Source organism: Phyllobates terribilis, unplaced genomic scaffold, assembly GCF_046119375.1.
Source record: "Phyllobates terribilis strain yellow unplaced genomic scaffold, ASM4611937v1 Scaffold_9__5_contigs__length_417890890, whole genome shotgun sequence".
Taxonomy (NCBI): Eukaryota; Metazoa; Chordata; class Amphibia; order Anura; family Dendrobatidae; genus Phyllobates; species Phyllobates terribilis.
In genome coordinates this window covers 247,369,377-247,441,465 of record NW_027362769.1, presented here as the reverse complement: position 1 = coordinate 247,441,465, position 72,089 = coordinate 247,369,377, and positions in this window count along the sequence as shown.

Sequence of the window (72,089 nt, the reverse complement as noted above, 5' to 3'; positions counted from 1 at the left end):
AATTGCATAACAAATTTCATGGTGCAATTTATCCTATTACCCTTATGATAATGCAAAATTAAGGGATGAAAAACGGTTTTGTGGGAAAAATGTGAAAATTTTATTTTTACAGCTCAATATTATAAACTTCTGTGAAGCACCTTGAGGTTCAAGGTGCTCACCACACATCTAGATAAGTTCCATAAGGGGTCTAGTTTCCAAAATGGTGTCACTTGTGGGGGGTTTCCACTGTTTAGGCACATCAGGAGCTCTCCAAACGCAACATGGCGTCCGCTAATTATTCAGACAAATTTTACATTCAAAAAGTCTAATGGCGCTCCTTCCCTTCCGAACCCTGCCGTGCACCCAAACAGTGGTTATCCCTCACATATGGAGTATCAGCACGCTCAAGAGAAATTTCACAAAAAAATTTGGGGTCCATTTTTTCATGTTACCCCTGTGAAAATAAAAAAATTGGGTCTAAAGTAACATTTTTGTGAAAAAAGTTAAATGTTAATTTTTTTCTTCCACATTCCAAAGATTCCTGTGAAGCACCTGAAGGGTTAATAAAGTTCTTGAATGTGGTTTTGAGCACCTTGAGGGGTGCAGTTTTTAGAATGGTGTCACTTTTGGGTATTTTCTGTCATAAAGACCCCTCAAAGTGACTTCAAATATGATGTGGTCCCTAAAAAAATGTTTTTGTAAATTTTGTTGGAAAAATGAGAAATCGCTGGTCAACTTTTAACCCTTATAGCTCCCTAACAAAAAAAAATTGGGGTTCCAAAATTGTGCTGATGTAAAGTAGACATGTGGGAAATGTTATTTATTAACTATTTTGTGTGACATATCTCTCTGATTTAAGGGCATGAAAATTCAAAGTTTGAAAATTGCAAAATTTTCAAAATTTTCGCCAAATTTCCGATATTTTCACAAATAAACGCAAGTGATATCGAAGAAATTTTACCACTATCATGAAGTACAATATGTCACGAAAAAACAATCTCAGAATCAGGGGAATACGTTGAAGCGTTCCAGGGTAATTACTTCATAAACTGGCAGTGGTCAGAATTGAAAAAATTGGCCTGGTCACGAAGGCAAAAACAGGCTCTGGCGCGAAGTGGTTAAACTAATGGTCAATTGAAGCAAACAAGCCAGTGTTTTGAGTCCTATCTAAGATGTTTTTGCTCCCTTACTCAACATGTTTGGAGATCATACTTAGCCTTGGAAGAGTTTGCCCTGAACAATAGACATCACGAGGGCTTGTGAATGTCTCCATTCTTCTGTAATCTAGGATCGCATCCTAAGTCTCCTTTTTTTTATAGAGGGGACGATGCACTTCCGGCGGTGTCTGTTATTATCCACCGCCTCTGGATGGTTTGGGGGAAGCCTGTATCCATCTCAAGAAAGCAGGGGAGAGCATGAAGAGTCAGGCTGATAAGCATCAACAGCAAGGTTGCAAACTCAGAGTGGGGGACATGGTTTGGGTGTCGACTAAGAATCTCAAGATTAAGGTACCATATCCTAATCTCACACCAAGGCTTACAGGATCATTTCACCTTATCGAAGTTTTCAATAAGGTGGCTTTTCGAGTAGATCTGCCTTCTTCTATGCAGGTTCCCAATGTTTTTCACAAGAAATTATTTAAAAAATGTGTTTACCCCGCTTGTGACCCAGGATCCTACTTCTCCTATTCTGGTAGATAATATTGAGGAATCTGAGATAGAAAGTAATATGGATTCTCATAGCGTTTGGAACTCCATTAAGTATTTGATTCATAGGAAGGGGTATGGTCCTGAAGAGAGGTCCTGGGTCTCAAGAGGTAATATACATGCCAACGTCTCATCGCTGAGTTCCATAAGAAGTTTGTGGACAAGGTGGGTGGTGAGAGCCTGTATGTCTCTCCTAGGGAGGGGGGCACTGTTAGGAATCGTGGCTCTGTGCTCTCACCTGGGAATGGAGCTGGTCTGGGGCTACGCTACTCTGGTTGCAGGCACCACCATTTTCCTGACCCTGGCGAGGGAGCTACTACTCGTGTACAGAGACTGTGCCAATCTTAAGCAACATCGCGTTCTGATGTTGCAGGATGTGTGAGGACGCGGGACGCCGTGTCTCTCATTGATTTCTCAGGTTGCCAGGCAACGCAGGATTCTGCTGTATATGGCACTAGGCAGTGGTGGGATGTTGTCCAATCTGCTGCTCAACTAGCAAGAAATGGCTGTCTGGGGATGATTGGGAGATTTTCAATACCTGATCATTAGGCAAGCTATTTAATCCTGCTCCCTGCTCAGTCCTTTACTGTTTATTGCAGTTCCTATGTGCTGTAGTGGTGAGTGGTGCAATAATGTTGGTATCTTTTCAAAGGTTTTCTCATTTTCTCTTTTGGTTTCACTTCCTGGGGTTCTTGCAGGGGTACTCACTTGGTTCTTGACTAGGCACCATACGTGTTACCATACGCCAGCTTTCCAGCAACAGTGGGCCTGTGAAGGGTTCTGCCAAAGTCCCCTTTCCATTTACTGGGAGCTGGGTGAAAAGTATTCCCGGCCCTCAAGGGCTCGTCTAGCTGGACAGCTTATGCCAAGTGCATCTGTGGATGTACCATTGCTTGTGCCAGTCTTGCTGAATCCCTCTGCAAAATGAATAACAGATTGTCTGCTTGTTAAGTAATCCCTGCATGTGTTGGGGTTGTATAACATAATTTTCGAGCATGGAGAAGCTACTCATTTATCACCAGAGCATGCATGGATAACACCTTATTTGAATACATTCACGTATCACTAGTATAGATACGTGAAATGTCGTGAATGGGGTTAAAGGTGGAGGGCTCAGAAAAAGCATTCCAGGCATATAAAAATCTCAATAGGATATGTAGATATCAAACTGACAAAATTAAAAGCAGAGAAAAAAATTGAGTGCAAATAGAACTCTTTAAAATTTGTAAATTTATTTAATACTCTTAAAAATAGCACCAAAAATTCCCATATGTGCAGTGAGAGTATTCACAAAACAGTTAATAAGGCAAGTTATGACCAGGCATCAGTATTGGCATTTGGGGATATAATAAATACAATGGTCCCTCAGATGGCTTGTCTGTTTGAACCAACAATAGAAATATACTACTCTCCCTAACCAGCAGTGCTGATTTTTTTTGATGTACTTAGACCATTAATAACCAAAGATCAGAATACTGCAGATGGGATATAAATTCACAAACTGTTGGATACAGTATTACCCCAGACAGAACGGTAATGCTTATGGTTAAAGATAAAAAGACAAATGACACATAAATCGCAAGTAATATCACGATAATCAGAGCCAATATTTCCCTAGGATAGACACTAGGCTCTATCTGCCTAGCAGCAGAGGTTGGCATACTAGATAATGGGATTTGTTTCCCCCGCACCATGGCGGCTGTCCCTCACTGACCCTGGTTTTCACTGCTGCACATATATCATAGATAATTAGCTGATCTAGACAAACATGATTCCTATACTAGGAGGGATACACACAGTATAAAAAAATGTATATTAGGGACTTATCGTACTTGCAGATGTTCATACTGTCAGCCCCATTTGCTACCTCCATGCATTTCACCAATGATGTGTCATCAGGAGGCCTTTAAGGAAAAAGTAGAGATGAAAGTTGCCAGGATGTCAGAGGCCCATTGTGATATAATCATATATACTGTGTGTATCCTTCCAAGCATAGGAATTATTCTATCAGAAATCTACTCTAACAGTCCTTGTAAGGACTAATTCTGAAGAAAATATTAATCCTGCTGTTAGCACAAGATAGGCAGACTTTGTGGAGAGCTAGCACAGTACAGAATAGTACAATCTATTGCACGTTCTTTCTGCTGCTGGAACTCCTATCATATCCTAGATATCTGGGCTGATAATATTCTTTTTGCTCTTAATTCTGCTAATTTTGGTGAAATGCAATATAATACACCATTTGTAATGGTCCATTTGCTTGTTAGCAGCATATTGCCAGGTTTGGTTGATTTGACGAGCATTGCTGTATTGTGGTAGCAGAGAAACGTGTCCATCATCTCAGGTGGTCAAATATTACTGCAATATTAATACTGTTTTTTAGCAATCTGCAAAAGATTATACTGAATTTAAAGTCTGCTACTTATGTGTCAAAAATATATTCACACTTGTTCGCTAACCAATAGCTTTGCTATACCCTCACTGGGCAAAAGAATTGGTCATCAGACATGATCAAATACTGCGGTATTAATCCTGATTTTTTTTTGCAAGCTGCAAAATATTATACTGCATTTAAAGTCTGCTACTTTTTTGTCAAAAATATATTCACACTTGTTCGCTGACCAATAGCAGAGCAACACCCTCACTGGGCAAAAGAATTGGTCATCAGGCGTGATCAAATACTATGGTATTAGTTCTAATTTTTTTTTTGCAAGCTGCAAAATATTATAGTTCATTTAAAATGGGCAAGGCATGTGACAAGAGACGGGGAAGTGTATGTTATGCTTATGGTATATGCAGAGGCCGAGGCCGTGAACAAGATGAAACTGTGCCTGCTAAGGGAGCACAACAAACACCAACATCATTTTGACCTACCTTCCTGTCCTAATTTCTAGGGGGCGACAGAACACCACTCTTGAAGCCAGAGCAGTGTTGGTTGAATAGCAGATAATGCTTCCAGTCAGTTTGCCACCACCACCATCACCCTGTCTTCCACACGGTCTAGTCTCAGTAGCCATGAGTCTGGTCCACATATTCCTCACCCTGATCCTCCTTCCTCCCACCATGCTGAGCACCCGGAGACAAGTGATCCTACACTTGGACACTCTGAAGACCTGTTCCCATTTCGATTTATAGATCCTGGCCTCTCACTCGGTCTACTTCAATCGGGGCAAGAGGAGGTCGCATGTAGCAATGCTCAAATATTTGAGCAGCCATGGTTACACAAAGGTGATGGTGGGAAAGTGCAAAAACTGGTGCAAGAAGTGGATGATAAAGAAGAAACACATTTGCTAGCAAGTCAAGAGGGGACCCAGGGTGCTTATGTGGAAGACGAAGTGGTAGACGATGATGTCACTGACCCAACCTGGCAAGGTGACATGCATAGCAAGGACAGCAGCACAGTGAGGGAAGGAGACGTAGCAGCATAACAGGCAGGAAGAAGCAGTGCAGTGGCCACAGATACAAGGTGGGCAACTGTTCCCCGAAACACCAATATCAGAGAAGTTGCCAGTCCACTGTTAGGTCTTCCCGAGTCGGGCTCTTTTTTAAAGACTGTCCAGTTAACCCTAAAAAGGCCATTTTCAACATCTGCCATGCCAGCATCAGCAGGGGCATCAAAACTATCAACCTGACAATCATCAGCATGCTCAGGCACATGACTGCAAAGCACCCGACTAGTTGAGCCAAATGCCAGGGTCCAGAAACAGTGTCTGCAGGTGACACCACTGCCTCTTCCCCTGTTGTGAGTGCACGCCAATCTCCTGTCCATGGCACAGGTGAAGATGACTTCCACCCTGCACCTGTCGTTGCACACTTGCAACCATCACGGTCAACAACCATATCCACATCCTTGTCCCAGAGCAGCATTCAGTTGTCCCTACCCCAGTCCTTTGAATGTAAGCAAAAATACAAATCCAGCCACCTACAGTCCACAGCACTAAACTGCCACATTTCTCAACTGCTTGGACTGGAAATGTTGCCTTTTAGGCTCATGGAGATACAAGCTTTCCGCAACCTCATCACGGTGGCCGTCCCTAAGTACTCAGTCCTCAGCAGCCACTATTTCTCCCAATTTGCTGTCCCCGCCATACACAAGCATGTGTCAAGAACATTACCCGTGCCCTCAACAACGCAGTTATTGGGAAGGTCCACCTAACCATGGACACTTGGACAAGTGCTTGTGGCCAGGGATGGTACATCTCACTGATGGCACATTTTGTTAATATTGTGGAAGCCGGGACACAGTTGGACCCTGAGATAGAATACGTTTTCCCGACACCAAGGATTGCGGGCCCTGGGTCAATAAGGGTCGCCCCCACATTCTAAAAGCTGTAACAGAGCAGGCAGAACTGTGACTGGCACTGCTGAATCTGCAGCTGGGCATGGTCATGTGTGACAATGGCCGGAACCTAATGGCGGCTCTGAAGCTTGGCAACATTGCACATGTACCATGCCTGGCCCATGTGCTCAATCTAGTGGTACAGTGCTTTTTTCAAAACCTACCCTGATCTGCCTGAGCTGCTTGTGATAGTACGCTGTCTGTGTGCCCATTTCAGAAAATCAGCTACAGCTTCTGCTGCCCTCTCCGTGGTTCAGCAGCATTTGCAGGTTCCAGCTCATCAACTGGTGTGCAATGTCACCATGCATTGGAAGTCAACCTTGCAGATATTGGGAAGGATTTGTGAGCAGCAGAGGGCAGTTGTTGTGTACCAGCTTCAACCAGCTCGTCGATATTCAGGTCAGCCTCTGCACATAAGAGCTAATGAGTGGGCATGTATCTCTGACATTTATGCCATCCTCCAAAGCTTTGAGGACTCCACCAAGATGGTGAGCGGTGATGACACCATAATTAGCATCATCATCCCGCTTCTCTGTATACTGAAATGCTCGCTGCTCACAATTAAAGAGGAGACATTGCATGCAGAGCACGATGAGATGGAGCAAGGAACTATACAGGGGGATGCTACACAGGCAATCCTCATCTCATCTCTACTCGGATTGGGTGATAGTGGGGAGGAGGAGGATGAAAAGGAGTAGGAGCAGGAGCTGGTTTCCTACGCTACAGACGGTACTACCAACACAACATTCATACTGTCTGTTCAGCATGGATGGCCTGAGGAGAGGAAGAATGAGGAGGAGGACCAGGAGGAGGACAACATGGACAATTGTCGTCTTGGTGGGGACAGGGAAGTCTTGGCTGTTGGCAGTCTGGCACACAGGGATGACTTTATGTTCCGCTGCCTTTCCCATGACCCTCGCGTTGGACACATTTTGGGCAACAGTAATTACTGGTTGGTTACACTTCTAGACCTGCGCTATAAGGAGAATTTTCTATCTCTCCTTCCCGCGGCGGAGGGATCTAATATAATGTTCCAATGTACCAAATGGTCCTTGTTGAAAAATTATTAAAAAAATTCACATCTGACAATGCTGGGGGCAGAGGTCAGAGTTTCTTGGTATACCAAGGAGTACAGGTGAGGGAGACACAAACCAGATGCAGCAGAGGCAGGGGAACACTGTCAAAGGTCTGGGACAGTTTTTTCTGCCCCTCTCAGTGCCCAGGCCGTGACGTGAGGGTTACTCTGACACGGAGGGAAACGTTTTGGAAGATGCTGAAGTAGTACCTGGCCGATGATACCAGCATCCTTTGTGATTCCTCTGTGCCTTATAACTATTGGGTATCTAAGCTGGACACATGGCATGAATTGTCTCTCTATGCCTTGGAGGTCCTGGCCTGCCCTGCCTAGCGTTTTGTCAGAGCAGGTTTTTAATGCTTCCGGGGGTCTTATAACAGATAGTCGCATCTGCCTGTAAACTGAAAATGCTGACAGGCTGACTCTTATCAAAATGAACAAGGGCTGATTTGGGCCAGACACCCCTACACCACTGGATGATAGCAGTGGGGAACATAAAGTCAAATCCAGTGGTTATTTTTGGGGGTCTATTCCCATGCACCTCTTCACACCCAGACATGGGTATACGTTTCATGATCTTGTCTATTTTATGTCACCCTCCTCCTTCTCCCTTTCCTCATCCTACACCACCATATCAACAGGGTGACCATTATGCACATAATTTTTTTTAAAGGTGTTTATGATTCCCGTAGGAAATATTTTTCAAGACCTACCACTAACATTCTGTATGTTATACAGTATATTCATATACAAAGTATGTTCATGTATCCCCTCCTGGGGTAAATGTTTTTCAGCCCATGCACTTAATAATGGGAATTTTTTTTTAATGAGGCCCTCCTCTATGTCTCTTCAAAGGGGTATTGAAGCACATCCTAATTTTTGGCAGCCCTTGAACTTGCTGTATGCATAATAACAGTAAAAGAGACCCACTCCTCAATAAGGGAAAAAAGTACTGAGGCCCTTTACTACGTCTACTCAAAGTGGTATTATAGTGCATGCTAATTTTTGGCAGCCCTTGCACTTACTGCATACACAATAGCAGTATAGGAGACCCTTTCCTATTTTGTATGTTGCAGTGCCAGATGGCCCTTCTTGAAAAATTATTAAAAAACATTCCATCTGACAATGCTGGCAGCAGAGGTCACGTTTCTTGAACAATCAAGGAGTACAGGCGAGGGAGAAACAAACCAGATGCAGCAAAGGCAGTGGAACGCTGTCAAAGGTCTGGGAGAGATTTCTCAGACCCTCCCCGTGCCCAGGCCCTGATGTGTGGGTTACTCTGACAAGGAGGGAAAAGTTTTGCAAGATGCTGAAGGACTACCTTTGTTACCGTACAAACATCCTCTGTTATTCCTCTGTGCCTTACAACTATTGGGTATCCAAGCTGGATGCATGGCATGAACTGTATCTCTGCACCTTGGAGGACCTGGCGCTAGCATTTTTACAGAGATGGTTTTCAGTGCCACCGGGGGTATTATAACATACAGTACAGGCCAAAGGTTTGGACACACCTTCTCATTTAAAGATTTATCTGTATTTTCATGACTATGAAAATTGTACATTCACACTAAAGGCATCAAAACTATGAATTAACACTTGTGGAATTATATACTTAACAAAAAAGTGTGAAACAACTGAAAATATGTCTTATATTCTAGGTTCTTCAAAGTAGCCACCTTTTGCTTTGATGACTGCTTTGCACACTCTTGGCATTCTCTTGATGAGCTTCAAGAGGTAGTCACCGGAAATGGTTTTCACTTCACAGGTGTGCCCTGTCAGGTTTAATAAGTGGGATTTCTTGCCTTATAAATGGGGTTGGGACCATCAGTTGTGTTGTGCAGGAGCCTGGTGGGTACACAGCTGATAGTCCTACTGAATAGACTGTTAGAATTTGTATTATGGCAAGAAAAAAGCAGCTAAGTAAAGAAAAACGAGTGGCCATCATTACTTTAAGAAATGAAGGTCAGTCAGTCCGAAAAATTGGAAAAACTTTGAAAGTGTCCCCAAGTGCAGTTGCAAAAACCATCAAGCGCTACAAAGAAACTGGCTCACATGAGGACCACCCCAGAAAAGGAAGACCAAGAGTCACCTCTGCTTCTGATGATAAGTTTATCCAAGTCACCAGCCTCAGAAATTGCAGGTTAACAGCAGCTCAAATTAGAGACCAGGTCAATGCCACACCGAGTTCTAGCAGCAGACACATCTCTTCAACAACTGTTAAGAGGAGACTTTGTGCAGCAGGCCTTCATGGTAAAATAGCTGCTAAGAAACCACTGCTAAGTCAACAAGCAGAAAAGACATGTTTGGGCTAAAGAACACAAGGAATGGACATTAGACCAGTGGAAATATGTGCTTTGGTCTGATGAGTCCAAATTTGAGATCTTTGGTTCCAACCACCGTGTCTTTGTGCGATGCAGAAAAGGTGAACGGATGGACTCTACATGCCTGGTTCCCACCGTGAAGCATGGAGGAGAAGGTGTGATGGTGTGGGGGTGCTTTTCTAGTGACACTGTTGGGGATTTATTCAAAATTAAAGGCATACTGAACCAGCATGGCTACCACAGCATCTTTCAGCGGCATGCTATTCCATCCGGTTTGCGTTTAGTTGGACCATCATTTATTTTTCAACAGGACAATGACCCCAAACACACCTCCAGGCTGTGTAAGGGCTATTTGACCAAGAAGGAGAGTGATGGGGTGCTACGCCAGATGACCTGGCCTCCACAGTCAACAGACCTGAACCCAATCGAGATGGTTTGGGGTGAGCTGGACCGCAGAGTGAAGGCAAAAGGGCCAACAAGTGCTAAGCATCTCTGGGAACTCCTTCAAGATTGTTGGAAAACCATTTCCGATGACTACCTCTTGAAGCTCATCAAGAGAATGCCAAGAGTGTGCAAGGCAGTCATCAAAGCAAAAGGTGGCTACTTTGAAGAACCTAGAATATAAGATATATTTTCAGTTGTTTCCCACTTTTTTGTTAAGTATATAATTCCACATGTGTTAATTCATAGTTTTGATGCCTTCAGTGTGAATGTACAATTTTCATAGTCATGAAAATACAGAAAAATATTTAAATGAGAAGGTGTGTCCAAACTTTCGGTCTGTACTGTATACGCAATATTAGTATCATAGAGCCACTCCTTAGTAATGGGAAGGCAAATTCAAATCTATTCTACAGTTGTGCTAAAAAGTTTACATACCCTGGCAGGATTTTTGCTTTCTTGGCCTTGTTTCAGAGAATATGAATGATAACAAAAAACTTTTTCTCCACTCATGGTTATTGCTTGGATGAAGCCATTTATTGTCAAACTACTGTGTTTTCTCTTTTTAAATGTTAATGACAACCAAAAACATCCAAATTAACTCAATCAAAAGTTCACATACCCTTGTGATTTTGGCCTGATAATAAGCACAGAATTTGACACAAATGGGTTTGAATGGCTACTATAGGTAACATCCTCACCTGTGACCTGTTTGCTTGTAATCAGTGTGTGTGCATAAAAGTTGAGTGAGTTTCTGTGATCCAGACAGACTCTTGCATCTTTCATCCAGCCACTGATGTTTCTGGATTGTGAGTCATGGGGAAAGCAAAAGAATTGTCAACGGATCTATAGGAAAAGGTAGTTGAACTGTATAAAACAGGAAAGGGATGCAAAAAGATATCTAAGGAATTGATAATGCCAGTCAGCAGCATTCAAACTGTGATTAACTAATGGAAAATCAGGGGCTCTGTAAAAACCAAACCACGGTCAGGTACACCAACAGAAATTTCAGCCACAATTGCCAGGAAAATTGTTCGGGATGCAAAGAAAAACCCACAAATAACATCAGTTGAAATTCAGGACTCTCTGAAAACTAGTCATGTGTCTGTTTCAAGATGCACAATAAGGAGGCACTTGAAGAAAAATGGGCTCCATAGTTGAGTCGCCAGAAGAAAGCCATTACAGCGCAAATGCCACAGAGTATCTCACCTACAATACTCAAACAGCACAGAGACAAGCCTCAAAACTTCTGGAACAAGGTAATTTGGAGTGATGAGACCAAAATAGAACTTTTTGGCCACAACCATAAACGTTACATTTGGAGAGAGGTCAACAAGGCGTATGATGAAAGGAACACCATTCCTACTGTAAAGTACGGAGATGGATCGCTGATGTTTTGGGGATGTGTGAGCTACAATGGCACAGGAAAATTGGTAAAAGTTGAATGAAAGATGAATGTAGCACTTTATCAGCAAATACTGGAGGCAAATTTGCATTCATCAGCCCGGAAGCTGCTCATGTGACGTACTTAGACATTCCAACATGACAATGATCCAAAATACAAGGACAAGTCGACCAGTCATTGGCTACAGTAGAACAAAGTGAAGGTCCTGGAGTGGCCATCTCAGTCTCCTAGCAAAGAAAAAATATAGACGATCAGCTCAACTATTCATAGATGCAGGTGTGCACGGATCCAAATTCCAAAGGAAACAGTCCATATAGCAAAGGCAGTTGATCCAGCACTTCAAATAAAACGTATATTTTTATTTAGGAAAATTCATCCATAAAAGGTATATAGTTCCATAAAAAATCCACATAAATTTATGCAAAAGTATATCATTTGAGGAAATAGTCCAAAGGAAGATTCATTCATGATGTTGGTTGACGTATTTCGAAGTGATACTTCTTATTCATAACCTTCAGATGATATACTTTTCCGTAAAGTTATGTGGATTTGTTATGGAACTATATTCCTTTTATGCATGAATTTTCCTGAATTAAAATATATGCTTTAGTGGAAGTGCTGGATTAACTGCCTTTGTTATATGGACCATCTCAGTCTCCTGACCTTAATATCATTGAGCCACTCTGGGGAGATCTCAAGCGCACAGCTCATTCTAGAGAGCCCAGGAATTTATAGAAACTGGAGGCTTTTTGCCAACAAGAATTGTCAGCTTTACCATCTGAGAAAATAAATAACCTCATCCACAAAAGACTTCAAGCTGTCATTGATGTTAGAGGGGGCAATACACAGTATTAAGAACTGGGGTATGTGAACTTTTGATCAGGAGCATTTGGATGTTTTTGGCTGTCATTAAGATTTAAAAAGAGAAAACATAGTAGCTTGACAATAAATGGCTTCACCCAACCAATAACCATGAGTGGAGAAAAAGTTTTTTGGTTATCATTCATATTGTCTGAAGCAAGGCCAAGAAAGCAAAAATTCCGCCGGGGTATGTAAACTTTTGCGCACAACTGTATATTCTACGATATTACCTCTCTTATCTGAAATTAATTTACGGGTGAGCTATTGCAGTATGGGTAGCGTATTATACCTATCCAGCCAGGCATTATTGCCTTATATTGCGTACTGCTGCAGAAAAAAAATTGATTTTATTTTAGGAAAAACCCCACTAAGAAATTAAAGACACATATAGCAAGGCGACAGTAACAAGTACAACATGTTCCCATTAGAAAGGAGAGGGTCTGCTATACAGTTATAGGGTATGCAGTGAGTCCACCGGCTAACAAATTTTAGGAAAACCCTCCCCCTAAGTATTTAAAGACACATAGAGCAGGGCCACAGTAACGAAAAATTCCCAATAGAAAGTAGAGAGTCTGCTATATAGTTATAGGGCATGCAGTGAGTCCAAAAGCTGACCAATTTTAGGAAAAACCCCACTAAGAATTTAAAGACACATAGAGCAGGGCCGCAGTAACAAGGTGTGACATGTTCCAATTAGGAAGGAGAGAGTCTGCTATACAGTTATAGGGTATGCAGTGAGTCCAACAGCTGACCAAATTTAGGAAAAAACCCACAAACAATTTAAAGAGACATAGAGCAGGGCCACAGTAACGACAAATTCCCATTAGAAAGGAGAGAGTCTCCCATAGTGTTGGCCTATGCAGTGAATGCAAGGGCTGCAAAAAATATGGAGGCACTACAATGCCCCTTTGAAGAGATGTGGAGGAGGGCCTCATAAAAAAATTTCCCATTAGAAAGGAGCGGGCCTCCTACACTTGTAATGCCCTTGCGCAAGTGTACGGGCTGACAAACATTTACCCCTTTGGGGTATGCATGAACATACTGTATAAAAATTTTTTACTGGCATCATAAACACCCTTTCAAAAAATTATGTGGGTATTGCATCATGGAACACGGTCACCCTGGTGATATGGTGGTGGAGGATGAGGAGAAGGAGGAGGACAAGAGCAAATAGCCAAAATCAGTAAGCGCATACCCATGTGTGGGTGTGAAAAGGTGCATGGGAATACACCTCCCAAGAAAAGACACTGGTTTGAGTGTTTGTTACGCTGCTATCACTCGGTGCTGTTGAGAAGTCTGGCCCAATCCATTTGATAATTTTTAAAAGAGTTAGCCTGTCAGCATTTTCAGTTGACAGGCGGATGCGCTTATCAGTTATAATTCCACCAGCGGCACTAAAAACCCGCTCTGATAAAATGCTGGCGTCAGGGCAGGCCAGGACCTCCAAGGCATAGAGAGCCAGTTCATTCCACGTATCCAGCTTGGATACCCAATAATTATAAGGCACAGAGGAATCACTGAGGACGTTGGTGTGGTCGGCAAGGTACTCCCTCAGCATCTTCCAAAAATTTGCACTCCTTGTGAGAGTACCCCGCGCCTCAGGGCCTGTGCGATGGGAGGGTCTGAGAAAACTCTCCCAGAACTTTGACAGTGTTCCCCTGGCCCTGCTGGATTGAAGTTGTGTCTCTGTCCCCTGTACTCCTTGGTTGTCCAACTAAGTGTGCCCTCTGCCGCCAACTTTTTCAGATGCAAATTTTATTAATAGTCCCGCAACAAGGGCCTTCGGGTACAGTCCCATTTTTGTAGACCTGTCCGCCTCAGGACTAAGAGATATAAAGTTCTCCTTGCAGCGTGGGTCTAGAAGTGTCACCAACCATTAATGACTGGCACCAAAAATTTTGAGAACACAAAGGTCATGGGAAAGGCAGCGCAACATAAACTCAGCCATGCGTGCCAGGCTATTAACAGGCAAGACTTCCGTGTGCTCACCAAGAGGATGACTGACCATGCTCTCCTCCTCCTCTCTGTCCTCTGGTCATCCACGCTGAACATACGGTATGACATCTGTGCAGGTAGTACCGTCTATAGTGCATGAAGCTAGCTCCTGTCCTTCCTCCTCCTCCTCTTCCTCATTGTCACCCAATCTACGTTGGGATGAGATGAGGCTTGGCTGTGTGTAATCACCCTGTATGGTTCTTTGCTCCATCTCACTGTGCTCCACCTGCATTGCATCCTCTTTGATTTTGAGCTGAGAGCATTTCAGAAGAAAGAGAAACGGGATAGTGACGCTAATTATGGCGTCATCGCCGCTCACCATCTTGGTGGAGTCCTCAAAGTTTTGGAGGATGGTACATATGTCTGACATTCATGTCCACTCCTTACGTCATATGTGTGGAGTCTGAACTGAATACCGACGGCCTTGTTGATGCTGGTACTCAATAACTGCCCTCTTCTGCTTACAAATCCTTCTCAACATTTGCAGTGTAGAGTTCCAACGTGTGGGGACATCACACACCAGTCTGTGAGCCAGAAGCTGCAAACACTGCTGAAACACAGCAAGGGCGGAGGAAGCTGTAGCTGACTTTCTAAAATGGGCACACAAGCGGCATACTTTAACAAGCAGATCGGGCAGCTCCGGATAGGATTTGAGAAACCGCTGAACCATGAGGTTAAGTACATGAGCCAGGCATGGTACGTGTGCAAGCTCGCCTCGCCTCAGAGCCACCACCAGGCTCCAGCCTTTTTCACACACGACCATGCCTGGCTGTAGGTTCAGCAATGTGAGGCACAGATCTGCCTGCTCTTTCAGAGCTGCCACAACTCTTCAGCATTGTGTGGTTTGTCAGCTAAGCATATTATCTTCAGCACAGCCTGCTGCCACTTGGCCGAGTCAGTGCTCCAGTGCTTCCAGCTTGTGACTGATGTGGTCATTTTGGAGATGGAGGCTGAAGAGGAGGGGGAGGCAGAGGAGATTGAGGTTCAGGAGCTGTAGACCTTGGGGGCAACCCTGATTGACCTAGTGTCACGGGTGTGTTGCCACGAAGATCGTCACGAGTACACAGCCTGACTTCTCGCAGCTGACTTGTTGGTGCTTTGTGTTTTCTCGGCAGTGAAGGAGTTAATTCTCTCTCTCTCTGGGCTAGCTGAGGTCCAGCCTCGCCCAGCTGCAATCAATGCTTCGTTAGTGAGACTCCTTTATATTCCTGCAGGTCTGTTTGTGAGGTGTCGGTGAAAGCTTTTCATTCAGACTTACAGAGCGGATTGTGGTGGTTGGAGTTGCTGAGATAAGTGTATTTGAAAGTGTTATTTCCCTTTCCTCGCTTTATCATTTATCTCCTTTCCCGTTGGTGTTCCCTCTGTTGTAGTTTTGTTGAAGTTGTATGCAAGGTGGTTTTGGTTTTTCCCTTGTACTGTCTCGTTCGTCTAAATACTGTGTGTGGGCATATTATCGCTGGTTCCCAATTGTTGTGATCGGGGTCCTTCTCAGGACTAGATTACTGTGGTGCAGGGATCCTCAGGAGGTAGGGGTTACGCTGGCGGCCTGGACCTCTGTACCTTTAACAGTACCTCCAGGATGAGGGATTAGTCAGGGCCCCAGCTTAGGGTCAGCTTAGGCCCCCTACCTCCAGTATTCTGTGACAGTGTGACATTTTCACCGACCAACTTAGTTTTTCTCCAGCTACCATGGATCCAGTAGCCGGTCTAGCTCAGCAGTTGCAGAGTTTGTCCATGGGGCTGGCGGACGTTAGGTCCAAGGTTTTGCATCCTCTGGAGCAAGCCGGACCAGAACCTAAAGTAGCTCTCCCTGACAGGTTCACTGGGGGGCGGGACAAGTTTTTTGTTTTCCGGGAGGCATGCAAATTGTACTTTCGGCTGCGGCCTCGGTCATCGGGCAGTGAAGAACAAAGGGTGGGAATTGTCATCTCGCTCCTACAAGGGGACCCACAATCTTGGGCGTTCTCTCTTCCCCCTAGCTCCCCAGTTCTCCAGTCAGTGGATAGGTTTTTCGCTGCTTTGGGACTCGTATATGATGACCCAGATCGGATCTCCCTTGCTGAGTCTAAGTTACGTAGGATTCAGCAGGGAGATCGTCCGGCGGAGGAATTCTGTTCGGAGTTCCGTAGGTGGGCCACGGACACCCAGTGGAATGACCCGGCTCTTAGGAGCCAGTTTTGTCATGGTTTATCCGACAAATTACAGGATGTGTTGGCACAGTATGACTCTCCCGCGTCACTGGAAGCCGCTATGGCCCTTGCTATTCGCGTTGACAGACGGCTTCGGGAGAGGTGCGGGATAACTCTACCCCCTGTAATGTCTCCACCTCTTACAAGGTCCCCTCATATGGTGGTTCCCCTGGTCAGTCCGGAGGAGCCTATGCAATTAGGAGGGACATCATTTCGGGGAAGGGGACCGGTGGTGCGCCATAAGACAGGAAGGTGTTTCCTCTGCGGGAAAAAGGGACATTTTATTGGGGGGTGTCCATCCCGCCCCTTGCTGAGTAAAGAGTCGTCGAAAAAACTGTTGATCCCAGGTTGTGTGGTGGACGGCAATCTGGGAGTAGGTATTTCGTCCCTAGGTTCGTCTCAGTTTCTCGTACCGGCGGAGGTGGTGGTGGGTACGAGAACTGAGAGGATATCTGTTCTTCTGGATAGTGGGGCCGGGGCTAATCTGGTTGATGCTCGGTTTGCCCGGGTTCAAGGTATGCGATTGAGTGAGTTGGCTAAACCCATCCCCATATTCTCGATCGATGCCAGGCCTCTCGGTCAGGGAAGTTTTTTGCAAGCTGTGCATGGCGTAAAACTTCAAGTGGGGGCAATACATAAAGAACTGTTGTCTTGCTACGTGTTGGAGGGTCTTCCCACTCCTATAGTGTTGGACCTCCGGGGAGACTGTTCGTTCCAGATCAGTTGCGACAAAAGGTGATCGAGGCACACCATAACTCAGTTTTTGCAGGACACCCGGGGAGTAAAGCAACTGTGGATCTCCTCTCGCGTCGGTTTTGGTGGCCTAACTTACATAAAGAGGTGGTAACTTTTGTCGCGTCCTGTGGGGTTTGTGCGCGCTCTAAGACCTCACATACCCGTCCGTCTGGGGCCCTCTTACCTTTGAAGATCCCGGAGCGTCCTTGGACTCATCTGTCTATGGACTTTATTACGGACCTCCCTCCGTCTTCGGGTAAAACGGTCATACTCGTTGTAGTGGACAGGTTCAGCAAGATGGCACATTTTATCGCTCTTCCGGCTCTCCCTAATGCTAAAACTCTTGCGCAGGTGTTCATTGGGGAGATTGTGAGGCTTCACGGGGTACCCTCCGAGGTGGTGTCTGATCGGGGGTCTCAGTTTGTGTCCAAGTTCTGGAAGGCGTTTTGTGCACGGCGGGGGATGCATTTGTCATTCTCGTCGGCTTTTCATCCTCAGACCAATGGTCAGACGGAACGTATGAACCAGAGCTTGGAGACATATCTTCGGTGTTTTGTGTCAGAGAACCAGGAGGACTGGGCTTCTTTCCTACCTCTGGCAGAGTTTGCTCTCAATAATAGGCGGAGCGAGTCCACTGGTAAGTCCCCGTTTTTTGGGGCATATGGTTTTCACCCCCAGTTTTGTACTTTCAGTAGGGGGGGCTCTTCGGGGGTTCCGGAGGAGGAACGATTTTCCTCATCTCTCGCTTCAGTATGGAGAGGGGTGCTGAAGAATCTGAATACTATGGGGAACCGATACAAACGTATGGCTGATAGGAGGAGAGTGTCTGGTCCGGACCTAAGTGTGAACGATCAGGTATGGTTGTCTACCAGGAATATTAAACTTAAGGTTCCCTCCTGGAAACTGGGTCCCAGGTTCATCGGGCCGTACAGAATCAGTTCTGTTATTAATCCGGTGGCATTCCGTCTTGACCTCCCCCCTACGTTTAAAATTCACAACGTGTTTCACAGATCATTGCTTAAGAGGTATGTGGCGCCGGTGGTACCGTCACCTTTACCTCCCCCTCCTGTGGTTGTCAATGGTAACTTGGAGTTCCAGGTATCGAGGGTCATTGATTCACGCTTTAATCGCCGGTCCCTTCAGTACTTGGTTCATTGGAAGGGGTATGGTCCTGAGGAGAGGATGTGGGTTCCTGCGTCGGATATTAACGCAGACCGATTAGTTCGGGCCTTCCACACGACTCACCCGGATAAACCTGGCCCTGAGGGTCCGGAGGCCCCTCGTAGAAGGGGGGGTACTGTCACGGGTGTGTTGCCACGAAGATCGTCACGAGTACACAGCCTGACTTCTCGCAGCTGACTTGTTGGTGCTTTGTGTTTTCTCGGCAGTGAAGGAGTTAATTCTCTCTCTCTCTGGGCTAGCTGAGGTCCAGCCTCGCCCAGCTGCAATCAATGCTTCGTTAGTGAGACTCCTTTATATTCCTGCAGGTCTGTTTGTGAGGTGTCGGTGAAAGCTTTTCATTCAGACTTACAGAGCGGATTGTGGTGGTTGGAGTTGCTGAGATAAGTGTATTTGAAAGTGTTATTTCCCTTTCCTCGCTTTATCATTTATCTCCTTTCCCGTTGGTGTTCCCTCTGTTGTAGTTTTGTTGAAGTTGTATGCAAGGTGGTTTTGGTTTTTCCCTTGTACTGTCTCGTTCGTCTAAATACTGTGTGTGGGCATATTATCGCTGGTTCCCAATTGTTGTGATCGGGGTCCTTCTCAGGACTAGATTACTGTGGTGCAGGGATCCTCAGGAGGTAGGGGTTACGCTGGCGGCCTGGACCTCTGTACCTTTAACAGTACCTCCAGGATGAGGGATTAGTCAGGGCCCCAGCTTAGGGTCAGCTTAGGCCCCCTACCTCCAGTATTCTGTGACAGTGTGACACCTAGAGCCCGCAATCCTTGGGTTCGGGAGGACGTGTTCCCTCCCAAGGTCTGACTGGGTCCCAGCTTTCACTATGTTAACCCTGTGTGCCGTCAGCGAGATGTACCGTCCCTGCCCACAAGCACTTGTCCACGTGTCTGTGGTTAGGTGGACTTTCCCGGTAACTGCGTTTTTGAGGGCTCGGCTAATGTTTTGGGACATGTGCTTGTGTAATGCGGGGACGGCACAGAGGAAGAAATAATGGGGTCTGGGGACCGAGTACCGAGGGAAGGCCGCTGCCATCAGGTTTCGGAATGTTCCATCTCCACGAGCCTAAAAGGCAACATTTCGAGAACAAGCAGTATTGAAATGTGAGAATTTAATAGTGTGGCCTGTGGGGCGTTGGCTGCATATTTGCGCTTGCGTTCCAAGGACTGAGGTATGGACAACTGATCGCTGCGCAGGGACAAGGACATGGACATGCTTCCTGATGCTGCTACTTTAGAGTGTGCAACGACAGGTGCAGGGCAGGTGGCATCTTCACATGCACCATGGACAGGTGTTTGGCTTGCATACACAACAGCGGAAGAAGCAATGGAGCCACCCGCTGACACAGTTCCTGGACACTGGAGTTCGTCCCACAAAGTCGGGTGCTTTGCTGCCATGTGCCTGATTATGCTGGTGGTGGTCAGGCTGGTCGTTTTGCCACCCCTGCTGATGCTGGCCTGGCAGGTGGTGCAAATGACCTTTTTGGGGTTATCGGCAGAGTCTTCAAAAAACAACCAGACTCGGGAAGACCTAACAGTTGTACTAGCAACTTCCTTCGTGTTGGTGTTACGGGGAACGGTTGCCTGCCTTCTGTCTGCGGCCACCACACTGCTTCTTCCTGCCTGTTGTGGCGCTCTGCCTCCCTCCCCCTGTGTGCTGCTGTCCTCGCTCTGCATGTCCTCCTGCCAGGTTGGGTCAGTTACTGACACTTTCCCACCGTCACCTTCGTGTGACCGTGGCTGCTCAAATATTTGGGCATCGCTACACGCGATCTACTCTTGTCCCGCTTAAAGTGGACCTGGCAAGAGGCCCAAATCTTTAAATGGAAAAGTGAAAAGCCCTTAAGAGTGTCCAAGTGTGGGATCAGTTGTCTCCGGACACTCGGCATGGTGGGAGGAAGGAGGATCAGAGTGAGGAATATGCGGTCCAGACTCACGGCTACTGAGACTTGACCATGTAGAAGACAAGGTGTGGCTAAGTGACTGGAAGCATTATCCACTATCCAATCAACAACCTTTTGACACTGCTCTGGGTTCAATAGTGGTGTCCTGTGGTCCCCTAGGAATTGGGACAGGAAGGTTAGGTGATAAGATGTGGGTGTTTGTTGTGGCACAATTTCAGCTTGTCCACGGCCTTGTCCTCGGCCTCTGCATGCACCATCACCACCATGTCCAGTTCCCCGTCCATTGCCACGTGCCTTGCCCATTTTAAATTGAGGACAGTATCTTCCACGCTCACTACAAATGACTGAGCTTGGAGCAAACTTATATGTGATCCGTGTAACGGAGAAAACAGAGTTTTAAATACCAGGCCTGTGGGTAAGTAGTTTGAACAGCATACTGCGGTGAATTGCTTCACTGACACACTGAAGGAAATTTTTAATGGAGGCCAGAAATGGCAGTATTTTCTGACAACGTATATGTGATCCGTTTGATGGAGAAAAGACAGTTTTAAATAGATGGATTTCTAGCGCTGTAATATGGAAAGGACCTGGTTGTATTCTGCAGTGACAACAAGCAAATGGCGCAGAAAAACGGTGTTCTCTGGATTGCTTTTTAAGCAAATAATGAGGATTAAGATCCAAAAAAAGTATTCCTGGCCCCTGAGACCTGGGCCTTTGTATTGAAATATCTAACAGCAGCAGAAGGCAGAATTGGAATGGAGCCTCTTGTGCTATATGCACTGCAGTCTGCTATATACCCTGCCTGCCTATACACACTGCCTGCCTGATATCTCTGCAAATGGATTAGTTAGTCCTCAAAAGGACTGTTTGTTCAGATGGATAGGTGTAATATACGTTTTTTTCTCCCTACACTACCTAATACACAAGCAAATCTCTCCCTGACGCAGCAGCACCTCTCCCTACTCTGCTTGATTCCAGAGTGACTGTGACGAGCATGGCAGCGCCAGGTCTGATTTAGACCTGATGACGCTATGCGGCCAGCCAATCACTGTAATGCCACAACCAACATGGCTATGGCATTACAGTGAGTGGCAGGCAATCCCTGCATGTTGATTGGCGCTCTAAAGAGCACCAAACATGCAGGGAGGGGACGCGAGCTCCGGCCGAGCAACCCCAGAAATACTCGGCGAGCGCCGAGCATCTCGAGCAGTAAGATGCTCGGGCGAGCTCAGAGCAGTAGTGAGCATGCTCGCTCATCACTAATACTAATTAATGATTTTGATAGTATAATGATGTAAGGGTGGTGAGGATGGCATATCACTCCTGATATTTCTGTTGGTTGAATGTATTTTACATGCATGTTACTGCTATGTATTTAATGTTTATTTCCCTATGGGCTGCAGTGTTGACCGGAGGCCACAAGATGTCACTCTCTTTCTTTTCACTCTGGAATAGAGTGTAGGTGAAATCTGCCCAGATACAGATGACTCGCCCCCTGTGCCGTGGGGTACTCGGAACCGGGCCTTCTGTACGATGCTGGGGGGTAGTAGTGGCAAACCGATCCCATGGCTCAGGGCGGTCAGACCAAGTTGTGGCAGTCTATTTATCAGTGTTTTTAATGTCCGACTACGCCACCCGTGGATTGCGGTCAGGGATAACCGCCGCTGCTTGGCAGATCTCTGAGGCTGGTGTTGCTGTGCAGCACAGGGGTAGGATAACTCCCCAAGGGAAGAGTGTAATCTCAGGGCAGTGGAGATGGATGCTGGGGGTGATGGTGCAGGCGCAGCAAGAATCACACAGAGTCCAATGATGCAGTCCAGGGTCTTTTACTCACCGTTGTTATCCAAGTCACTTTTGTCAGCTAGGACTGCCCAAGCCGTGCTGCGTCCACCAGGTGAGGAGCTCGGTCAACCCCCAGGCAATTCAGGAGTATGGCACAGGACCCCCTTCTATCCTTTCTCTGGCCTGTCGTGCCCCACCAGTGACCAAACTTCTGTCCAGCTGCCTCGGGCCTTCTCTGGGTTAACTTGGTGCTAGTTTCCCTGACCCTATGTGGTGCCTTCCTAGTAGGTTTAGCGGGGGGTCGCACCAATATATGATCACGACCTCCAGTTCTTGGCTGAGGGATGATTTACCTCCACCAACTTAGGATCTGGTACCCTTCTTCTGCCTGACCCATCACCCAATATCACGCGGGTCCTTAGGGTCCCTTCTGCCTTCATGTTTCTGAGCCTTTCTACTCCTTGGTTCCTTCTCTTTCTTTTCATGTCCTTTCTCTTTCTGTTCTGTTCCTTCTGTTTCTGTCCTGTTCTTTCTGTTTCTGTTCCTTTCTCTTCTCCATCCCCGGCCTCCTCTCTAGGCCCGCCTCTGGAGCAGAGCTCATGCAGAGCCTCTGCTCCCTGTCTTCTCCTCTGGTATCCACCCTGTTCTAAGATGGTGCCCACCTTATATACCTCCCCCTCTGTGTGTGAGCTCAGGTGACCAGCACCCAATGAGCTCCTACCTATGCTCAGAACCCAACCCCTATTTGCTCCTACACCACTGGGTTTTCCTCCCCCCTCCCCACTCCAGGAAGGGACATGGTCAGTTGTGCCTGCATATATAAATGGGAGCACCGTAGAGCTGTCCCCCGGAAATGGGGTGTGTATGGTGTATGCAGCTAACTGAGCCCTGGTCCATACTCCATCCTTACCTGGGAGTGGAATATCACACCTCTGGTTGAGGTGCAATACCCCTGTAGCAACCGAACCCTCGGGGCGCTACACAGACATCAGGCACAAAGACAGTTTGAGGGTTAATTAGAAGTACAGCCCATAGTGGGAGGGAGTTTTGTGGATTCGGAGAGAAGGGATCCATTTTAGTCAGTCTAGAAAAGTAAGAGAAAGAGGAAAGTCAGATTGTTCCTGGTGTGGAACTACAAGGCTCATGAGGACAAGGATCTAGTTACAGAGGCAGCAGGACGACACAGGCAAGTGGGGAAACATGCAGGAGCAAAGCTTAGAAGTCCAGGAAACGGACTGTCCAGCGAGAAAGGGACCTTGGGACAAGGCATCGCCCTGCTGTGGGTACTGAAACAGGGAGCATGTTTCTACGAGCGGCCCCTGGGACTGATATAAGCAAGGACACAGGGGATCAGGGCATAGCGACACACTTGGACCCGCATGACTCTACTCCTAAGAAAATGCACGCATTTAAGATCTCTCCTCACTACTGTGCCGTACCTGTTGCCAGAAACAAAGTGCAGACTGTAACTCTGAGAATGGAGCCTGAGTACTCTTCGGCAAGTGATGAAGAATGCATAACCTGTTACTCTATGTTCACCTATTTGACTGTGCATAAAAAGAACACTAATTATTACAGCTGGTTTGGCTTCTTGACTGAGAGGGTTAAACGGGACAGTTCTGCAGCCAACGCATTAACAGGGATTGTGGAGATCTCAGATCTCAAAGCATCGTTGCACATGCAGCCACACAGTACACTATTTACTGTAGTGGGCCGGGGTGTCAAAGAAGCGATGCTCGTCCATGATTGCCACCCTGAGCCCCGTTACAATATTACAGAATGATAGATCTGAATAAAACTTCTGCATGAGCAAAAACAAGGCAGATGAAGTTGAAGGCTATGCTCATATGTAGTGTTTTTTTTCAGCGTTTTTTTTTTCATTTTTTTATGCAAATTTTCAGCTGCGTTTCACAGTACCAGCAAAGGCTATGAGATTACAGAAATCTCATTGACACCTTGATTTTTTTTCCTGACTATTTTGTCAAAGAGATACATTTTTGCAAAATACAGAATGTCACTTCTTTCAGCATTTTTTTAGTGTTTTTCACGCAATACGTAGCAATGGGTAATGCAAAAACACTGCAAAAAATGCAGGTATCAGTTTTTGCTGCGTTTCTGGTGCCAAAACCTGATGAAATTGAATCGGATTTTTATTTATGCACTAAACTTCATCAGTAAGGACAAGAGAGAAATGTCCAAAACTAAGCAAAAAATGCATAAAAAAACTAAGCAAAGCCTGTTTTTTGTAAGCAGCTTACATACAGCTTAAAATCTGCATTAAAAAAATGCTGCAAAAACGCGTGAACATAGCCCAATGCTGATGAATGTAAAATAATGCACCAAGGCCAGAGTAATCATATTGCGGCATATACCTGGAAATCCGCTAGGGATTAGAGAACAGGAGAAGGACGGATTCTGATTGCAAGTAGAGCAGCAGTACTCAATGTCATGCAGCAGCTGCAAGAGCTGACAAGTAGTGTTGAGCATTCCAATACTGAAATATCGGGTATCGGCCGATATTCCCGGTATCGGAATTCCGATACTTAATTTCGATACTTTTAGAATATCGGATACCGGAATCGGAAGTTCCCATAATACAATGAGCCAGTTTCATTTTATTCAGCCAATGAGGATCCTAAGAAGTGTGGGCACATCCTGTTAGGCATGTAGGCATGTTAACTAATGGCATGGCTGTGATTGGCTGCTGAAATGATGTCATGATGCACTATAAAAGCCGCCGCCGCCATTTTGAGCTCACTCTGCTGTGAATTCAGTTAGGGATAGGACGTTGTTGTTCTGAGGGACAGTTTTAGCTACCTATTTGCTCTATTCTGCTTTACCCAAGCTACTTTATAAATCGCTGTGCCTTGCAGCGCTAGTGCACAGTTCTCTGTGCTGTTCACTGCTGTCTGCGAGGTCTGTGTGTGTGAGTGCAGCTCACGCTGTAGTGTGTGCTTCAGCCAAGTCTAGTTGTAGTGTGCTCAGCGTGCATCACTGCCTCATACATTGTCCTTTTTTGCTAATTGATCATTTTTCCTGATTTCTCCTATTAGTGTGGTGGTTCCATCCGTATTCAGCTACATTGGTTCCAAACACACTATATAGGAGTAGATAGAGAATTTTTTTTTGTCTTACAGCGCTGGTGCACAGTGCTTTGCATCTGCACTGTTCACACCTGTCTGAAAGGTCTCTGTGTGTGAGTGCAGCTCACGCTGTAGTGTGTGCTTCAGCCACGTCTGGTTGTAGTGCGCTCAGCGTGCGTCACTGCCTCATACATTGTCCTTTTTTGCTAATTGTTCATTTTTCCTGATTTCTCCTATTAGTGTGGTGGTTCCATCTGTATTCAGCTACATTTGTTCCAAACACACTATATAGGAGTTAATAGAGGAGCCTTTCTGCAGCATTGTGCCCTGCAGCCCCAGCCAGATTAGTATTAGCCTATTTTTTGTAGCCTCATTTATTGCATTGTAGGTTACCTTCCTGCATTGTAATAGCTACAAAAAGTTTGTGATACTATCGGTATAACATCTTTGGGCACATCCAGTGTCTTTTTGTGACAAAAAAAACCTAAATAAGCCCTTAGTACTTTTCTGCCTATCTTTATCAGTCTACCAAGATGAAGAAGGCAGGGAGTAAGGCATGTGGTCGTGGTCATGGGCGTGGGCGTGGAGTTTCTGCAGGGAGAGGACGTGAGGATTCTGTGCCTGCAGGGAGAGGACATGGGGATTCTGTGCATGCTGCGGGCACCAGTGACTCAGCATCCCCCAGTTTTACCAGGGAACAGTCCTTTATGCGCAGCTTTGTAGGAGCTAGCCGTACCCCACTGCTGCGGGAGGACCAAATTGAAGCCGTTGTCGGATGGATGGCAGCTAACGCATCGACTTCAATTAGTTCCAGATCCTCTCAGGTCCTGAGCACTGAAGAGCACCCATCTGTCTCTTCACCACCTGCCAAATTGCCCAGGCAGTCAGAGAGCCCTGGACAGGAGCCATCTCTACTTCTGTTCTCTGAATCTCTTGGCTTGGAAAGAGGGGGCCAGCCAAGCTTAATTCGAGAATTTGAAGAAGAGGTAGTATGCAGTGATGCGCAACCGTTTTGTCTCTCTGAATCTGAAGAGGCGGGTGGGCCAGTGCCTATGGTCAGCAGCACACCTCAGTACGCATCTGATGATGAGAGTCAGGTGCCACTTTCTGGTGTGTACTGTGCTGTCGAGACTACCCAGGAGAAGCAGTTGTTTGAAGAGGGTGGTGTAGATGATGAGGTCCTTGACCCATCATGGCGTGAGGGACAGGAAGGTGGTGGGAGCAGCTCTGAGGAAGAGATTCCCCGAGCGTCCCAAAAAGGAGGTAGACGGAGGGGGCAGACTTGGTTGCCTGTAGCCTCCACTTCGGCACCCTTTAGGAGCATGGCTCTTATAAAATCCAAAGCGGGTGCTCCCAAGACTTGCAGTGCCTGGTCCTTTTTTGACACAGTTGCAGATGACATTTGCTTTGTCAAATGCAAGCTGTGTAATCAGAAGGTGAAAAGAGGGAAAAGTGTCAGCAACCTCAATACCACAAATATGTGGAAACATGTGCGGACCAAGCACGTGGTGGAGTTACAAAAACACACTGAAGACCTAGGCCAACCTACAGCGTCACCTACCACCTCTTCAGCTCGTATTGTAGCCTCTTCCTCCAGCTCACACACAGCTGGTTCGGCTTCCCCACAGGATCACCATGGAAGAACCTCTGGCACTGTTGTACAGAGACACAGTGTAATTCCACCCACAGCACCACTTTTCCTGTCATCCTCACACTCCCAGGCCAGTCTACAGCCATCGTTAGCACAGGCATGGGAGAAAAGGCACCCATAATAGGCAAACCACCCACGAGCACAGGCTCTGAATGCTGGCATTGCTAAACTACTGGCCCTTGAAATGCTATCATTCAGGCTGGTGGAGACTGACACCTTCCGTAACTTTATGGCATCGGCAGTACCACAATACAACGTGCCCAGACGCTTTTATTTCAGCAGGCAAGCCGTCCCTGCCCTGCAACAGCATGTGGAGGGAAAAATTAAACATGCGCTACAAAACGCCGTCAGTAGCAAGGTCCACCTGACCACCGATGCGTGGACCAGTAAGCATGGACAGGGATAATACCTTTCCCTCACTGCCCATTGGGTAAATGTTGTGGAGACGGGTACAGAACTTGAGAGTGGCACTGTACGTGTTCTGCCAACTCCAAGGATTGCAGGAATCCAGTCTGAACATATTGACTCCTCCTCATACTCCAATTCCTCTGAATCAGCACTGCAGGAGCCGTCACGGTCTACCTCCACATCGACCCGTGCACGGTTGGTTACCTGTTATGATGACCGATATGAGCACAGCCGTGGTCAAACGTCAACAGGCCGTATTAAAATTAATTTCTTTGGGGAATCGAAGCCACACAGCACAGGAGCTCAGGAATGCAATCAAGCAGCAGAGCGACGTGTGGTTTGTGCCAGCGAATCTCCAGCCAGGCATGGTAGTGTGTGACAATGGCCAAAATCTCGTGGCAGCTCTGGGCCTAGGCAACCTCACTCACATCCCATGTCTGGCACATGTGCTGAACTTGGTCGTGCAGAGTTTTTTGAGGGACTATCCGAATCTTAATGCACTGTTTCACAAGGTCCGCATAGAGTGCGCTCACTTGTGGCGTTCCAGCAACACAAGATCACGCATTGCAGCTCTGCAGCGCCCATTACGTCTTCCGGAACATCGCATCATATGTGACCTACCCACCAGGTGGAATTCATCGTTACATATGTTGGAGAGGTTGTGTGAGCAGCAGGCAGCAGTAATGGAGTACCAGCTGCAGCAGGCGCAAACACGTCGCAGTGCGCGCCGTTCACACTTCACCACCACTGAGTGGGCCTCTATGAAGGACATTTGCCACGTTTTGCGTGCCTTTGATTATTCCACGCGAATGGCGAGTGCAGATGATGCACTAGTCAGCATGACTATCCCCCTTATCTGCCTGGTTGAAAAAAAAATGCAAGCACTAAGGGAGGAGGTTTTGGAAGAGGTGGAGGATGAGGAGTCACAAATGCCATCTGCTTCTGTACAGTCTGTGCAACGTGGTTCCTCACAAAGGCCTAGGCAGGGGACACTTTGTGAGGAGGATGAGGAGGAGTCAATGGAGGAGGAAGACATCTGTCCAGAGGAGGGAGGTGCACAATGCTCTAGTAGTCAGTATCTAGAGCGAGGGTGGGGTGATGCAGAGCAGGCAGAGATCACGCCTCAAGAAGGGGACAGCATTTCTTGGCCAGTTGGCAGTCTGCAGCACATGGTTGATTTCATGCTGCAGTGCCTGAGAAACGACCGCCGCATCGCCCAAATTCTTAACACGGCAGATTATTGGGTGTCCACCCTCCTATATCCTCGCTACCGGGACAACTTACAAAGCCTCATAATACCGTTGAATTGGAAGCGTAAAATGCGGGAGTACCAAGACGCACTGGTGCATTCCATCATGTTCTCCATTCCAACCAAGAGCAGTGCTGCTAGTGCTTTACAAAGCAGCTCAGTGCGTCGAGGCAGTGGAGGAAGCTCTGCACAAAGAGGGAGCAGAAGCAGCGCCTCAGCACAAGGCAAGACCAGTATGGCCCAAATGTGGCAAAGTTTTGTGTCCCCACCGCCACAAATGTCTACACCATCACAGACTGCTCCGGTCAGCAGGAGACAACGTTTCCGTCAGATGGTGACAGACTACATGTCTTGCCCTCTCAGTGTACTTCCAGACGGCTCTTCCCCCTTCAAGATTTGGGTCTCTAAGCTGGATACATGGCCAGAGCTTAGCCAGTATGCATTGAAGGTGCTGGCTTGCCCTGCTGCTAGTGTTTTATCGGAACGCGTCTTTAGTGCCGCAGGTGGTGTACTAACAGACCGTCGCATGCGCCTATCCACCGATAACGTTGACCGTCTTACTTTTCTGAAAATGAACAAGGCCTGGATCTCGCATGAATTTGCCAGTCCTCTTCCAGAATAAATAATTGGTTGGCAACAGTATCCAGGTCTCCTGTTGTGTTCATGTTTCTACCACCTGAACTGTAATCCCTGAGCTTCATCACCGCCAGTTGCTGCTCAGAAGTGCCGTCTGCACAGTCAATGCTTGCTGCCGTGTTATTGGGGTTCAGTAACATCAGCTGATCCCCAGCTGTGTGTCCGGCAAATTCTCCTGCTCTGTCCACATCCACTGTACTACAGATTTAAAACTTGCTCCAATTACACCTCTGGCTCCTCTGCTTTTTGTATTTACCCTGGGCTCCAACACCGCTAGTTGCTGCTCAGAAGTGTCATCTGCACAGTCAACGCTTGCTCCAGTGTTAATGGGGTTCAGTAACGTCAGCTGATCCCCAGCTGTGTGTCCGGCAAATTCTCTTGCTCTGTCCACATCCACTGTACTACAGATTTAACACTTGCTCCAATTACACCTCTGGCTCCTCTGCTTTTAGTAGTTACCCTGGGCTCCAACATCGCTAGTTGCTGCTCAGAAGTGCCGTCTGTACAGTCAACGCTTGCTCCAGTATTATTGGGGTTCAGTAACGTCAGCTGATCTCCAGCTGTGTGTCCGGCAAATTCTCTTGCTCTGTCCACATCCACTGTACTACAGATTTAAAACTTGCTCCAATTTCACCTCGGGCTCCAATGCTTTTAGTATTTACCCTTGGCTCCAACACTGCTAGATGCTGCTCAGAAGTGCCGTCTTCACATTCAACGCTTGCTCCAGTGTTATTGGGGTTCAGTAACATCAGCTGATCCCCTGCTGTGTGTCCGGCAAATCCTCCTGCTCTGTCCACATTCACACTACTGCAGATTTTAAAGTTGCTCCAATTACATCTCTGGCTCCTCTGTTTTCAGTATTATCCCTGAGCTTCAACACCGCCAGTTGGCGCTCAGAAGTGCCGTCTGCACAGATAAAACTTGCTGCCGTGTTATTGGGGTTCAGTAACATCAGCTGATCCCCTGCTGTGCGTCCGGCAAATCCTCCTGCTCTGTCCACATTCACACTACTACAGATTTTAAAGTTGCTCCAATTACATCTCTGGCTCCTCTGTTTTCAGTATTATCCCTGAGCTCCAACACCGCCAGTTGGCGCTCAGAAGTGCCATCTGCACAGTTAAAACTTGCTGCCATGTTATTGGGGTTCTGTAATGTCAGCTGATCCTCTGCTGTGTGTACGGCAATTTCTCCTGCTCTGTCCACATCCACTGTACAAAGATTTAAAACTTGCTCCAATTACACCTCTGGCTCCTTTGCTTTAAGTATTTTCCCTGGGCTCCAACACCGCTAGTTGCTGCTCAGAAGTGCCGTCTTCACAGTCAACGCTTGCTCCAGTGTTTTTGGGGTACAGTAACGTCAGCTGATCCCCTGCTGAGTGTCCGGCAAATTCTCCTGCTCTGTCCACATTCACATTACTACAGATTTTAAAGTTGCTCCAATTACACCTCTGGCTCCTCTGTTTTCTGTATTATCCCTGAGCGCCAACACGGCCAGTTGGCACTCAGAAGTGCCGCCTGCACAGTCAACACTTGCTGCCGTGTTATTGGGGTTCAGTAACGTCAGCTGTTCCCCTGCTGTGTGCACGGCAATTTCTCCTCCTCTGTCCACATCCACTGTACTACAGATTTAAAACTTGCTCCAATTTCACCTCTGGCTCCTATGCTTTTTGTATTTACCCTGGGCTCCAACACCGCTAGTTGCTGCTCAGAAGTGCCGTCTTCACAGTCAATGCTTGCTCCAGTGTTATTGGGGTTCAGTAACGTCAGCTGATCCCCTGCTGTGTGTCCGGCAATTTCTCCTGCTCTGTCCACATTTACACTACTACAGAATTTAAACTTGCTCCAATTAGGCCTCTGGCTCCACTCTGTTTTTAGTATTTACCCTGGGTTCCAGCACGCCAGCTGTTTCCGGGTAGTGTCAACGTCCCTTTGCCTCCAATACGTTGTCCTGTCGTGTTGCGTTCGGGTTAGACGACCCTATGGTGCCTGCAGTTTCGGTGACTCCTATGTGGGCTGTGGGATCTGGCAATGAAGGCTGGTTCCATAGTGCCAAAAGGACAAGCACACCCTGTAGGACTGGGGGTTTCGGCAACTGTGGCCGGCTCGCGGCCTTGCAACTTTTTTTTTCATGGGGACCTTCTGCAACCCATCCGGGCTCCAGTACCGTCAGCTGATTCACGGCAGTGCCTTTGGTTTAGGTGCCTCCTTCTCGGTATCCAAGTTCCACCAACATCTGCTGGTCCTTGGTAGTGCTTTCAGGCACAGGTACCTCCTGCTTAGTAACCAAGTTCCAGTACCGTCAGCTGATCCTCGGTAGTTCCATTGGCTCTTGTACCTTCTGCTACCCATCCGATATCCAGTACCGTCAGCTGGTCCTCGGTAGTTCCATTTGCTCTTCTACCTTCTGCTGCCCATCCGGGTTCCAGTACTGTCAGCTGGTTCTCGGCAGTGCCTTTGGCTTAGGTGCCTCCTTCTCGGTATCCAAGTTCCACCAACATCTGCTGGTCCTTGGTAGTGCTTTCTGGCACAGGTACCTCCTGCTTAGTAACCGAGTTCCAGCACCCTCAGCTGGTCCTCGGTAGTTCCATTGGCTCTTGTACCTTCTGCTACCCATCCGGGTTCCAGTACCGTCAGCTGGTCCTCGGTAGTTCCATTTGCTCTTGTACCTTCTGCTACCCATCCGGGTTCCAGTACCGTCAGCTGGTTCTCGGAAGTGCCTTTGGCTTAGGTGCCTCCTTCTCGGTATCCAAGTTCCACCAATGTCTGCTGGTCCTTGGTAGTGCTTTCTGGCACACGTACCTCCTGCTTAGTAACCGGGTTCCAGTACCGTCAGCTGGTCCTCGGTAGTTCCATTGGCACTTGTACCTTCTGCTACCCATCCGGGTTCCAGTCCCGTCAGCTGGTTCCCGGCAGCGTCTTTGGCACGGGTACTCCCTCCTGCACAGCCTGGTTCCAGCACGCCAGCTGTTTCCGGGTAGTGTCAACATCACTTTGCCTCCAATACGTTGTCCTGTCGTGTTGCGGTCGGGTTAGCCAACTCTATGTTGCCTGCAGTTTAGGTGACTCCTATGTGGGCTGCGGGATCTGGCAATGAGGGCTGGTTCCATAGTGCCAATAAGACAAGCACCCCCTGTAGGACTGTGGGTTTTGGTAACTGCGGCCAGCTCGAGGCCTTGAAACTTATTTTTTTATGGGTACCATCTGCCACCCATTCGGGTTCCAGTACCGTCAGCTGGTTCTCGGCAGTGCCTTTTGCTTAGGTGCCTCCTTCTCGGTATCCAAGTTCCACCAACGTCTGCTGGTCCTTGGTAGTGCTTTCTGGCACAGGTACCTCCTGCTTAGTAATCGAGTTCCAGTACCGTCAGCTGTCCCTCGGTAGTTCCATTTGCTCTTGTACCTTCTGCTACCCATCCGGGTTCCAGTACCGTCAGCTGGTACTCGGTAGTTCCATTTGGTCTTGTACATTCTGCTACCCATCCGGGTTCCAGTACAGTCAGCTGGTTCTCGGCAGTGCATTTGGCTTAGGTGCCTCCTTCTCAGTATCCAAGTTCAACCAACGTCTGCTGGTCCTTGGGTGTGCTTTCTGGCACAGGTACCTCCTGCTTAGTAACCGGGTTCCAGCACCGTCAGCTGGTCCACGGTAGTTACATTGGCTCTTGTACCTTCTGCTACCCATCCGGGTTCCAGTACCGTCAGCTAGTTTCCAGCAGTGTCTTTGGCATGGGTATTCCCTCCTGCCCAGCCTGGTTCCAGCACGCCAGCTGTTCCCGGGTAGTGTCAACGTCACTTTTCCTCCAATATGTTGTCCTGTCGTGTTGCGGTCGGGTTAGCCGACTCTATGTTGCCTGCAGTTTAGGTGACTCCTATGTGGGCTGCGGGATCTGGCAATGAAGGCTGGTTCCATTGTGCCAATAAGACAAGCACCCCCTGTAGGACTGTGGGTTTCGGTAACTGCGGCCGGCTTGCGGCCTTGCAACTTTTTTTTCATGGGTACCTTCTGCTACCCTTCCGGGTTCCAGTACCGTCAGCTGGTTCTCGGCAGTGCCTTTTGCTTAAGTGCCTCCTTCTCGGTATCCAAGTTCCACCAATGTCTGCTGGTCCTTGGTAGTGCTTTCTGGCACACGTACCTCCTGCTTAGTAACCGGGTTCCAGTACCGTCAGCTGGTCCTCGGTAGTTCCATTGGCACTTGTACCTTCTGCTACCCATCCGGGTTCCAGTCCCGTCAGCTGGTTCCCGGCAGCGTCTTTGGCACGGGTACTCCCTCCTGCACAGCCTGGTTCCAGCACGCCAGCTGTTTCCGGGTAGTGTCAACATCACTTTGCCTCCAATACGTTGTCCTGTCGTGTTGCGGTCGGGTTAGCCAACTCTATGTTGCCTGCAGTTTAGGTGACTCCTATGTGGGCTGCGGGATCTGGCAATGAGGGCTGGTTCCATAGTGCCAATAAGACAAGCACCCCCTGTAGGACTGTGGGTTTCGGTAACTGCGGCCGGCTCGCGGCCTTGCAACTTTTTTTTCATGGGTACCTTCTGCTACCCTTCCGGGTTCCAGTACCGTCAGCTGGTTCTCGGCAGTGCCTTTTGCTTAAGTGCCTCCTTCTCGGTATCCAAGTTCCACCAATGTCTGCTGGTCCTTGGTAGTGCTTTCTGGCACAGGTACCTCCTGCTTATTAACCGAGTTCCAGTACCGTCAGCTGGTCCTCGGTAGTTCCATTGGCTCTGGTACCTTCTGCTACCCATCCAGGTTCCTGTACCATCAGCTGGTTCTCGGCAGTTCCTCAGCCTTCTTGTACCTTCTGCTACATTTGCAAGTACAAACTTTTTGAAATGGCTCTTGGTAATCACTCTGGATCTCCCTGACAAGGACCCTGAAGACGAGGACCCTGAAGACCACCCCGACAAAGGTAAGGACCCCGAAGACGAGGACCCCGAACACGACGACCCTGAAGATGACAACACTGAAGACCACCCCGAAGAAGACTAGGACCCCGAAGACGAGGACCCTGAAGACCACCCTGAAGAATACGAGGACCCCGAACACGACGACCCTGAAGACGAGGACCCTGAAGACCACCCCTAAGAAGACGAGGACCCCGAAGACGATGACCCTGAAGACGAAGACCCTGAAGACGATGACCCTGAAGACCACCCCGAAGAAGACGATGACCCCAAAGACAAGGACCCTGTAGACGACGACCCTGAAGACCAGCCCGAAGAAGACGAGGACCCCGAATTCGACGACCCTGAAGACGAGGACCCTAAAGACGATGACCTTGAAGACCTCCCTGAAGAAGACGAGGACCCCGAAGACGACGACCCTGAAGACGAGGAAACTGAAGACCACCCTGAAGAAGATGAGGACCCCGAAGACAATGACCCTAAAGACAACGACCCTGAAGACCACCCAGAAGAAGACCAAGAAGATGACCCTGGAGAAGATGACCAAGAGGACAAAGAACAAGAAGACAACCACCAAGATACAGAAGAACAAGAGACAGAAAACAAAGAAACAGAAGTACAAGAAGCTGCAGAACAAAAAGCAGAAGAACATTAAGCATAAGACTAAAAATCAGAGCAAAAGATATTATCTAAATTATAAGCAGAAGATGACTAAGCAGTGTATGGGGGTGAGTCCGTTCCTCCTCGTGGTGCCCCTGGAAAAGACCTGCTGCTGCAGGCCAAACTGAACGCGGACAAATCCTGTTGTAAGTCTTTTGTGACGGGCAGAACGAAAGGTGTAATGTTCAAACTTTCATAGATAACAACTACAGGAATGCCTGTCACAAATAAGAATATGATGAAGAAGAAGAAGAATATGAAGAAGATGAAGAAGTAAAATATGAAGAAGAATAATAGTTGAATAAGAAGAATATGAAGAATGTAAAAAAAAGAATAATACGAAGAAGGTGAAGAAGAAGATGAAGAAGGTGAAGAAGAAGTTGATGAAAAAGATGCTGATGCTGAGGATGATGAAGGAGAAAGTGTGGGAGATGTAAAAAAGAAGGTGAAGAGCATGGAAGTAGTGATACATAAATATCTGACAAAATATAAAAAAACTTAACATAGTCAATATTTCCGTAACTCAGAACGTCTTTAAAAAAATATTAATTCCTGCTATTCCAATTGATTGGGCTAAACCTCTATGCCTTTATTGTCTCCCTCACCTCCCACAATACATTCTACATTATTCTTAGTTGTTTTCCTTCATGTAGAATTAACCTCCAAGGAAAGAAAGGGTTTATTTTTATTCCGATATTTCTGTCCCATTGACTTGCATTGGGTTCCGGTATCGGAATCGGCGATATCCGATTCTTTTTGGGTATCGGTCCGATCCAATCCGATCCGATATTTCCCGATATCGGAAGGTATCGCTCAACACTACTGACAAGATTTTAGGCTGTAAAAAATAAGAGATAAATCTTGTGATCCCACAGTAATATTAACCCATTTTAAATCCGTCGCAAGGTCACATATTATATATGGGATCAAGTTTTGGGCTCCACATTTTAAAAAGGACATTGGAAAAGGAGAGAAACTTCAAAGGCAGGCAACTAGACTATTTAACAGGATGTAAGAACTCTCCTACGATCAGACGTAGAAAAAGTTGGGCTTGTTCAGCTTAGAAAAAAGACGTCTTAAAGGCGATCTCATTTATATGTATAAATATATGCATGGTCAATATAGAGGACTGAAATTTGACTTATTCCTTCCAAGCACCCTACAAAGGACAAGGTGACATTCATTATGTACGGAGGAAAGGAGATTCAGGCTATTAAATAGGAAAGGATTCTTTACACTTAGAGCAGTCAGACTTTGGAATGCGTTAGGTAGTGATGGTAGACACTATAATAGCTCTTATAAAAAGAGCTATATGCTTTTCTCACAACAAATGGCATTGAGTTTTATAAAAAATCAAGAGAGTGATATGGTAGAAATAGTTGAGAAAGGTTGAACTTGTTAGACCTTTGTGACTGTAAAAAATGTATTAATTTATTTTTTTAAATAAGTGCGCATTTAACTTTAATAGTGAAACAGCAACTAAAAAGTCTGATGTAGGCAGAATACTCATTAAAAAATAAGTCCTCATACTACTCTGTTGATGGAAAATTGTAAATATATGGCTTTCAGAATACTGTGAGACAAAACCAATTACTTTCAGACAGTTTATTTATTGTGCAAAAATAATAAAAAAAAATAAATAAAAGTATCTAAATTTAGTATCCCCATAACTTTTATAACTTTTTCTGAGTGTCAGTGTAGGCAAACGTTTATATGTGCAGGATGATCAACTATGTAAAATTTAAACAATGAAAAAAGTAATGTTAGAATTGTGGTCTTTTTATTCCTTCCCGTAAAGAATAAACACAAGTTAATTAACAAGTTATACAGTGTGTACTCTGATGTCACTGATAAATAAATTTCATCTCCCAAAAAATGAGTCCTCATATGGCAACATTGATGGAAAAAATAAAGTTATGGCTCTTGGAATATGACAGTGAAGAAAAAAAAAAAACAGAAAAAAAGTTGCGTTCTGGAGGGGTTAATATTTTAGAAATATTACAATAAGGCTGATATGAAACCTAAGGCTGTAAATTGTGCAGTATTTATGTCCCAAAGAGTCATTTCTTTTTTATATTATAATAAGAATTGAAATAATGAGTGAACAGAATATATTATATGAAAATATTAACGTTTTAAATGTACAAATTAAGTGTATTACAAAGAAACATGATGATAAAAAAGCAATGTTAAAGCCTATATAAGAGCTCAAAATAAGAAATCAATGAAACTTTTTTTTTGACATATTACTTTTGCAACAGAGAGAGTTGAGGTAGATACAGAACGTTTCTGAAAATTGGTGGATTTGCAAATAGAAAAATAGTTATCTAGGGAGCTGTGGTGGGAGAAGAATTCCATAAATTTGAGACCTCTTGAGGAAAATGAGCAGCTCCATGTACAGTTTGGATCACATCAGAGAAACAGATGTATTTCAAAACTGTTCATTGCAAGCTTTAGAATAATTTTAGATCACAGGCTAGAAAAGGTTTAGATTTCCCTATACAGCAGGCTCTTCCAAGCAGCAATATGCCAATGCACAAATTTATCAGCACATCAAAGGCATTATATTTATCAAGGGTTGCCACTGTACATTAAATAGCATGATGATAGATGCTGTTGTAGCAAGCAAGGAACACTTTGATGTGCTTGTCCTTCTTTGATTAATGAGAGCTCCTACTGAGAAGCTGCATATGGTGTAAATTACTGCTTTCTGAAATGGCTGTTTTGTACCATAATACTAATTATTTCATAAGCCTCCGGTAAGTTCCAATTCTTATTCAATAAGGGAAGGAAAACAAAAATGTACTTTTTTAACTAAAGGGGGATTTTTTAACATTACCCAAGGAAAGCAGCTTAATATGTTTTTTCCTGAAGAAAACAATGCTTGTATCCTTTGCATTTACCAGCAGAAATTTTACATTCTAGACAGCATGCATGGACAATTACATAAAATACATATAGTTCTGTACATTGTATCATAATATGCATAGAAACATGAGATAAGCAATTAAATATATATCATGGTGGCTATTTCAAAGAGAGAAATTAGTATTAAAGTACAAAAGAGAGGATCAGTGTAAAACAGACTGGGGAAAGAATGGTGATCTCCCATCTTATCTATCCATCATGATGATCTAGGAATTGGACACCTGAGCTAGTCTCTTAAGAAGGTTGTGCAGAAGTGTCAAAGGTTATCATGACTCACAAAGGTTATCATGATGACTCACAATGCACTACCTTGATAGCTTGTCACAGAAGGTTATGTTCAAAGGATTAAGATAACATTGTACATTGACAGCAGCTACATTGCGAATTGATTTACACGTTTTTTGTCCCATGTCATCCTAATTTTGTGTTATCTGAGTTAAGGTAACCTTTGCTAAATCTGCAATTCCTTCAGAAAGTTTTCTCAGCCTAGAGAATAATGATAATTGGTGAAGTGGAATTATGTGGGATGTTCTGAGGAACAAAGGAACAGTCCTACACTCATCTTTTCCATTTCTCACATTTCATCTCATATTAAAATTATTAGAAAGATACATCTAAAAGAAAAAGTCTATAGATGTTCCAGGAGGTCAGCCATTTCTCCACTTCTGATCATAATCATGTGCCTGGATTTACATGATGCAGATTTTGTTTCAGATATTTCGATTAGTGTCCTACTTATCAAAATGAAACTTACAAAATCCCATATGCATGCTGCCATAACAACCACATTCTTATAAATGCAACAGATTTTCAGCAGTTTTTCAGGAGGAAGATGCTTCAGGACACGCTTGCGTCTTTTTTTTTCGAAAGCATCTTTACTATGTTTATTTTGTGGGGTGGGGAGAGTTTGTTTTCTGTGCACGTTTTTGACATTTTTTTCTTTCACATTTCCCATTGCTTTTTGGATGTCTTTTTAATTGGCACTTTATGCTCCTTTTTTAACTCCATTGAATAATAAAAAAAGTCGTCCACCTGCAAAAGAGCTTTGCATTGGGGTGGCACATACAGATATAAAATAAATATGCAAAAATGTATTTTTGCAACACACTTTCTGAGATGTAGACAGTTACACTTAAATGTCTGGATGTTACCAAATTCTCCTTCCTAATCTTAAAAAGTTATTTAGAAAAAAATGATAGATCAATATATATATATATATATATATATATATATATATATATATCCAGACTTGGTCATAATAATAATTTTTATCTCTATAGCGCCAACATATTCTGTAGCACTTTACAATTAAGAGAACATATACAGACAAAAAAAGTGTCACAAATCCGCCACTCACTGTGTCCAAGGGAAGCAATGAGTGACATCTCAGCCACCAAATAAATGGCATGAGCATACTGAGCTGCCAGTATTGTGAATTGGATAGCCCAGTGCCCAATCAAGGACTGGAGCATGCTGACTATACTCATGCTATCTAGGGATAGTCCAGACACCCAATCAGGGGCAGGGGTGTGCTTGGCTGTCCCCATGCAAATTTATGATTGCCCAGCAGCTAAATCACAGGTTGGGCCTGCTGTGTTTCTACGAGGTGTCAGTCTTTCAGGGTGACCACCTGGCTGTTTAGCAGGCTAGTAATGGCCAAACCATTGTCTGTCGTAGCTTTGCTCTGTTGAGTGCATGCTCTGTGCTTTCCTGTTCTGATGTTCTGATCTTTTGCTGCCTGATTTCAGACCTTGCCTTTGACTATTTGTTTGCCTTGTCCCCTTGTCTCTATCTGCATCATTTTGGACTACTGACTTTGGATTGTGACCTGTTTATTCTTTTGTCTTGCCCCTCTGCTTTTGGTATTTGACCCCAGACTTCTTGACTCTTCATGGCTTATTCGTGAGCAGTGAGTATAGCTTGCAACACATTAAGACATTACAGTGTAACACACAGTTTAACACATGCCAAGAGGAGTGTGGGCCATGCTTGTAAACTTAAAATCTATGAGGAAATAGGGGTGATACAAAAGGTAAAAATAAAGTGCTTATCGTGTAAGATCAAGAGAATGACCAATTTTGTTAAAGTAAGAAAAACCTACAATGGTCAATAGTCACTAAAATAACTTGAAATTGAAAATAGTAATTTTAAAATTAAATTTACTGAATATCAACGAATTAAAATCAGACATTGCTTTTGAATTGTGGTTCAGCAGAAAAATGTCAAAACATAAACCAATAAAAGTAGCATGGATAAAACTGATGATTCCCTTTACTTAATATATTGCTTGCTGTACAATCTTCTGAGGCAATTACTGCAAAAAAATGATTTCTGTAACTCTCAGTTAGATGTCTGCATCTATCAACAGGTATATTGGCTCACTTGACATGACCAAACTGCTCCAACTGTCTCAGGTGGGAAGAGTGCCTCCTCCACATTGCATGCTGCTACTTCCTCCACAAATTTTCTATAGAATTTAGATCAGGGCTCATAGAAGCCACTTCAGAAAAGTCCAATGATTTGCTCTTAGCCATTCTTGGATGTATTTAGCTGTGGGTTTTGGGTATAATTATATATATACAGTGGAGACCAAAAGTTTGGACACACCTTCTCATTTAAAGATTTTTCTGTATTTTCATGACTTTGAAAATTGTACATTCACACTGAAGGCATCAAAACTATGAATTAACACATGTGAAATTATATACTTAACAAAAAAGTGTGAAACAACTGAAAATATGTCTTATATTCTAGGTTCCTCAAAGTAGCCACCTTTTGGTTTGATGACTGCTTTACACACTCTTGGCATTCTCTTGATGAGCTTCAAGAGGTAGTCACCGGAAATGGTTTTCACTTCACAGGTGTGCCCTGTCAGGTTTAATAAGTGGGATTTCTTGCCCTATAAATGGGGTTGGGACCATCAGTTGTGTTGTGCAGAAGTCAGGTGGATATACAGCTGATAGTCCTACTGAATAGACTGCTAGAATTTGTATTATGGCAAGAAAAAAGCAGCTAAGTAAAGAAAATGAGTGGCCATCATTACTTTAAGAAATGAAGGTCAGTCAGTGCGAAAAATTGGGAAAACTTTGAAAGTGTCCCCAAGTGCAGTTGCAAAAACCCTCAAGCTCTACAAAGAAACTGGCTCACATGAGCACTGCCCCAGGAAAGGAAGACCAAGAGTCACCTCTGCTTCTGTGGATACGTTTATCCGAGTCACCAGCCTCAGAAATTGCAGGTTAACAGCAGCTCAGATTAGAGACCAGGTCAATGCCACACAGAGTTCTAGCAGCAGACACATCTCTTCAACAACTGTTAAGAGGAGACTTTGTGCAGCAGGCCTTCATGGTAAAATAGCTGCTAGGAAACCACTGCTAAAGACAGGCAACAAGCAGAAGAGACTTGTTTGGGCAAACGAATACAAGGAATGGACATTAGACCAGTGGAAATCTGTGATTTGGTCTGATGAGTCCAAATTTGAAATCTTTGGTTCCAACCACCATGTCTTTGTGCGACGCAGAAAAGGTGAACGGATGGACTCCACATGCCTGGTTCCCACTGTAAAGCATGGAGGAGGAGGTGTGATGGTGTGGGGGTGCTTTGCTGTTGACACTGTTGGGGATTTATTCAAAATTGAAGGCATACTGAACCAGCATGGCTACCACAGCATCCTGCGGCGGCATGCTATTCCATCCGGTTTGCATTTAGTTGGACCATCATTTAATTTTCAACAGGACAGTGACCTTAATCACACCTCCAGGCTGTGTAAGGGCTATTTGACCAAGAAGGAGAGTGATGGGGTGCTACGCCAGATGACCTGGCCTCCACAGTCACCAGACCTGAACCCAATCGAGATGGTTTGGGGTGAGCTGGACCGCAGAGTGAAAGCAAAAGGGCCAACAAGTGCTAAGCATCTCTGGGAACTCCTTCAAGATTGTTGGAAGACCATTTCCGGTGACTACCTCTTGAAGCTCATCAAGAGAATGCCAAGAGTGTGCAAAGCAGTCATCAAAGCAAAAGGTGGCTACTATGAAGAACCTAGAATATCAGACATATTTCACACTTTTTTGTTAAGTATATAATTCATCATGTTTTAATTCATAGTTTTTATGCCTTCATTGTGAATGTACAATTTCCATAGTCAAGAAAATACAGAAAAATCTTTAATTGAGGTGTGTCCAAACTTTTGGTCTGTACTGTATATACAAACCATTATGCAACTAAATCCATTTGTTTCCTCTTAAATTTGTTTCATATCGCCATTTTGAGTTAGCCATAACCTTTTCATCTTTCCATATATAAAACTGTATGAAGGCTTCTTTTTGTGTGATTGATTTGATGTGTTTATTTTTTTGATATTCACCCCATATGATTAAACTTTAGTTACTTTGTTATTCCAATCATGTAAGTTTTTTCTTATAGTTAGAACTTTTTACATATTAAAAAACTGTGGAAGGAAATAAAGGCACATTTTTGTCTATAAATATATTTTTAGATTATTTTTTTTCTAATATTTTTAATAAACTCTTTTTTACTTTTTGTTGTAGTTCCAGTTTTTAAACATGAATAATCTGGATAGCTCATACAATAAATTACAATGCTGCTATATTGCAGTGTTTTATGTTTGTCCTCATAATGTTCACAAGTAGCCTCTAGCTTGGTATAATAGCAGGACAAAGATAAGAGCAATTGGGGCCATTTTTAGTCCGGGGGCATGTGGTCTTGCAGAGATCTTGTGTTCCCACTCAGTGGTTATCACAGTTTTAGCAGGAGCCCTATCAGCTTGACAGATATTTCCATCACGTATTAATTTACTAGTGTATATGAAGGATATATCAATAAATGTGCATTACATAGATAATAACAATATAAATAAGCACAACGCCAAATGTATTATATCATCTTTACTGTCTTGCTGATGCCCAACCTGACTGCTGATGCTCTTTTTTGCTTTCCAATTTAGCAACCCTTGGGGACTTAGTAGTCAGAGCTTTTCATCCATACAGTATTACAACATGACATGATGTATTGCTCTTTTTCAACAAAAACCCTTAAGCATGTACAATCTGATGTTTTTTCTTGACATTAGAATTTTTAATAATCTAATATAGAGGCAATGTATGTATAATTTTACATATCAAGACATACATCAATTCTTGATGGACTGTGCATTAATATATCATGATATACTGTACATGTAGAGTCTGTTGTTTAAGCAGATACTGTACATCTCATGTGTACTTAAATATGCATGTATACCAACATCTTCAGCTATGATAAAAAGAAAAATCAAGCCTCTGCTCTGCAATAAATGTGGAAGAGAGTGCTAAGCTACCCAACTCCTTAGTATCCTGGTGTAATAAAAATTGTAAAATTTCAGTTACTTGCAGGTGTATATAAGGGGAGCTCACTAGTGATGAGCGAGCATTCCCGCTACTGCTTGGTACTAGCCCGAGCATCTAACTGCTCGAGATACTCGGCGCTCACCGAGTATTTCCAGGGTTGCTCGGCGGGAACTTGGGTCCACTCCCTGCGTGTTTGGCGCTCTTTAGAGCGCCAATCAACATGCAGGGATTGTTTGCTCCACACTCTAATGACGCAGTCATGTTGGTTGTGGCATTACAGTGACTGGCTGACCGCACAGCGTCATCAGGTCTATATCAGACCTGGCGCCGCTGTGCTCGTCACAGTCTACTCTGCAATCAGGCAGTGTAGGGAGAGCTGCTGCTAAGCTAGGGAGAGATTTGAGTGTTTATAAGTTAGTGTAGGTATTCTACAAGATTCTCTACATATCCATCTCAACTAACAGTCCTTCTGAGGACTAATCCAGCTGCAGAGATATCAGTGCTAGGCAGGCAGGCAGGGTATATAGCAGACTGCAGTGCACATAGCAAGAGGGTCCATTCCAGTTCTGTCTGCAGGTGCTTTTACAGATATTTGTAGAAATAGGCCCAGGTATCAGGGGCCAGGAATCATTTTTTTTCATCTTTATCCTGATTATTTGCTTAGAAAGCAATCCAGAGAACACAGTTTTTCTGTGTCATTTGCTTGTTGGCACTGCAGAATACAGCCAGGTCCTTTCCATATTACAGCGCTAAAAATCCAGCTATTTAAAACTGTGGTTTGTCCATCACACGGATCACATATAATTGCGCTGAACATATTGCCATTTCTGGCCTCCATTGAAATTTTTTTGCAGTGTGTCAGCGAACATATTGACACGAGGTCGGCACTGTTAAAAATAGTTACCTACAGGCTAGCTATTTAAAACTGTGGTTTGTCCGTCACACGGATCACATATAATTGCGCTGAAAATTCTGCCATTTCTAGCCTCCATTGAAATGTTGTTTTCAGTGTGTCAGCGAACTTATTGACACCAGATCACATATAACTTCGCTCCAATTTCAGCCATTTGTAGTGAGTGTGGAAGATAAGAATTAGAGTAAAGGATTTATATAGTTACGGTACCAACCAATCTAACAATTCAAAGAGCTCCTACCTCTTCAAGACAAATTCTAAAATATAACTTTTAATATCTGTATTAAAATATTGACAGCCATAAAATAACAAACCACAACATCAGTGCACAATAAGATGAGGGGATAGTGCCTCACCCTATTTAGGCCCTATCTCACCCTACCTTACCAAGGAGGTTGGCACCCTATTTTCCTGTGCAATGGCGCCCCCGCTCAACGATGACTCTCCCTGGGATCCCTATAACACCCTATATTGTCGGCCAATGGGGTTCAGGGATTCTTAGTGGAGAACACACAGTTTCTTGTGACAAATAAAAACAATGCAAAAAAGACTCAAAATTTTTTTATATATCTGTAACCCTGATCAGTACAATTTGACCACAGATACAAAAGGGTTCATGAATATAATCAAAGCACATAACATGGATCTATTCTTAAAAAATGTTTTTGTTTGCTCGAAATCATGCCACATAGGAGGATAAATCTTAAAGTCCACTACTTATTTTCATGACATGGACAGAGGATCCATTTCAAGATAATACTCAATGTACGATCAGTTTATATATTAGCTCATAATCTCAGTTAATAAATTGTCCTGGACCAGGGATCCATTTAATACAAATAAATATTGCTTAGTAAATGTAACCACAATTAAATGCCCAAATAGCTCAAGGCAATTCATATGTAGCTCATGACCACTGTTTACATGTCATGAATCAAAATATATTACCAAATCTATACATATATGACTTAATGCCTGCACACCTAAAATTATATGTCATGAATGAAAATATATCATGCATATATGACTCAATGCCTGTACAACACAGAAATTGCCGATTTTCTTCTGAAAAAACCTGCCATTACCTTTAGAAGGGGGAGATCCATTAAGGATCAATTGGTACATAGCACTTATGTCCCCCCGAAAAAAGGTACGTGGCTAGATAATAGAAGTATAGGCACATTTAGATGTGGATCTTGCAGTTTTTAAAAGTACATGAAAACAGGTGACCATTTTGACAGTGTTGTATCAGGTTTGACCTACAAACATTTTGGCAACTGTAAAACCAGTGGAGTAGTTTATCTATTTCAGTGTACATGTCCGCTAAATTACATAGGAAAATACTAAAAGAGAGTTGAGGAGAAGGATAGGGGATCATATAGGTGATATCAAACATGCTAGGGATACACCTTTCTCGAGACACATTAGGGAGAAACATCAGGGTGATCTTAGTTCTTTGAACTTTTCAGTTATTGAGGTGGTAACACCCGCAACTAGAAGGGGTGATTGGGATAAAAGGATTTTACAGAAAGAGCTCAAATGGATATATAGAATGAAATCCCATCAACCCCATGGGCTAAATGAACAGCTGAATTTCAGTTGTTTTATTTGAATGCTTCCAGATTTAGATATGACTTTCAAGGGACCCCATGTAAAGCTGTCATGCAACACTGTCCCTAATGGGTGAAGTAGTTTTGCAACATTAGGCCCACATTGTTGGGTTCTTCTATCTATAGAATAACCACATATCTTTGCATCCTTTGATTATGCCTGTTCTTGTATCATAATACCCCCAAAATTTTCCCCTTTTTTTGCAATCCCCGAAGAGAATGATATCTGTGGTTAAATCACAATGTATTCTATCAAAAAACTATATCAGAGACATAATGCATTCTATCAAAAAACTACATCAGAGCCTGCAATCCCTAGAGCTCTATTAGTTGACCGCACTCGGAGACTTCCGGTCATGTGCCCCAGACAAGATTTTGTCAGCGTTGGCATTTGGAACGCACACTGTGGAACGCATGACCTCCGATGGGTGAGGCGCACCACTTCCTGTGCAGTGGAGCGCACGTGGACTTCCGGCATTTGAGACGCACGCCGGAGAGCACATGTTCCTCGTGCTTTGTAACGCATGTTAGCCTGCTGGATCATGTCACCGGTGTTGAATTAATGTAATACCCGGTCAACCAGGCGCACTGCATGCACTTTATTGACATATGAGAAGGGGATTTATAAATAAAAGAGGGTGTTTGAACAGATGGACTCTCCAATACAAGCACATTTATTATAGTGGGGACTCTCCCTGGACTCGCAAAATACTCTATAGAGAGTAGAGATGAGCGGTGTTCGACTCGAACTGTTCGCCAATCTCAAATTTGAGCTGTTTTGGGCGGTGTTTGAGCCGTTCGGTGAACACGAACGATTTGAAAAAATTTGGCTGTTCGAGGTTATGTTCGATAACTGTTCGTGCACCAAAATCATAACTGGATTTTTTCTCAGTAGTGCTGAAAATTAATGTTAATAAGCAGTTTGAGTGTACAGCGGGGCGGGGGGAGGGGCAGGGGATGGATCTCTGCAGGAATAATCAAGATCTCCATTTTTTTTCTCTTTCCCGCATTTACAGTGGGGAGGTGCAGTCTGTCAGCCTATCAGCAGAGCACACACGGAGCGAACTGCTTTTTTTCACACAAGCAAGGGCATGTGTCATTGGAAGTGTATGTCACATGTCCTTGCCCTATAAGACCCAGCCGTTTTCCCCGTTGCCACCATTTTCTCACTGCTGCAGCTGCGTGTTAGACGGCACCGCTGTTGCTGTGTGTGCTATACTTTGTTAATTTCAAGCCAATTTTCGCACACATTTACAGATAGCTTGGGAGTAGGGTAGAGTTGTGATTGCAGTCCTTTTAAGGACTAGGTTACATCATTTCCTACGACTTTTATCAGGCAGGTCTGTGCTCTTAAATAGATAGGTTGTGGGAGTATAGAATACTTGTAATTGCAGTCCTTTTCAGGGCTAGGTTACATCAGTTCCTATCACTTTTTTCCAGGCAGGACTGTACCAGTGCTGTGCAAGTTTTTTTCACAGCATTTGGCTAAATCTAGCAAAGCAAATCCTTTTTGGCCTATTGCAGAGTGTGTTAGTCAGTGGAGTAGCCTATCTGTGTTGCAAGCTACACCACGTGTGTACAGAATACACACTTTTTTACTGCACCTAGTGAAGTAAAACGTTTTGGGCATAGCATCATTCTATTAGTCCATCTATACTAACCTCCACCAGGTAGCAAATTCAATATAATATTTTTCTTTATCGAGCTCTGAAAAAATATTTAGGCTTCTAGCAGTGTGTGTGACTTGTTATATTAGTCCATCTACACTAACCTCCATCAGGTCCCAAATTCAATATAATTTTTTTCTGCATCTAGATCTGAAAAAATATTTCAGCTTGTAGCAGTGTGTGGGACTTGTTCTATTAGACCATCTATACTAACCTCCACCAGGTTGCAAATTAAAAATAATTTTTATCTGCATCTAGCTCTGAAAAAATATTTAGACTTCAAGCAGTGTGTGGGACTTGGTCTATTAGTCCATCTTTACTGACCTCCATCAGGTTGCAAATTTAATCTAATTTTTTTCTGCATCTAGCTCTGATAAAATATTTAGGCTTCTAGCAGTGTGTGGGACTTGGTCTATTAGTCCATCTATACTGACCTCCATCAGGTTGCAAATTCAATCTAATTTTTTTCTGCTTCTAGCTCTGAAAATATTTAGGCTTCTAGCTGTGTGTGGGACTTGGTCTGTTAGTCCATCTATACTGACCTCCATCAGGTTGCAAATTCAGTCTAATTTTTTTCTGCATCTAGCTCTGAAAAAATATTTCAGCTTGTAGCAGTGTGTGGGACTTGGTCTATTAGTCCATCTATACTGACCTCCATCAGGTTGCAAATTCAATCTAATTTTTTTCTGCATCTAGCTCTGAAAATATTTAGGCTTCTAGCAATGTGTGGGACTTGGTCTATTAGTCCATCTATACTGACCTCCATCAGGTTGCAAATTCAATCTAATTTTTTTCTGCATCTAGCTCTGAAAAAATATTTCAGCTTGTAGCAGTGTGTGGGACTTGGTCTATTAGTCCATCTATACTGACCTCCATCAGGTTGCAAATTCAATCTAATTTTTTTCTGCATCTAGCTCTGAAAAAAAATTTAGGCATCTAGCAGTGTGTGGGACTTGGTCTATTAGTCCATCTATACTGACCTCCATCTGGTTGCAAATTCATTATAATTTTTATCTGCATCTAACCCAGCCAATACTTTTGACCTAATACCACAGTTTGGCCACTCAGCTCTGCTCGGTTCCCATCCATTGTTTTTTTGTGCAACCAACTCCAGAGTTGTGAATTAGTTAACCACCAAAATGAGTGGAAAAAGGCCTGCTGCTGGTGGAAAGGGGAATAGGCGTGTTGGGAAGGGGAAAAAAGGTTGTGTCCATGGGGTAGGTGTTAAAGCAACAGTAACATCTGCAGAAGAAAGAACATCTTCCAGCCAAACTAAAATGTCTACTTCTTTTAGCGGACAATGGGATAAGATCCCTTTCTTACGGCCACGCCAATCGCTACAAATTCCAGATGAGGCACAAAAACAGCAGCTGTTTCAACGGATATCAAGTGCTCCTTTAAGTGGGCTCTCCTCCACCTCAACTTCAACATCACAAATACTCCAGTCCTCAGAGGTGTCACCCCAATCGCACTAGCTTCCTCACAGCTCCCAAGTCTCCAGCTGCCCGTCTGAGTATGGGGTAGAACAGATGGTTGAGTCTGCAGAGCTGTTTACTCATACTATAGCCTGGGAATCAGAGGTCGGCTCCAGAGCTTCTGTGAATCCAGACGAGGAAATTATCTGCACAGATGCCCAGAATCTTTATGAGTCGGATCCAGGACCAGACGCAGAAGGTTCTGACCATAGTGTAGACCCTCGTTCCCAAACTGTAACTCCTGTTGTTGGAGACAAAGAGGAAGACTATGATGAGACTCAAATACCTGATTGGAGCGACAAATTTAGCTTTTTGTCAGGGCAGGAACAGGTTGGCTTTGAGGATGACGGGTGTGATAACACACTGGGTGATGATGATGAGGTTGGAAATCCCACTTACTGTCAACCCACAGTCAGCCAAGAGATGAGGTCAGCAGAGGAGGTGGAGGAGGATTATAGTGACGACGAGGTCAGGTTGCGCCTTCCTGGACAGAGACGTAGTATTGGAAGCATGTCAACAACTGCATCCTCAAACACAACTCTGCCTCTGACCACAAGTCGTGGTGGCTCTTCAGGTCGCATGGGTGCTAAGCCTTGCATAGCCTGGGCATATTTTCAGATCGATAAAGATGACCCAACTCGTGTTATCTGTAACATTTATCAGCAAAAGCTAAGTAGAGGCCAAAAAATACATAGTTTGAGTACTTCATGCATGAACCGGCACATGGACATGAAGCATAAGTTGCAGTGGGAAGCTCACTGTGCTACAATGCGGCCTAGCCGGCCAGGCCAACCACCGTCTGCCCCATCTTGTGCATCTGCGGCCTCTTCATCCTCTGTAACTGGGGGGACAGCAGTCACACATGTTTTGGGACGCAGACCTGCAACCTCTTTACCCGCAACAGCCAGCGTGATTGGCAGGTCATCATTTTCTTTGGAGGTAGAAACATCAGCTGGTGTTCAGCGCTGTCCGACATCGATAACACCACCTTTGGATCAAGGCAACCTAGCATGTCCGCCTGCATCTTCCTCACAGACCAGCAGTTTGCCGGGGACACCCTTCTCAACCCCATGTAAGCACAACAGCCAGTCCTCGGTCCCTCAGATGTGGAAAAGTAAAAGACCATTTCCCCCTAGCCATGAGAAAGCTAAGAGGTTGAATTTCACCATCTGCAAGCTCTTGGCTACAGAAATGCTGCTTTTCCGCCTGGTGGACACAGAGGATTTTTGAGACCTTATGTCCGTCGCAGTGCCCCAGTACCAGATGCCCAGTCGGCACTACTTCTCAAAGAAAGGTGTGCCTGCGCTCCACCAGCATGTCGCACAGAACATCACCGCTTCTTTGAGTAACTCTGTGTGTGACAGGGTGCATTTCACCACAGACACTTGGACGAGTAGGCATGGACAGGGGCGTTACATGTCGCTGACTGGGCACTGGGTAACTATGGTGACAGCAGGACAAGGGGCTGCTGTCCAAGTCTTGCCGTCCCCACGAGTTGTGCGTCAATCCTCTTTATCTCAAAGTTCCTCCACTGCTTCTGCCTCCTCAACCTCCTCTCGGTCCTCCACCTGCACCCAAAGCCTGTCTGGTCATGCCACAAGCTTTCTAACTGCGCAGAAGGGATCCTGCACACCTCCTTACTATACTGGCAGCAGGGCTCAACGTCATCAGGCGGTTTTTACTTTGAAATGTCTGGGAAATGTGAGTCACACAGCTGAGGAGTTGTGGTCAGCTCTGGAGAACCAGTTTCATGAATGGTTGTCTCCACTGGACCTGAAACCAGGGAAGGCCATGTGCGACAATGCTGAAAACATGGGAGCGGCCCTACGCCGGGGCAAAGTCACACACATGCCTTGTATGGCTCACGTGTTGAACCTGGTTGTCCAGCAATTTTTAGCCCACTATCCCAGACTAGATGGCCTTCTGCAGAGGGCATGGTCACTGTCTGCTCACTTCCACCGTTCGCATCCCACAGCTCAGTGACTTACATCTTTACAGAAGTCATTGGGCCTGCCACTTCACTGGCTAAAATGCGATGCGCCTACCTGCTGGAATTCAACTCTGCACATGTTGCAGCAACTGTGGCAGCACCGACAAGCCCTGGTGCAATACGTTCTGATGTATAGCCTGGGCCAACGAGATCCAGAGGTGGGGCAAATCACGCTGGAGGAGTGGTCTCAGATCAGGGACCTATGCACCCTTCTGCACAGTTTTGAAATGGCGACGAAGATGTTTAGTGCTGACGATGCCATTTTCAGCATGACTATTCCGGTGATTTACATGCTGGAGCACATGTTAAACAGAATTCTGAGTCAGGTGGTGGCACAAGAGGAGGAGGAGGAAGTAGAGGAGGAGGAGTTGTATGCGGAAGGGCTAACATCTGCAAGGTCCAGACGGTCGGCAGCACCAAGGCAGCAGGCATGTGAGGGTGGGGGAGATGGTTTTACCAGGGCGCATGGTAGCAGTCAAACTAGTGAGGAAGGTGCAGGAGCCCAGGAAGAAGTGGAGGACGAACTGATGGAAGACTCATCAGATGAGGGAGACCTTGATCACATTTCTGTTGTGCGAGGTTGGGGGTAGAGGACAGAGGAAGGAAGCAAGATTGTTACCTCGCCACCAACACAACAGGGACTTGGCGCTCCTGGATGCGCAAGACACATGAGTGCCTTCTTGCTGCACTACCTGCAACATGACCCTCGAATTGTGAGAATTAGAAATAATCCTGACTACTGGATTGCCACACTGTTAGATCCCCGGTACAAAAGTAAATTTGCAGAAATTATTACTGCCATAGAAAGGGATTCACGCATGTAGGAGTATCAGCAGAGACTGTGGCAGAATCTTACTTGTGCTTTTCCACAAAACACCAGTGGTGCACGTAGTGAATCTCACAGTTCCAACTTGCCAACCGTGGGACCGTCGAGTGTTCAGCACTCAAACCGTATCAGAAACACAGTATCTGCTGGTAACATCAATTTTGCGGAATCATTTCACCACTTTTTTAGCCCATCCTTTGCAAGGCCACAGGAAACAAGAAGTCTGACACATAATCAATGCCTAGAGACGATGGTACAGGAGTATCTCCAAGTAAGCATTGAAGCCATGAATGTGTCACTAGATCCTTGCTCTTTTTGGGCTTCCAATCTGGAAAAATGTCCGAGCTCGCCACTTACGCCTTGGAGATCTTGTCATGCCCCGCAGCCAGAGTTCTGTCTGAACGTGTGTTCAGCGCTGCTGGTGGTGTGCTGACATATAAGCGCACGCGGCTCTCCACTGATAAAGTAGATAGACTCACGATCAGAAAGATGAACAAATCATGGATCCGAAACGACTTTTCTACCCCTGTGTCATCCTGGGGAGAATAAAAGCTTGATGATTTGTTAAAATTACCTCACCAACCGTTTTAAGCTTTAAAATTACGAATCATGTTTATCTGTATCTTGGCTGGAAAATAATTTGGGCATTGTAGCAGTGTGCAGTACTGATTCTATTAGGCCATCTATACTAAGCTCCACCAGATATAAAATTACTAATCATGTTTATCTGTATCTTGGCTGGAAAATAATTTGGGCTTTGTAGCAGTGTGCAGTACGGATTCTATTAGGCCATCTATACTAAGCTCCACAAGATTTAAAATTACTAATCATGTTTATCTGTATCTTGGCTGGAAAATAATTTGGGCTTTGTAGCAGTGTGCAGTACTGATTCTATTAGGCCATCTATACTAAGCTCCACCTGCTTTTAAATTAATAATAATATTTAGCCTCATCTAGCCAGGAAAATAATTTTGGGTCTCCTAGATGCGCAAGACACATGAGTGCCTTCTTGCTGCACTACCTGCAACATGACCCTCAGATTGTCAGAATTCGAAGTTATACTGACTACTGGATTGCCACACTCTTAGATCCCCTACACTCTTCGATCAACCTTTTCATTTTAATAAAGAACAAAAAAATGGTAATTTTTGAAATTATAAGCATTAGCAGGTTATTAGAAACTGAAATCAAACAGTTTTCAACTCAAAACTTTATTCTAGGTGATGTTACTTTTGCACATAGGACCCCTTGTTCGAAAGGAGCTTGTGAACTGTCTCGTCCATTGAATTTGTCAGGTTTTGGATGGTTTCTGCTTCAATTGTTTTGCATGAGGACAGAATACCCTCCCAGAGCTGTTGCTTAGATGTGAACTGCCTCCCGCCATCATAGACACTCCTTTTGATGATGCTCCAGAGGTTCTGAAAGGGGTTGAGGTCAGGGGAGCATGGGGGTCACACCATAAGTTTGTCCCCTTTTATGCCCATATCAGCCAGAGATGCAAATGTGTTATGTGCAGCATGAGACGATGCATTATCATGCATGAAAATGATCTTGCTGCGGAATACACGGTTCTTCTTCTTGAACCATGGCAGGAAGTGCTGCTTGAGAAACTCCACATACCTTATGGAGTTCATCTTTACCCCTTCAGGGATCCTAAAGGGGCCTACAATCTCTCTCCCCATGCTTCCAGCCCAAAACATTACTCCACCCCCTCCTTGTTGGCGCCGTAGCCGTGTTTGCGTGGGGTGTCCATCAACAAGCCATCCTCCACTCCATCCATCTGGACCATAGAGCGTTGCACGGCACTCATCGGTGAACAAAACAGTTTTGAAGTCAGTCTTCATGTATTGTTTGGCCCACTGGAGCTGTTTCTGCTTGAGTACAGTGGATAGAGGAGGTCGACAGGTTGGCTTACACACAGCTGCAAACCTCTGAAGGACCCTGCATCTTGTTGTTCGGGGGACGTTGGAGGCACCAGCTGCTTCAAAAACTTGTCTGCTGCTGTGACAAGGCATTTTTGCCGCTGCTCTTTTAACCTGACGTAATTGCCTGGAGGAAAGAATCCTCAATTTTCACTTATCAGCACGCAAACGTGTGTACTGTGAATCAGCTACATACTTCTTGATTGTGCGATGATCAGGATGAAGTGTCTTGGCAATGTTGATTGTAGTCATGCCTCGACCTAAACACTCCACAATGTGTTGCTTCTCAGCAGCCGACACATCCTTTTTCTTTCCCATTTTGGCAGAAAATGTAGGCTGCTTAATAATGTGGGACAGCCTTCTTAAGTAGTCTTGCCTTTCATTGGACACACCTGCCAAACTAATTAGCACAGTTGTCTGCAATTGCTTACAGTGATATAAAGGGCCCTGACACACATCACCATCAATGAGTTTAACTGACAAACAAACAAATTCTTCCCTTATCACTCCTAAACACTTTTTGCATAATAATTTGGAACACAGTGTACATGTGCTTTTCCACAAAACACCAGTGGTTCACGTAGTGAATCTTACAGTTCTAACTTGCCAACCGTGGTCTGTATGGAGTTGTTCAATAAAGGGCCCAAAACTAAGATAACATAGACGGGAGAGGTCTCTATGAAAATAATTCTTAAGTATTTGATACCCTGTGAGGGCCAGGCAAAGGGAAAGTTGGACTGGATGGAATCCTGTATGGATTTGGGGAGGGAGACATCGAGGGCCTCAGACTTCGCTGCATTGATTTTAAAATTTGACCATGTAACAAAGTGATGTATTTCAGCCATAACAGCTGGGATGGATATATGTGATTGAGTGATATATACTAGGACATCATGAGCAAATGCAGAGCACTTGTACTCGGTGCCTCCCACCTCAATCCACCTAATATTGGGGTTATGGCGAATTGATGAGAGCAGGTGCTCTGTCACTAGGATGTATAAGAGAGGGGACAGAGGACAACCGTGCCTTGTCCCATTGGTGATTATGAAAGGTGATGAAAATGTTCTGACGTGCCCCCTGGGCCTTGGGACACCCGGAGCCGGACCCTTTTTGGTGGATGCAGGTGGTTGTAGTCTCCGTGGCGGCGACCCGGTTCCATGGCTCAGGGCAGTCAAACCAGTGGCGGAACTATTAATGTGGTTTTGATGTTTAAATGTCCGACTACGCCACCCGTGGATTGCGCTCAGAGTGAACCGCCGCTGCAGGGCAGACCGCTGAGGCTGGTGTTGTGGGTGCAGCAGAGCATAGTATAACTCCCCACGGGAGGCGTATAGCCTCAGGGCATTGTATGCGGAGGATGGGGGTGATGGTGCAGGGCAGCAGCAGTAATGACACGGAGTCAGTGATGCAGTCCAGGGTCTTTACTCACAGTTCTTAATATCCAGACCACTTCTGCAGGTAACGGCTGCCCACGCCGTACTGTGCTCACCAGGTGAGGGGCTCAGAGAACTCCCAGATAACTTTGGAGTGCTTCACAGGACCCCCTTTGTGTGTCCTTTGTCTGGCCTTTCTTACCAACGCTTCTGTCCAGCTGCCTCGGGCCTCCTCTTGGTAAACTTGGCGCCAGTTTCCCTGACCCTATGTGGTGTCTTCCTATCGGGTGTAGCGAGAGGCTGCGCCACATAAAATGTCACAGCCTCCGGTTTCTAGCTGAGGGTCGTTTCCCGCCTCCACTAGTTTCGGGGACCGGTCTCGCCCTTTGGCCTGACCCCTCCACGCAGGTGGATTCGGGCGTGCGGTGGCAACTCGCCCGTCCGCACCCCTGGGATCCCTTCATTCCTCGCTCCTGGAGCCTTCTACGCTCCTCTTCCTTCCCTCTCCCTCTTCCAGGCCTGGGCCTCTGTTACTAGGCCCGCCTCTGGAGCAGAGCTCATGCAGAGCCCCTGCTCCCTGTCACTTCTGCTCAGACTTCTCTGCACTGAACTAAGATGGTGCCCACCTTTAATACTCCCTTCTCAATGCACCCAGGAACAGCATCCTCCCTGCTCCTGCACTACAGGGTTCCCCTTCCTCGGTGTTCACTCCCCCCACTCCAGCCAGGGACAGGGATTGTCGTGCCCTTCTTAGGGGCATATTGGTCGCCCTGCCCCACGGCAATGTGGTGTAATGCATGCAGGTGTCGGGGTCCTGATCCACACTCCATCTTTACCTGAGAGTGAGATATCACACCTCTGGGTGAGGTGCAATACCTCTGTAGCAACCGAGCCCTCAGGGTGCTACAGTTCCATTTATCTTCAGCCTAGGTGACTTATTGCGATACAGGCCCGTGATTTTGGCTATAAAAGGGTCCCCTAGACCCATACCCCAAGCTTTTTAAGAGAATAATATATGTCGTGCCAGGAGACTCTATGGAATGCTTTCTCAGCATCCAAGGAGAGTATCTAATTACAAATTTTTAACTGCATCTAGCCCAGGAAATACTTTGTGCCTAGTAGCAGTGTCTGCTAGTCAGCGGATTATCCCAGCTGTTAAGCAAGCTACACCACCTGTAGTTTGGACACTTAATTTTTTCAAAGGAAATGCTTCGGGACCCCTGGATACTCAGTGAAGAGCATCAGGAGGCACCCCAAGGCATAGGGGCTGGGACTGGCGGTAGGACGCCTTGCGGTGGACCGCCGAGCTCGATCCTTATAAAAGCTTTTTAGCTTCAGCAGCTTTAGTGGACGCTACTGGAGCAGGAATTACGCGGCTGCTGGCATGAGACTTGCCCTCCAATAGATCCTCGTAAAAGGATTTAAAGTGTATTCATTCAAATTATAGAGACAATTAAATTAAAAAGCTTAGACCTGCCTCCACCACAGGGGGGCTCGCTCGACCCACCAGTGGACAGGCACCAGTATTTGGAGAGGGGGGCTGGCCGTCAGGGTCCACCGCAGCTCTGGCACAAAGCCGGAGACACGGAGGTCGCACGGGCAGGAACGGACTGGCCGTGTCGGCTTTGCACTTTTTTGGTTTTAGAAGGGCATGACATGCCTATATCTGTGTCTCCCCCTCTTTTTACTTCTCCACCTCTTTTCTTTTCGCATGACTATATGTACTTGTCACTTTTCCATGAGTTAGTTGAGTCTTCTGAGCACTTTGTCAGCTTTTGGACACCTTTGAAGGTGTTTTCTATGTGTTTCTATGTGTTTTTGTTTGCCTGCCATTGGTTTTAACGGTGTTCGAAGGTGTTCGACGAACAGTTCGACAAACAGTTCGGCGAACATACGGGTGTTCGACGAACCGAACCGAACTCGAACACTACGGGGGTGGTTCAACACTAATAGAGAGATGGTGGAGACTCTGTGTTTTCACATATGGAGGACTCAGATAAGTAAACCTTGACATTATACATTATGTCTTTGGAAGATCTGCTTAAATAAGATACTCCTGATGAACCTTGGTAAAAGGGGAAACGCGTTGAGTTGTACAGTCATTGAGTCATATATGCACAATATATTTTCATTCATGACATGTAATCTTAGTTGTGCAGGCATTAAGTCATATATGTATAGATTTGGTAGTATATTTTGATTCATTACATGTAAACAGTGGTCATGAGCTACATTTGAATTGCCTTGAGCTATTTCGGCATTTAATTGTGGTTACATCTACTAAGCAATATTTATTTGTATTAAATGGATCCCTGGTCCAGGACAATTTATTAACTGACATCATAAGTTATATATAAACTGATCGGGCATTGAGTATTATCTTGAAATGGATCCTCTGTCCATGTCATGAAAATAAGTAGTGCACTTTAAGATTTATCCTTCTATGTGGCATGATTTCGAGCAAACAACATTTTTTTTAAGAATTGATCCATGTTATGTGCTTTGATTATATTTATGCACCCTTTTGTATCTGTGATCAAATTGCACTGATCATGGCTACAGATATATAAAAACTTTTTGAGTATTTTTTGCATTGTTTCAATTTGTCAGAAGAAACTGTGTATTCTCCACTAAGAATCCCTGAACCCCATTGGCCGTCAATATAGGGTGTTATAGGGATCCCAGGGAGAGTCATCGTTGAGCGGGGGCGACATTGCACAGGAAAATAGGGTGCCAACCTCCTCGGTAAGGTAGGGTGAGATAGGGCCTAAATAGGGTGAGGCACTATCCCCTCCTCTTATTGTGCACTGATGTTGTGGTTTGTTATTTTATGGCTGTCAATATTTTAATACAGATATTAAAAGTTATATTTTATAATTTGTCTTGAAGAGGTACGAGCTCTGTGAATTGTGAGTGTGGAAGATATTGTCCTTCATTTAAAATGGGCAAGGGACGTGGCAAGGGACAGGGAACTGGACGTGATGGTGCATGCAGAGGCTGAGGCTGTGGGCAAGCTGAAATTGTGCTACAACAAACACCCACATCTTCTCTCTCTACCTTCCTGTCCCAATTAACAGGGGACCGCAGAACACCAATATTGAACACAGCGCAGTGTGAAAAGGTTATTGATTTGATAGCAGATAATTCTTCCAGTCACTTAGCTACCACTACCACCACCCTGTCTTCGACACGGTCAAGTCTCAGTAGCCTGTAGTCTGGACTGCATATTCCTCACCCTGATTCTCCTTCCTCCCACCATGCCGAGTGCCCGGAGCCAACTGATCCCACACTTGGACACTCAAGAGCTGTTCACTTTTCCATTGATAGATTTGGACTTCTTGCCTGGTCCACTTGAAGCGGGGCAAGAGGAGATCGCATGTAGAGATGACCAAATATTTGAGCCGCTCCGGTCATACGAAGGAGGCGGTGGGAGAGTGTCACAAGAGGTGGACAATGATGAGACACAATTGCCAGAAAGTCAGGAGGAGGACCAGGGTGCAAAAGTGGAACATGAGGTGGTGGATGACAAAGTAACTGACCCAACCTGGCAGGAGGACATGCAGAGCAAGGACAGCAGCACACAGGAGGCGGAAGGCAGAGCACCCCAACAGGCAGGAAGAAGCAGTGTGATGGCCACAGACAGAAGGTGGGCAACCATTCCCTGTTACACCAACACGACGGAAGTTGCCAGTACAACTGTTAAGTCTTTCTAGTCTGGTTGTTTTTTAAAGACTCTGCCGATAACCCCAGAAAGGCCATTTGCATCTCCGGCCAGGCCAGCATCAGCAGGGGTAGCAAAACTACCAGCCTGACCACCATCAGCATGATCAGGCACATGGCAGCAAAGCACCCGACTTTGTGGGCCGAACCCCAGGGTCAAGGATCAGTGTCTGTGGGAGACACCACTTCTTCTTCTGCTGTTGTGTGTGCAAGCCAATCCCATGTTCATAGTGCATGTGAAGATGCCTCCTGTCCTGCACCTGTCGTTGCACACTCTCAACTAGCACCATCAGCAAACACGTCCTTGTCCCAGCGCAGTGTTCAGTTGTCATTACCCCAGTCCTTGGAATGCAAGCGCAAATACGCAGGCAACGCCACACAGGCCATACTACTAAATTCCCACATTTCGCGATTGGTTTCGCTCGAAATGTTGCCTTTTAGGATCATGGAGATGGAAGCCTTCCACAACCTGATGGTGGCGACCGTCCCTCAGTACTTGGTCCCCAGCCACCACTATTTCAACCTGTGTGCCATCTCTGCATTACACAAGCTAGTGTCCCACAACATTAGCCGTGTCTTCAACAATGAAGTTACTGGGAAACTCCACCTAACCACAGACACGTGGACAAGTGCTTGTGGGCAGGGACGGTACATCTCGCTGACGGCACACTGGGTTTACATAGTGGAAGCCAGGACCCAGTCGGACTTTGGGACGGAACAAATCCTCCCGATGCCAAGGATTGTGGGTCCTAGGTCAATCAGGGTTGCTCCCACAGTCTACAGCCCTTGCACCTCATCCTCCTTAGCCTCCTCCTCCTCTTCAGCCTCCATCTCCGAAATGACCACATCAGTCACAATCTGGAAGCACTTTAGCAATGCCTCAGCCAAGCGGCAACAGGCTGTGCTGAAGCTAATATGCTTAGGTGACAAACCGCACAATGTCCCCAAGTGTTGGAACTCAACACTGCAGATGTTGGGAAGGATTTGTGCACAGAAGAGGGCAGTTGTTGACTACCAGCATCAGCAAGGATATATTCAGTTCAGACTCCACACATAAGACCTCAGGAGTGGACATGGATGTCAGACATCTGTATCATCCTCCAAATCTTTGAGGACTCCACCAAGTTGATAAGCGGCGATGACGCCATAATTAGCGTCACCATCCCGCTTCTCTGTCTTCTGAAACACTCTCTGCTCACAATCAAAGAAGATGAATAGCAGGTGGAGCACAATGAGATGGAGCAAGGAACCATACAGGGTGATTACACACAGCTCAGCCTCATCTCATCCCAATGTGGATAGGGTGAAAATGAGGAAGAGGAGGAGGAGGAAGAACAGGAGCTAGTTTCAAGCACTATAGAGAGTACTTCCTGCACAACTGTCATACAGTCTGTTCAGCGTGGATGGCCTGAGGACAGGCAAGAGAAGGAGGAGGAGAGCATGGTCAGTCGTCCTCTTAGAGAAAACTCAGAAGTCTTGCCTGTTAGCAGTCTGAAACGTATGGCTGAGTTTATGTTAAGCTGCCTTTCCCATTCTCAAAATTTTGGGTGACAGTCACTACAGGTTAGTGACACTTCTAGACCCATGATACAAGGAGAACTTTTTATCTCTTATTCCTGAGGCGGACAGGTCTACAAAAATGGGACAGTACCAGAAGGCCCGTGTTGTGGGACTATTAAAAAAATTCCTATCTGAAAACGCTAGCGGCAGAAGTCACAGTTCATTGGACAACCAAGGAGTACAGGTGAGAGAGACACAACTCCAATCCAGCAGAGGCAGGGGAACACTGTCAAAGTTCTGGGAGAGTTTTCTCAGACCCTCCCATCGCACAGGCCCTGAGGCATGGGGTATAAGGAGTGCAAAGTTTGGGAAGATGCTAAAGGAGTACCTTGCCGACCGTACCAACATCCTCCGTGATTCATCTGTGCCTTATAAATATTGGGTATCCAAGCTGGACACATTGAATGAACTGGCTCTCTACACCTTGGAGGTCCTGGCCTGCCCTGCCGCTAGTGTTATATAAGAGCGGGTTTTTAGTGCCGCTGGTGGAATTATAACTGACAAGTGCATCCGCCTGTCAACTGAAAATGCTGACAGGCTGACTTTTATAAAGATGAACAAGGGCCGGATTGGGCCAGACTTCTCAACACCATTGAATGATAGCAGCGTAACATAAACTCAAATACAATGTCTTTTTTTGGGAGGTGTATTCCCATGCACCTCTTCACATCCACACATGGGTATACACTTCCTGATTTTGGCTATTTGCTCTTGTCCTCCTCCTTCTCCTCATCATCATCCTCCACCACCATATCACCAGGGTGACCGTGGTCCATGATGCAACACCCACATAATTTTTTTAAAGGGTGTTTATGATTCCTGTAAATAAAAATATTTTATACAGTATTTTCATGTATACCCCCCAGGGGTAAATGTTTGTCATCCCATACACTTAGTGAATGGGCATTACAAGTATAGGAGACCTGCTCCTTTCTAATTGGAACATTTATTTTTGAGGACCTCCTCCACATCTTTTCCAAGGTGCATTGGAGTGCCTCTCAATTTTTGGCAGCCCTTGCATTCACTGTGTAGGCCAACACTATGGGAGCCCCACTTCCTAATAATGGGATAATTGTTTTCAGGAGGCCCTCTGGTCTCCATGTGTCTTCCAAGGGGCATTGGAGTGCCTCCAAATTTTTGACAACTCTTGCATTCACCGCATAGGCAAACACAATGGGAGACACACTTCCTAATAATGGGAACATTGTTTTCAGGAGGCCATCTGACCTCCACGTCTCTTCCAAGGGGCATTGGAGTGCCTCCAAATTTTTGACAGCACTTGCATTCATTGCATAGGCAAACACAAAGGGAGACCCACTTCCTAATAATGGGAACATTGTTTTCAGGAGGCCCTCCTCTACGTCTCTACCAAGGGGCATTAGAGTAGGTCCAAATTTTTGGCAGCACTTGCATTCACTGCATAGGCAAACAGTATGGGAGATCCACTTCCTAATAACAGGAACATTGTTTTCAGGAGGCCCTCCTCTAAGTCTCTTCAAAGGGGTATTGGGGTGTGTCAAAATTTTCAAAGGGGTATTGGGGATGCGTCCAAATTTTGTGTAGACCTGCCACTCACTGCATACGCAATAACAGTATAGGAGACCCACTTTTTAGCAATGGGAACAACAAAGCATAGTCGGCTGATGGCTCTCTAAGAATAGTGAGGGCCGACTGCTGGCCCTTTAAGAATAGTAAAGGCCGCCTGATTGCCCTATAAAAATAGGCTTTGTGACTTTCAGAGTCCCTCCTTCATAAATGAAACAGGATGTGTCTGATCATGTCTCACACACCACATGGTCAGATAAGGTTGTAAAATATTAAAATGACATTTCCCTGTGAATGCATTTGTCACTGTTGAAAGCAATGTAAAAGTGAAAAAACGCATCAAAAATGTTACGTATGAACATAGCCCAAGGTTTGCAGGAGTATTTTTGTTTTTGGTTATTTATTTTGCCTTATTGCAAGTCATTACCCTGGTAAGGATGTTCCTTTCCTCTGACAGCATAGTTGACAGCAGTGACCTGGGAGTCATAAATGCTTCCAGGTGTGTTCCCCATGCTGTTTCCATGTCAGTTGAGCACTGCACCCATCGATTTGGGCAATTTTTAGGCCCTCTGCAGACCGCCGGGGGGAGCCGCCTGAAAAATGCTTGAGTTTCCCATAAACTTACATTGGGCTCATTGCTCAGGTTGAGCACCCGAGCATTGAGCACCCAAGTATTTTAGTGCTCGCCCATCACTAAAGCTCACTACACACATTTTTTGTGCACCTTCCATTAAAAGCAATTTGATCTGGATACAGTAAATCCATTTGCAGTGAACTTCCTCCAGTGTCAAATGTAGACAGCTAAAACTTAAATTGGTTTCAGAAAAATATTCAACCCCTTTATTATTAAATAATTCAGTACCATAGAATGACTTTATGGCTATGCGAATGACATTGGGGGAGATATAATAGGCTAAATGCATTCTTGCTTTTTCACTGCTGTCATTTATAATACTCTAGGGATCTTTGCTATAGGTTTGTAGTACTGTGTGATGTTCTGCTACTGTGGATAGATTGGACTGTTTTTGGCATTTACTGTAGAAACTATTAAATAGTATTGCTATGTTCATATGTTTGTCCCCTAGCAGATATATTGGTTTATTTGAACCTTTTTGTTTGTTGCTGGATAATAACAAAAGAAAATATTTATGTGTTTTTAATATGGCTTAATTTTGAATAGGTTGTCCACAGCAGCATGGGCTAACCCTGTACTAATTTAGTTTCTTGAAATGTATTGATGGAGAGATACATGGAGACATGTCTATCCTATTCACATTCCTGAAAACATTTCTGACCTATTCCTCTGTGTTCTGCATTTGAATTTTAATTTACCTTTAGCTTCTCATAGCTGGTAATTTTACTCTTTCTAGTTGTTGGTGTTTCCCAAACAGGAAAGGATTAATTAACCAATTAAATTATTATTGTTTTTATTAACTAGGGTAGAGCAAAAATATTTGCAAGATCCAGTTACTTTGTCTAGCAGCCACATTAGTAGTCTGAGGCCACTATTCCAGAACCCTACAGACATCTTATTACCTGTGACATCCCTGGCACCTCTTATAATCTTCTAATTAGTAGGCTATCTTTACATCATCATTAAGCATTATGTTGTGGTGGCTAATACTTTGAAGTGGCACTGGGGATGTCACAGGTAGCACGAGGTTCAAAGGGCTCTGCCTGGCCCTCTGCTTGCAACAAAAGAGAATTCACAGTTTTGTCCAGTAGTTCAACAATGCCATTGGACTGAGCTGTCAATTAAACAGGAGTGCCCTGGCAAGCAATAGTCAGCAAAGTGATGTGCTCCTGAAAATCCATAGTACTGTGCAAATGATTTCAAAATAGAAATGTAAATACTTTATTTTGGTCAATTAGCAAAATGTAAAGTCAATAAATTAAAGATAAATCAATATTTGGTGTGACCGCCCTTTGCCTTCAAAACATTATCAAAGCATCCATCCTTTTTGGTACACTTGTATTTGCATACAGTTTTTGAAGCAACTCGGCAGGGAGGTTGTTCCAAACATGTTGGAGAACTAACCACAGATTTTCTGTGGATGTTTTGAGCACAAAGGGAGATCACACGAACTATTGATTTGATTTAGATTTCACTTTGTTCATCGAGATTACATTTTGTTAATTGCTAAAAATAAACTACTATATCTATTTTAATATCACAACCAAAGAGGAAAAAGATAGCCTTGGTGGAATGTATATACAAATAATGTTAGTGTCCCGTGATGACGCCGCTAGTGCGGTGAAACATGTTGGGGGGACATGTGCTGAGATTTATTTATCCCATTCAGCTCTAGTGATGACATCCCACGGTACCATCAGAACGTCATAGATTTTAGTCTATTTATCATTTTGGCTGATTAGGGATAATATTTTAATACCCTCTACATTCACATTTCAATATAAAGATTAAAAGTTACATTTTATAGCCTGTTTAGAGAAGGATAATTATATAGGTTTTCCCATTTGGTTCATTATTTATATCTATTTTATAAGCATTCTTACTTTGCATCATTTTTTCCACAGTTGACAATATTTTTCACAGTACAGTATATTGAGTCAACCCTTTAAAGTCAAATGTGAGAAGTTTCTCTGCATGCAGAGGTTTTTTGAACTAGCCATTCAATATGGCAAATTTCTATTCTATTGCATCCCCATGTATTTTTTCCATGTTTGATCAATCAGGCAACCTTTTTACGATTAGCAATTACTTCTGATACCTTTCAAGACTTTTATTGCCCCTTGATAGAGATGGGCGAACGCGAGCAGTAAAGTTTGGAGTCCGTACCGAACACCCACTGTTCGGGCACGTACCTTGAAAACAGACTTCACTAAGAAGTCCGTGTTACTTTTCTGGTTCGGCACCCCGAATACCGGGTGTTCCTCATGCTGTCATCTACATGACAGTGCGAGAAACCCCGGCGGCTGTGAGTAGTTGTAAGATTAATAGCACCAGTCAGAGTGCTGCGGTTCCCACGCTGTCATCTGTCAGGGCCCGAACATTGGGCATTTGCCACGCTGTTATGTGCATGACAGCGCAGAAAATGCTGCCTCTGATCAGCGGTAAGATTTTTACCTCCGGTCATAGCTGCAGGCTCACGCTGTCATCTGACAGAATGGGAACCACAGCGCTCTGACCGGAGATATTAATCTTACCCCTGATCAGAGGCATTGTTTGCCAAGCTGTCATGCACATGAGAGCGTTGCAAGCACCTGATATTCAGGCTTTTATTCCCACGCTGTCATCTAACAGATGACAGCGTGGGAACAATAGCTCTCTGATCAGCGGTAATCATCTTACTGCCGTGCTGTCATACATATGACAGCATGGCAAACACCCAATGTTCGGGCCCCCCATTCATGGGAATGGGGGTCCGTGTCCTGTTTCGAGTATTGTTCTGGCACCCGAACTGAACTTTTAATAAACTGTTTGTCGTTTGGCTGAACCCTCCAAACCCAAACAGTCAGGGATTCGCCCATCACTACTCCTTTACCCTTCTCAAGCTATTAAAACTGATGCAAAAATGTTATTCTATTTGATATGCTTTGCTCCTTATTTCCATTTATGAGGTTACCATCATCTATTTTACAGCTTCCATATTCATATGTTGCCAAAGCAATTGGACTCATGTGGTGCAACGCCTATTTTTGAGAAAGTCACTTAATGTCTTATCTAAGCAAAATAAAGCCCCTCAAAAAGCTGAATCAAATTGGGCATTTTTTATTGATAGTAGATGTTGAGTTACTGGCCAAAACTTTAACCAACAGACTAGTGTGTTATTACTTTCCTGATCCATCCACATTAAACAGCCCTTTACGCCCACAAAATCCATTGCTGTAAACATAAGATCCCTATTTCTCAATAGTCAAATTTTCTCAGATAATATGGATCCTAGAATAGTGTCACTATTAGATGCCAAAAATTATTTTGCTAGTGTTGAATGGCATTAGTTATAGAATACCCTACAATCTGTGGGCTTTTGGCTGGCATTCATTTCCTGGGTGCTGCTTTTTTGTTCTTTCCCTGCTTCCAGAATTACAGTCAATGTGGGCCTATCTGACAGGTTTAGCCTACAGTATATTGAGGTACTAGGCAGTCATGTCTAGTGCCATTATTGCTGTTTGTGCTGGCAGTGGCCATTACCATACGCCTTGAGCTAACAAATTTTCACTTTGGTACCAAGGAAGAAGAGGTGGTGTTCATTGCTAATAACATCCTGTTTTTTATAGGAGATATGAGAGAAGTGAGTCACTAGAATTAGGGACCATCCTGATTGGGTATACCTTGTCATGTTGGGATGGCTTTTACACTTTTTTGATCAAAAAATGTTAACTAGGTATCCTATACTTTTTAAGTGTATAGTAATAGTAGTATTTTTACATGTTTAAGTATTATAGTTTAAATAGCCAAGTAGCCTTATTATTTTTAGTGTATATTTTTTTGATAATGGCCGTACATATGTGCACCTGCCATTTACATTAAAACTACAGGTGTGCTGGCACTAATTTTTGCTTATTATGCAAGATAGAAGAAACTTTGTGGGGATGATCATGTCTTTGATTGGAAGATTTGAAAATCTGTCCTGCTTAAAAATCAGTTGGGACAAATCTGTCCTTATACATGTAAATCCAGTTTCTGTTTCTCCAGTAGTATTTGTAAATTCTGTGCAGTGCAATGTATAGATATATTCCATTACCTTGGCATAATGATTAAAAAATTAATTCAGGGTGTAAACTGATGTTTTCTGTAGTTGGCAGAACAAATTCTATAATAATGATCTTGATATTTCAACTGCGTAACTTACAATAAATATGTTCAACCATATTAATGCCCTATATAAAGGTTTACTCTTAAAAAAAAGGAAAAAATAAAATAAGAATAAAGATTTCCAGCAAGCAAAAATTGAAAGCTGACTTGTTGTACCCAACTATGATGATAGTACTTATCATCTCAAAGCCAACATTCCTGAGAATGGTGAGAGGCATATCCAGAAAAATATATTGCTAATCTGCTTAAATATTACAGATCAGTGTTTCTTGATGTGTGCACTTGAGGTGGGAAGTGTTCATGATGTTCAGAACTATTTTTCAGCATTAACTGTGGCTCAAAAGATTTGGGACAAGCTGAAGTGTTTCAGAGCTATTTATGGCTGACGAATTTTCATGTCAATTTTGGATAATGGTGGATTTGGTGACTTCATCTCTCCTCTCATTTCAGGGGTTTGAAATGTGGTGAACAGTGGGCATCACCTCAATCTCTCAGTTGCTGTCTCTTCCAAAAGTTTCCAGACATTTAATATTAGGAAATGCAGAAAGAATTTGCATTGGTTTACAGGATCTTTTACCAATATCTATATGCCTTTAAATTGTTAAAGATACCTTAATAGTAGTGATGAGCTAAATGATTCCAAAATAATCGAATTCCTTTAGCATTCAGGCAAATCCAAATTTTGAGTGATTACTTTCTGCCATTTTGCTGGATTCCAAAGAGCTAAAATTGATTAAAAATGTATTAAAAAGTCTTACCTCACCACAGCCCTCCCCTTTGTAGCAACACAAATCCTCTCTGTGCTCCAGTGCAGTCTTTAGGAGAAGAGTGAACAGGTGAAAGCTGGGAAAGTTGAGTGTAATTTTTAAAAAAGTTTAATTTACGTTTATTATGCTTTGGAGCCTGGAGAGACCGGAGAACATAATCAGGCACATTCTATTTGTAGTAAATAAATTCATTGTGAATCAAATTTCCTGGCCAAATTTGATCACATAGCTAAATGAGAAAAGACTGAGGCCCAATTAGAAATGACAGGTGGGAAATATTGGAGAAATTGTACTTATAGAAAGATGAGTAAATCAGGCAAAATGCAAATTGAATTCATCAGCTCATGCAGAATTTTTTTTTGTCAGTGAAGATATTCTTTACGATTTGAATGTCCCTTGCTATGCTCTAAGGCAGGAGTGGGAAACCTCAGGCCTGTGGGCCATTTACGGCCCTCAATAACCTTTTATTCGGCCCCCGGAAAGATTCCATGGGACTGTAGTGCTTGGACCGGCAGTATTTTGACGGCACCCGGCCCATTTATCTCTTCTTGCTCTGTGAGCATGCGCATGAAGTATACACTACACAACACTGAGGCACGTGCAATGAAAGATTACGTCCTGACACCAGTGCCAGCGTCAGAACGTACTTTGTGGGCAGAGTTAGTGTGCAATTTGTACGACCCTGAAAGATGGCATAAATATCCAAATAGCCCTTGCCATAAAAGAGATTCCCCACCCCTGCTCTAAGGTTTCTCTACAACCTGCAGAATAATAAATGCAACATGTAAAAAAAAAAAAAAATACTTATTCTCATATTACCACTCACCTCTCTGGTCCCTCCATACCTCACCATCCCCTGTATGGACCTCATTGAATCTTCTTTTCACCTCTGCAAGCACTTACTTCTCGGAGCCTCTTCACCTTTGGCCAGGACTTTTGTCTCTGATGATGAGATGCAATGAGGACCTGACAGGGGAAGGTGAGGAGCGGAGGGGCAGGAGAGATAAGTTGAATGGCGAGTATCCATTTTTTTTTTTTTTTTAAATTTTTGATGGCCTTTTATGGTTTAGCAAGATAGCATCTGACTGGCCTACAGTAACTGCTTATAAATTCTTTTTGCATCTTTTTTGGCAAGGATTGAATAATTGGGATGGAAAAAATGTTCAAAAATTAATTATAGTGTTGTACAAAAGAAAAATAGGGAATGGCAATGGACTAGGTAATAAAAAAGAAAAAAATATATACCATAGCTAAGATAGTGGAAACAGCTAGCAGCAGTAGAAGCACAATCACAACCATTGACTTGAGCCGACCTGGCAGTTTGTCTGTCAGTGTGCTGTGTTTTTAAATGGGCTGATTGTTACTACTGGGATACAATACATTTACATAGCAAAGCAAATTAGACATTACTAAGGCTACATTTGTGTTAAAGAACTTGAAAGACTTAGTATAAAGTCATAGGAGGCTTCAGTGTGTTGCACACGTCTTTTCAGGGCAGTTAGAGGTTTTACCATATTGCAACTCATGAAAAATCAATTCACTACAAACCAAATTTAACAAAAAAATTGTTGAACCTGGCAAATTAGAATTTCGAAAAAGTTACCTAAAATGGCAGGTACATTTTAACTTCAAAGTAAGAATGTCATCGGCAAGCCCTGTAAAACATTCGGAGATCATTGTTTAGAAGAGAGGAGGATGCACTCTGAAATATTGTCAGTGATGTAAATGCGTTATCTGCCTCCAGTTTCATATTAGCCATGAAACCTTTTATTCTAATCCTGCCTATGGTAAAAAAATGATATTATCTCTGGAGAGTGATTTTTTTTATATACACTGTGTTCCAAATTATTATGCAAATAATATTTTCTCAGATTTTCCCAAATTACCTATATGAATTGCAGTCATTGTAATTTTCCAGTCAAATAACTATTAGAGTACAATTGAAAGGTTTTTGTACAAACTGCCTATGATAACAGTATATTTTTAAAAAAATTAAAAACTCAAACTGCACTCAAAATGCATGTTACAAATTATTATGCACATCAGAGTTTTCAACCTTTTCATTTTAATAAACAGCAAAAAATGATCATTTTTGAAATTATAAGCATTAGCAGGTTATTACAAACTGAAATCAAACAGTTTTCAACTCAAAACTTAATTCTAGGTGATGTTACATTTGCACATAAGACCCCTTGTTCGAAAGGAGCTTTTGAGCTCTCTCGTCCATTGAATTTGTCAGGTTTTGGATGGTTTCTGCTTTAATTGTTTTGCATGAGGACAGAATACCCTCCCAGAGCTGTTGCTTAGATGTGAACAGCCTCCTGCCATCATAGACACTCCTTTTGATGATGCTCCAGAGGTTCTCAATGGGGTTGAGGTCAGGGGAGCATGCTGGCCACACCATAAGTTTGTCCCCTTTTATGCCCATAGCAGCCAAAGATGCAGATGTGTTATGTGCAGCATGAGACGGTGCATTATAATGCATGAAAATGATCTTGCTGCGGAATGCACGGTTCTTCTTCTTGAACCATGGAAGGAAGAGCTGTTGGAGAAACTCAACATACATTATGGAGTTCATCTTTACCCCTTCAGGGATCCTAAAAGGGCCGACAATCTCTCTCCCCATGATTCCAGCCCAAAACATTACTCCACCTCCTCCTTGTTAGCTCCATAGCCGTGTTTGCATGGGGTGTCCATCAACCAGCCATCCTCCACTCCATCCATCTGGACCATCGAGATCATTTCATGCATGATAATGCCCCGTCTCATGCTGCACATAGCACATCTGCATCTCTGGCTGCTATGGGCATAAAAGGGGACAAACTTATGGTGTGGCACCCATGCTTCCCTGAGCTCAACCCCATTGAGAACCTCTGGAGCATCATCAAAAGGAGTGTCTATGATGGCGGGAGGCAGTTCTCATCTAAGCAACAGCTCTGGGAGGGTATTCTGTCCTCATGCAAAACAATTAAAGCAGAAACCATCCAAAACCTGACAAATTCAATGGACGAGAGAGTTCAGAAGCTCCTTTCGAACAAGGGGTCCTATGTGCAAATGTAACATCACCAAGAATAAAGTTTTGAGTTGAAAACTGTTTGATTTCAGTTTGTAATAACCTGCTAATGCTTATAATTTCAAAAATGATCATTTTTTTGTTCTTTATTAAAATGAAAAGATTGAAAACTCTGAGGTGCATAATAATTTGGAACATGCATTTTGAGTGCAGTTTGAGTTTTTAATTTTTTAAAAAATATACTGTTATCATAGGCAGTTTGTACAAAAACCTTTCAATTGTACTCTAATAGTTATTTGACTGGAAAATTACAATGACTGCAATTCATATAGGTAATTTGGGAAAATCTGAGAAAATATTATTTGCATAATAATTTGGAACACAGTGTAGATACTTTTTATGAGAAAATATTAATGCTTCTATCCTCCTGTTTTGAACTGAATTGAGTTACTTACAAAAAAAGATCTATGGTACATAGGTGACTACTAAAAACAGAAAAAGTTTCAGTTCAGTTCACCACTTACAGTGGTGGCAAAAAGTATTGGCACCCCTGCAATTCTGTCAGATAATACCCAGTTTCTTCCTGAAAATGATTGCAATCACAAATTCTTTGGTATTATTATCTTCATTTAATTTGCTTGCAAGGAAAAAAACACAAAAGAGAATGAAGCAAAAATCAAATCATTGATCATTTCACACAAAACTCCAAAAATGGGCCAGACAAAAGTATTGGCACCCTCAGCCTAATACTTGGTTGCACAACCTTTAGCCAAAATATCTGCGAACAACCGCTTCCGGTAACCATCAATGAGTTTCTTACAATGCTCTGCTGGAATTGTAGACCATTCTTCTTTGACAAACTGCTCCAGGTCCCTGATATTTGAAGGGTGCCTTCTCCAAACTGCTATTTTGAGATCTCTCCACAGGTGTTCTATGGGATTCAGGTCTGGACTCATTGCTGGCCACCTTAGAAGTCTCCAGTGCTTTGTCTCAAACCATTTTATAGTTCTTTTGGAAGTGTGTTTTGGGTCATTGTCCTGCTGGAAGACCCATGACCTCTGAGGGAGACCCAGCTTTCTCACACTGGGCCCTACATTATGCTGCAAAATTTGTTGGTAGTCTTCAGACTTCATAATGCCATGCACACAGTCAAGCAGTCCAGTGCCAGAGGCAGCAAAGCAACCCCAAAACATCAGGGAACCTCCACCATGTTTGACAGTAGGGACCGTGTTCTTTTCTTTGAATGCCTCTTTTTTTTTCCTGTACATTCTATGTTGATGCTTTTTGCCAAAAAAGCTCTACTTTTGTCTGATCTGACCAGAGAACATTCTTCCAAAACGTTTTAGGCTTTCCCAGGTAAGTTTTGGCAAATTCCAGCCTGGCTTTTTTATGTCTCAGGGTAAGAAGTGGGGTCTTCCTGGGTATCCTACCATACAGTCCCTTTTCATTCAGACGCCGATGGATAGCACGGGTTTACACTGTTGTACCCTCGGACTGCAGGGCAGCTTGAACTTGTTTGGATGTTAGTAGAGGTTCTTTATCCACCATCCGCACAATCTTGCGTTGAAATCTCTTGTCAATTTTTCTTTTCCGTCCACATCTAGGGAGGTTAGCCACAGTGCCATGGGCTTTAAACTTCTTGATAACACTGCGCACGGAAGACACAAGAACATTCAGGTCTTTGGAGATGGACTTGTAGCCTTGAGATTGCTCATGCTTCCTCACAATTTGGTTTCTCAAGTCCTCAGACAGTTCTTTGGTCTTCTTTCTTTTCTCCATGCTCAATGTGGTACACACAAGGACACAGGACAGAGGTTGAGTCAACTTTAATCCATGTTAACTGGCTGAAAGTGTGATTTAGTTATTGCCAACACCTGCTAGGTGCCACAGGTAAGTTACAGGTGCTGTTATTTACATGAATTAGAGAAGCATCACATGATTTTTCAAACAGTGCCAATAATTTTGTCCACCCCCTTTTTTAGGTTTGGTGTGAAATTGTATCCAATTTGGCTTTAGGACAATTCTTTTTGTGTTTTTTCATTGAAGACAAATTAAATGAAGATAATAATACCAAATAATTTGTGATTGCAATCATTTTCAGGAAGAAACTGAGTATTATCTGACAGTGTTTCAGGGGTGCCAATACTTTTGGCCACCACTGTATGTG